Here is a 72089-nt window from a genome sequence, read left to right as displayed (position 1 = left end):
CTTTACTGCTGTACTGGTGGCATACGGAAGTTCCCCGGACCAGGGATCAAGTACACTGTAGATGCAGCAACACCGGGATGCTTAACGCACTGTGTCTAGGCCAGGGATCAAACAGGCACTGCTACAGAGTCAATGCCTTATCCTTAACCCACCGCACCATGGCGGGAACTCCAGTATATGATTTTTATTGATGTGCCAGAAATTATAAACTGTCAGAATTTTACTATCCTAAATCTCCAAGGAAAAGACGAATAAGCAATCAAAAATTATTCAAACTGGAGTTCCCATTGTGGCACAGTGGAAAGAAATCAGACTAGAAACCATGAGGTTTCAGGTTCAATTCCTGGCCTCGCTCAGTGGATTAAGGATCTGGCATTGCCATGAGCTGTGGTGTAGGTTGCAGATGTGGCTGGCACAGATCTGGCATTGCTGTGGCAGTGCTGTAGGCCAGTGGCAACAGCTCTGATTAGACCCCTAGTCTGGGAACCTCCATGCTGCGGGTGCGGCCCTAAAAAACAGACAAAAGATAAAAAAAAAAATTCAAACCAATTGCATGGGCTTCAGGTAGAGTTTCTATCTTCCACTTTTTAAATATATATGTATCATTATATAAATACATCTTTAACTTTATATTCTACCACATTCTAAAGTATTTTGAGTCAGAATATAATTCACTTAGTGACCATTGTTAAGCTTAACATTTACTTCTTTTTTTTTAATGCTTTTTAGGGCCACACCCGCAGCATATGGAGGTTCCCAGGCCAGGGGTCAAATCGGATCTAAGGCTGCTGGCCTACACCACAGCCACAGTAACGTGGGATCCGAGCCACGTCTGTTACCTACACCACAGCTCATAGCAACGCAGGATCCTTAACCTACTGATTGAGACCAGGGGTCGAACCTGCAACTTCGTGGTTCCTAGTCAGATTCATTTCCGCTGTGCCACGACAGAAACTCCTACTTCTATATTTTTAAAGAACAAATTTGTATGACTTACATTTGTACCCTTAACAAATTTGAGTTTGTAGAGATATAGCAATGTTCTTTTCAAGGACTTACTTGTATATTCCTTTATAAATGGCAAATAGTTAGTAACTAATATTTACTTTTCAGCAATTTTAATACACTTATTAAAGCATTTATTTTTAGTAGTGTTGAGATTGAACCTAATGTCTTGAAAAACTGTCCTGTGCAAGTCACCATGAGACTAGTCAGAAACAAAACATCTTTTACGTTTCACATTTTCATTTTGTGAAACACTGGGATCATGCCCATTAAACATAGCTTCATAATACTGGTGTTTGCACCAGTTTTTCCCATGAACATTTCAGACATCAACTATGTATCATGTCTTTTCAGGGGACTGTTACATAGTTTTACTGCACTGGACCATGGAGAAGAGGAATAACGTCACTGTGTTTATTCTCTTGGGACTATCACAAAACAAGAACATTGAAATCCTCTGCTTTGTCTTATTTTTCTTCTGCTACATTGCTATTTGGATGGGAAATTTGCTCATAATGATTTCTATTACATGCAGTTCCCTCATGGACCAGCCCATGTATTTCTTCCTTTATTACCTCTCACTCTCCGACCTTTGCTACACATCCACAGTGATGCCCAAACTAATGACTGATCTACTGGCAGAAAGGAAGACCATTTCCTACAGCAACTGCATGACACAGCTTTTTATCCTTCACTTCCTTGGAGGCATCGAGATCTTCATCCTGACAGGGATGGCCTATGACCGCTACGTGGCCATCTGCAAGCCCCTGCATTACACGAGCATCATGAGCAGACACAGGTGTAACACAGTCATCATAGCCTGTTGTACTGGAGGATTTATACACTCTGCCAGTCAGTTTCTTCTCACCATCTTCTTACCGTTCTGTGGCCCCAACGAGATTGATCACTACTTCTGTGATGTGTACCCTTTGCTGAAATTGGCTTGCACCAATACATACAGAATTGGTCTCCTGGTAATAGTTAATTCAGGTCTGATTGCCTTGGTGACTTTTGTGATTTTGATGGTGTCTTATTTTTTGATATTGCATACCATCAGGGGTTACCCTGCAAGAAGTCGTAGCAAAGCTTTTTCTACTTGCAGTTCTCACATCACAGTTGTGGTTCTGTTCTTTGTGCCTATCCTCTTCATTTACATTAGACCAGCTGAAACTTTTCCAGAGGACAAAGTGTTTGCTCTTTTCTACACCATCTTTGCTCCCATGTTCAACCCTCTGATCTACACACTGAGAAACTTGGAGATGAAGAATGCTGTGAGGAAAGTGTGGTATGAACCATTGCTTTTGGAAGGGAAGTAACTTGCATGAAAAACATTTCAGAATTTCCCTTTAGGGCTAGAAATATTATGAGCTGTAGAAAAAATATGGAATAATATGTAAAGATTATACAGTAATTACAAAAGCCAGCCACAGGTTGGATCGCAGAAACTTTAGAAGTTTCTCAGATCTCTTCTGGTTGAGCAAATTTTTTTTTTTCCTTTTTTGGCCAGAGATGACCCCTCATCACAGTAGTAACCTGAGACACAGCAGTGACAATGTCTGATCCTTAACTTGCTGAGCCTCAAGGGAACTCCCTATTTGAGCAATTTTAATTTATTTTTTCACGTTTGTTCTTCTATTCTCTTTGCATAGCTTTCTCGTCTGCCTTAGTTTGACATTTGATTTTGAATGAGTAATTCCAAATGAAATAAAAAGTATCTTATTTCTTCCTTTTTTCTAAATATATATATTGACACTGGAGATCTAATGATATGCTTTAGGGGTCTGAAAAATATCAAGTAGTTTATTATTAACAGCACACTCCTAAAATGTGGTAGACAACCAAATGCATTGGTTGAGGTTTTGATACCTGAGAAGATTTTCTTAACCTCTGTCTTATGGGGGGCTTTCATGTTTGAGGCTTTAAAGGTATAAACATTCCATGTTCAGTAAATGCCGAATTTTCTTGTAGGACAAAATGCAAAGAGATGCAATCATGCCTTTCCTCCTCAACCAACTCCTCATAAGACCTCAGGTGTTGACTGGGTTAAAAGAGTTTCGTGAAAATCCCTTGAGCCTACTAGACCTGTTCAAACCCAACCTATTAGATATCGTTTTGACTTGATGGTTTATTGCTGTTAGTCACTTCCAAACTTGGTGGATAAGATAAAACCTGAATCATGATGATCAGTTCACAGAACATGTTCATTTGATGTCCTATGTTCAGTTTTTTGACCTCTACTAGGCCTTACAATATAGTTGGTACTTATTTCCAAAAAAGTAAATAGTTGTCTACAGGAAAGTGTAATGCATTGCTCCAGAGCTTTGTGTATCCAAAACTCGTATCTGGGCTTTATTAAGGCTCCATATAGCATCACTCCTTGGTCTTCTGGGTTGTTGGGCACAAATAGCAAAGCAATTTTCACAGCAGGCTGAACATGTAAATCTTTCTCTTCCATTGAATCTCCCTCAAAACCAGTGGTCTTTTGTTTTTCTCAGTTAATATCTCAGAGCATTATACTTAGATGCTCTTTGTGTTGCCCTCTAAATTCAAAAGACCTTTCCAGCACCAAGCTTCTTTGTGGCGGTTGATTTACTACCTTGTCTTTTGATTGGGAGTGTCTATGCTCTTATACCTCAGAGCCCTGGATCCCTAAACACTGATAAGAAATTTTTCTCCATCAGATTATTGAATCTGAAATAGGAGAAACCGTTGAAGTCATCACTTAAGTAATTTATAAATGTCCATTGTCAGTGTCCAAGATATAGCTACCTTCAGGCTAAACCAGTGAATTGAGAAGACCATGTAATAAAAACGAATGCCTCTGTATCCTCCAAGTTTTTACGGTGACTTTAATCTATGCGTGACCATCAGACGTGTTGTTATTTTGGCTACATTATACAGGTAGGGAAATTACATTCCATGGGCTTACACTTTGGTATTGTAAGAATCAGAAAGCCACCGCAAGGATCCTAATAGTCACCAAGAATGTCTGTTTTAGTTACACATTTAGGAGCTCTGGAAATAAGTAGGGTGGACCTGTGTTCCCACTGGAACCACTCTAACACAGGCTTGAGGCACACTGTCTCCAGCAGAGACTTGAGGTCATTGACATCAACGACTTCCAAATCCCATTATTCTTACGGAATTAAAGGAGTCCATTTCTTGGAACTGACTGACTTCTCATCCATTGATATTCACATGGAACCCTTCTACACTTTATTCTCTAAACTTCTTGTTACAGTGTCTGCTACCACCATCAAGATCTAAGCCAGTGACAATATCTATGGGGGTGGGGGGGGGTATGCCTTAAACTGTAAGGATTGCAGCAGAAGCTGGAGAAAAAAAAATTAATCCTGTTTTTTAATAATAAGTTGGATTACATCACACATGTGAAGAATTTCTATAGCAATGACAAAAGTGAAAATTTCTAAGATTTTTTTTGGGGGGGGGAAAAACAAAATGAGAAAAAATCAAACTTTACTTAAAAAAAAAAAATAGGAGGGGATAGAGTTACCATCGTGGCTCAGTGGAAACGAATCTGACTAGTACCCTTGAGGACACAGGTTTGATCTGAGGCCTTATTCAGTGGGTTAAGGATGCCAAGTTTTGCCGTGAGCTGTGGTGTAGGTTACAGATGTGGCTCAGATCTGGTGTTGCTATGGCTGTAACATAGGCTGGTGGCTACAGCTCTGACTCATCCCCTAGCCTGGGAACCTCCATATGCTGTGGATGAGGCCCTTAAAAAAAAAGACACAAAAAATGGGGAGAGATTAAAAATAAAAACATATTAACAGGAGTTTCCATTGTGGCTCAATGGTAATGAACCTGACTTATCTGTGAGGAGTCGGGTTTGAGCCCTGGCCTTGCTAGGTGGGTTAATTACCCAGCATTGCCATGAGCTGTGGTGTAGGTCACAGACATGGCTCGGATTCTGCATTGGTGTAGATCAGCAGCTACAGCTCCAGTTGGACTTCTAGCCTGGGAACCTCTGTATGCCACAAGCGTGACTATTAAAAACAACAACAACAACAACAAAACATATTAACATGTCCAAAAGAGACATAGGACCAGAGAAATGAACACAGATATGTATGTAATCATAATTGATATAACTCATTGAGTTAAAAGACAATGACTATCAGACTAGATTTTTAAATCCAGCAATATTTTAAAGAGATATACCTAAGCAATAAGATGCTGAATGGTTAAAAGGAAAGGGTAAAGAATGATCAGGCCAGTATCATTTATATTGTATTAGTGTCAGAAAAAAACAAAACAAAACAAAATTAATATCAATACTATTGATGACATCTCCGTACACGAGGAACCTATACAAATTCTAATCTTGTGTGGAAATAGAAGTTTATAGATTCAATGGGATCTCATGGAAAGGTATAACTCACTTGAACAAGTGACTGTTGAGTGGGCATTTCATTTACACACACAAAGATTAATTTTTAAGCATCACATATTCCATAATAAATTAAATTTCTTCAAATCTATATTGCTTCATCTGATGGCAATGCAATTAAATAGCAATAGCAATAAGTATGTATTTTAAACAAACAGAAACTTAAAAATATACTCTAAGCAGATAAGGGATCCTAGTGGGGGTGGGATGTCATTCAGATTTACAGTAGCATGCGGGGAGTTTTCCATTCACTTTTCAGACTGTTAATTTGTAGTCAACCAAACCTCAAAACTTGGTTCTGATTTCCCTGGTCTTAGACTTATTTGATATTTTCTAATTTTACCTTTGTTCAGACCCTATTCTCTCATGCTTCATTAGATTTGGTTTCAACATAAAGGATATGATTATAGTGTCAGTCCTGAACAAAAGTAGGTTCTTGGTTTGTACTCAAACTCCTCAGATTATTAATTGAAGATTAAACATTTTTTTTTAAGGGATGGAGAGGAGGTGAATCATTTTCAGCTGTTAACTTGGCCAGCTTTTCTTTTGGGAGCTGTCTCATCCCTTAGAAAGTATGAAAGGGAGGTTTGAGGTTGTAATCTCCCAGGTAATATACTTTAAATGTCACTTGGAAATTAAACAGAAAGCTTATATGTAAATTACCACCCCCAGAACCACAGTGGATATACAACTTTGGGGTAGGAAACAAAAGCACTATTCAACATAAATGCCAGAGATGATTTTATTTTATTTTAGTTTCAAAGATCAGGAGAGAATGCTTGTTTCTATAAGGAAAACAGGAAAGTCCTAGAATGAGGATTCATGTGAGCTGATTTTGTGATAAAATTCATTAATCTTTGGCAATGAAGTTAAAATTCTGACATCATTCAAAACATGGAATGCCATTTTTTCCTCAGACATAAAAGAATTTAATGAGATAATCACTTGGTAAGTAAGAATCAAATCAACCTATAGTAAATAATAATTCTTTCAAATACAAAAACATAAATTTCTGTGTATAAAACATGAAATTTTGTCTATAAATACGCTGATATTATAGCCCATTCCCTTTTTTCCTTCAAGTTTTGCAAGCATTTCCATTACTTAAGTACCATGCAATGAATAATTAGTGTCACATGTCTCAGTAGATGTCAAATAAAGCAGGCTTTTTTGTTTCTGGTATGATTTGGGGAAATTCATGAGGAAATGATAACATTTATGTCACGTATGGGGTATGTTCGAGAAAAGTAAAAAAGAATTGAGCTAAATCAAGTGAACAGCCTTCACCTTAGCAGAAGAGAAAAAAGAGAGAGAGGTACAAATTAAAGTAAATTAAGGGAATGTGCCAGATTCATTCATCTTCTCCTGCCTCCTTTGCTGCTTATGATAAGTATACAGAGTAATTAAGAGGTCAAAATGTTACAATGAAGACAACCGTAATATCAGAGCACCCTGAACATCAATGCAGAGTTAATTTGATGAGGAAGAACGAGAACAGGATGAACAGTAACCCAGAAAATAAACGAATTAGTTTAGCCAAGACTTGCTACTACTGTTAAGAGAAAACTTTAAAGCTATTGGGAAAAATTCAGCTTATGCATGATTTCTTATGTGAGACAATTTTGTTGCAGAAAGAAATAACAACAGCAACAAAAAGGTAATAGGGCCCTAGAATATAAGAATAGTTTGAACTTGATGACCAAATTATGAGTATCCTGACAGCAATAGAATCACTAAAATGCATCTAAAAATAGTCTGTGTTTGTCTGAGCATTTATCCAAATTGTGAAGAGTACTGGATGTCTCTTTTTTGCAAAAGAGACATAATAAAAAGATCACTGGATTCTTGTCAGGGTAGTGATTCAATACATGCGAAATGTTTAAAATTGCTTCTAGGATAGGGTTAAGTACTAAATAAATATTAGATATTACTATCATTATTTATCTGTTATGTCTGTGAAAGACCTCTAGTAGCAATTAATTTGGTCTGAATTATAATAGCTATTTTTGTGCACTTTTATTTTTTACCATGATATATTGGGTAGTCAATCTATACATAATGATATGAAGAAAAAGTGAAAGTGAAAATAATTAGTACCCATTGCACGCTATGTACTTGCTAATTCAACTCAAACGACCATGAAATAATTATATTAAAAATGCTCATATTAGAAAAACAAATTGGTTGTCAAGCAATTATCTTACCCCATATAATAGAAACAAGACCGTAGCCTGGACTTTCCACTGAATCCAGAGTTGATTAGTTACGTGAAGTGAAATTATCAGGGGCAAGAAGCACAGCCACTGCCTGTTTGAAGAACCGCCTTAGGTAACAGATAATTCTTATTCAATTCCTAGAATTAAGTGTTAGTACTGAGATAAATGGAAGTATTTGAAGGAAGGTTAAGGAGATAAAGACTTCCATAATTTTAAAGAGCTGAGGAAAGCTTTCCAGAGGTAGACCAGGAGAGTGGCATTTGAGTAGGGTAGTATGTAATGAAGCAAAATGAACCAAAGGAACAAAGAGCTGCTAAAACAGAGTTGAAATATCTGTGCCAAACTCAAGGAGGCTGTCCTGAGTGCTGTTTTGGGACACTTTACCATCAGCAATGAGAAAGGACTCAGAGCAGAAGGGAACCTGTCATATAACCCCCAACAGGTGCCTAAAGGATCTAATACGTGCAAATAAGGATGGGGAAAAATAGCCTGTTATCCCATACATCCTTCAAACACAGTTTTAAAAAATCCGGAAATCAGGGAGTTCCCTTTGTGGCTCAGCAGTAATGAACCCCACTAGTACCCATGAGGATTTCAGTTCTATCCCTGGCCTTGCTCAGTGGGTTATGGATCTGGCATAACCTCTGATCTGTGGCGTAGGCTGGCAGCAGCAGCTCCAATTTGACTCCTAGCCTGGGAACATCTATCTGCTGGGGTACGGCCCTAAAAAGAAAAAAAAAGAAAGAAAATCCAGAAATTGATCATTAACAGAACTTAGAAGTCTTGAAAAAATTGGCATAATTCTTACATTTTAAGAAATAAGAATAAGCAATGAAGTCCTTCTAGATAGCACAGGGAACTCTATCCAGTCTTTTGGGATAGAACATGATGGATGATTGTATGAGAAAAAGAATGTATATATAAATGTATGACTGGATCACTATGCTGCACATCAAAAATTGGCACAACATTGTAAATCAACTATACTTTAATAAAAATTTTTTTTAAATAAATAGACTTAAGAGTCTAGGGAAGAATTAGATCCAATGGCATATGAATTAATATAACAAAGTCAGTTAAAGAAGTTTCTCAACTCCTAATTTAGTTCTCTGACTACATGGAAAACTAGGATTGAAATATCATTGCTCCTGTTTGAATCTATTGGGCCTGTTTCCTGCAATAAGTATGTGGGTCATGACTTCCAGGATTTTGATAGGCTTTTTGCCAAGTTAAAGAAGATGAGGTGATTGAAAAAATTAGGAAGTGCCAGTTTTAGTTATTTTTTTATTTGTATTTCATATACTTACTGTGTGAATCTTTGTAAAAGTAGAGAGCATTTATTTAATGTTTCTGTATTTGAAACTAAATTTAAATAATAAGGTTCCATTTCCTTTCTGATTTATTTTCTAAATGTAATCACCTCACATGTCAGGAACTTCCATATCTAGGTTTTTTCTTTCTTTTTTTTCTTTTTTTGTCTTTTTTGCTATTTCTTGGGCCCCTCCCGCGGCATATGGAGGTTCCCTGAGTGCTGTTTTGGGACACTTTACCATCAGCTGTAGCTGAATCAGAGCTGTAGCCACCAGCCTACACCAGAGCCACAGCAGCGGGGGATCCGAGCCGTGTCTGCAACCTACACCACAGGTCACGGCAACGCTGGATCGTTAACCCACTGAGCAAGGGCAGGGATCGAACCCGCAACCTCATGGTTCCTAGTCGGATTCGTTAACCACTGCGCCACGACGGGAACTCCCCTTATCTAGGTTTAAAGTCTATTACCACTGCCTAGAACAGTGCCTATTACATGGTAGGAACTCAAAAAAATATTTGTTGGATAAAGAAATGTTACTTATCTCTTTATTTTATCATCAGCGTTTTGAAGATCATATTTTATGCAATTAATTTGAACCTACTAAAAGCTCCATGTATTACAAAGAGGGCAAATGTTACAATTTTAGTTTATACATTAGAGTAAGGAGGGGTGAGGAGGAAGTGAAGAAGCCTGGCTGTAGTCATAGCTGGTGAATTTGTGTTAGTGCCATAATTAGTCCTTGTGGTTTCTGATATTAAGCTTTCTCTTTAAATCATATAAATATGAAATTGAGGAGCTTGTAAATGTAAAATCAGTGACTCTAGCATTAATAAAGCAAATTGGAAATAATATGGAGGAGTTGGAAAAGTAAGTTATAATTTAAATAACTTGAATATGAATCTTTGGGTATCTGATATTAAAGAGGAGGCTGTCAAGGAGAAACATTCAAGGGAAACAAAGGAATCAGTGAATAATCTAATTATTTGCGCATTTTGTTAATGTAGCAGTTAGTTAACATGAGATTGTCAGAGAGATGGTGTTTTAAACTATTCTGCCAATGAATTAATGGGATTCTTCTACTTGTGTTTTTGTTCTGTAAGAATATGTTTTTCTTCAAGGGCATTGTAAGCAAAGTATCAAAGTGACCTTAAATCCTTGGACTCAAAATATGCTTATAACTGTAGAAGCATATTGGCAAATTAATTGGAAACAAAAATATCTACAATCTAAACTAAAACTCTTTTTAAAAGTAACTTTTGGAAGTTCCCTCATGGCTTAGAAAAAATCGAATCCTACTAGGATGGGGATGCAGGTTCAATCCCTGGCTTCCCTCAGTGGGTTAAAGATCCCACATTGCCATGAGCTTTGGTGTAGTTGCAGATGCAGTTCGGATCCGGCGTTGCTGTGGCTGTGGTGTGGGCTGGTGGCTACAGCTCCATTTTGACCCTTAACCCCCTAGTCTGGGAACCTCCATATGCCTCAGGTGCGGCCCTAAAAAGCAAAACAAAAAAAAAACCCAAAAACAAAAAAAAAACTTTTGTGGATTTTTCTGATTATAAAAATACTAAGACTACCCGTGATATTCTGAAAAATATTCCTTGGGATGCACTATTTATGAAATTGCTTTATTTCTAAAAGAAATAGGGAGTTCTGTGAGTTCCTATCATGCCTCAGTCATTGACGAACCCAACTAGTGACCATCAGGACTTGGGTTCGATCCCTGGTCACACTCATTGGGTTAAGGATCCAGCATTGCCGTGAGCTATGTGTCATAGGTTACTGTCACAGCTCGGATCCTGTGTTGCTGTGGCCGTGGCATTGGCAGGCAGCTACAGCTCTGATTCAACCCCTAGCCTGGGAACCTCCATAGCTGTGGGTGTGGCTCTAAAAAGACAAAAGACAGAAAAAAAGAAATAGGGAAGTTCTGCTGTGGCACAGTGAGTTAAGAATACAACTGCAGCAGCTCCAGTCGCTGTGGAGGCATGGGTTCGATGCCTGGCCAGGAGCAGTGGGTTAAGGATCTGATGTTGCTGCATCTGCAGCTCCAGGTCAGATTCAGTGTGAGGTGCAGGAACTTCCATATGCCATAGATGTGGCCATAAAAAATAATAATAGTAAAAATAAATAAAGGAAATACTTATCAAGTATTAAAAACTAACAAGAGAAGAGTGAAATTAAAATGTATCAATTTCCACAATACTTAATTTATTATAAAAAATGATTGAAGCCCAATCTGTGTCAAGCCAGTGCCATTCATTCCTATTGTCATTGTTCTAGCTTAGTGTTTTAGGCAATATTTGTTTCCCAATTTTTTTATTAATTATTTTTTTCTTATCAATTTAAATCAAAATAAATGCCACAGACACTTAGGTTTCACATGATATCATCTTTTCTTTGTTGTTCTCTATAATGTTGGTAAATATAAAATGCTGAAGAATTGGGACTCTGATGAGGAAATTGAGGTACTTGCCTTGCATGCAAATAACTCAGTAATCAAGCTAATAGTATTTTAGAGCAATGTTTAAACATTCAAATTCCACAATAAAAAATAGCAACATTTTAAATAAAAATGGAGTGCTATCCTACAGTTGCCCATTCATCTTACTCTCTTCACTTTAAATCTAGCTGTTTGAACTTAGCAAGCAAGCAAGCAAGCGACTCCAGGAAAAGAAATGTATCTTCTCTAAGCTCACTTTGCATCTCAGACATAGGATGACGGTGCATCTTTGTTTATGCTTTGAGCAAGTGTAGCTATTAATACTATCCCCTTTCACTCAAGAAAATAACCTGATCTGGTCGATTAGATGCCAAGCTATTCATACAAAGTTTAGTATTAATGATTTCAAAATAGAGTCTAGGAAGCTGATTTAATAAACGAAGTAATTTCTACAAACCTCACTCTGCTTCACACCATGTTTACTCAATATTTCTCATGCTGACCTGTCACTTTTTTTTCAGACAAACCTGCTGAGTCTTAACTGCATTCAACCATGGAAAATAACAATAACGTCACCCAATTCATTCTTTTGGGACTTTCCCAGAACAAGAAAATTAAAAATATGTGCTTTGTATTATTCTTATGGTGTTACATAGCTATTTGGATGGGAAACTTGATCATAATGATTTCTATCACATGCAGTCAACTAAATGGCCAACCCATGTATTTCTTCCTTAATTACCTTGCTCTCTCGGATCTGTGTTATACCTCAGCGGTGATTCCCAAGCTAGTCACTGACTTGCTGGCTGAAAGTAATGCAATTTCTTATGCTAGCTGCATGGTGCAGCTTTTTGCCATGCATTTCTTTGGGGGGATTGAAGTCTTTATTCTCACAGCTATGGCCTATGACCGATATGTGGCCATCTGCAAGCCCCTGCACTACATGATCATCATGAACAGACAGAAGTGCTATGCTATAGTTGGTGCTTGCTGTGCTGGGGCATTTCTGCATTCCTTTGCCCAGTGTCTCCTCACTATTACCTTACCTTTCTGTGGTCCCAATGAAATTGATCACTATTTCTGTGATGTGTATCCTTTGCTGAAACTGGCCTGCACGGACACCTACAGAGTCGGGATTCTAGTGGTTGCCAATTCAGGCATGATGGGTTTGGTGACCTTTGTGGTTGTGATGCTATCCTATTTTTTGATATTGCATACCATCAGGGGTTACCCTGCAGAGAGCCGTAGCAAAGCTCTTTCCACTTGCAGTTCCCACATCACAGTCGTGGTTCTGTTCTTTGCGCCTGTCCTCTTCATTTACATTAGACCAGCCGCCACTCTTCCAGAAGACAAAGTGTTTGCTCTCTTCTACACCATCATTGCTCCCATGTTCAATCCTCTGATTTACACCCTCAGAAACATGGAGATGAGGAATGCTTTAAGGAAAATGTGGTGCCAGAAACGATTCTTGACTGGCAGACAAATCATCTGAAAGGCACTCTCCCTCCTAATTACATACCTTATTTAAGTGGTATTTGTTTACTTAAGTTTCTAAAACAATGAACTGTGCTCTAGAAAAAATAAGCATAGACACTAGCATCAGTTCATTAATATTATAGTTTGCTTTGAACTACTTTCTTCTTTGTCTGTTAATCACTGTTTCTTGTTTATAGCTTCCCCTAATAATCTGAGCCATCACTTCCTTGTCGAAGTTCTATTACACTTTGTTCTGATATTTCTTCTTTTCTTTTGGGTTTTTTTTTTCCCCATAAGTTGCTAACTGGAGGTCACCTTTCTAATATCCCTATTCTTTAGTTCCATGAATTAATCTTCCATTCCATGGACGTAATCTCCAATACATCTTTTTTGATCATCTGATACCTAAAGAGTCCATATAACCTTGTAGTCTCCTTGAATTCTCATCAAAAAGAATCATCAGAAATTTAAAGTCTTATTTTCTACTCAGTTCATGATTTTCCATAGTCATTGCAACTATTTGAAAAGCAAAAATTAGTTATGCTGGATCTAAACAATAAAAATATGTTTTATGGGACAAATAATCACTATGACAAAAATTGAAAGATGTTTCTAAAGTGATTTTAATGAAATCATTTAAAAATGACAAAATAATAATTATATAATATTTTACTATTAAAAAACCCCTTCTTAGAGCACTGAAAAATTGGTTTGATGATATAGGTAGTATAGGGTTGCCAGATAATTTGCTGTCCAAATTGAGACAATTTAAATGTAAAAAGAAGAGTCTTGCTAATAATTATGCTGAAATAACAGACATAAAATAAGATTGTCTCAAGAAAGTATGATGTCTTCCTACTCTTCAATATCTGAGAAGTATGGACACTCTAGTGAAACAGCTTTTGTCAGAACAGTGTGGAATAACTATGTAATCTTAGTTGAAGCCAATGAGGTTTTAAAAACAAATTCTGGTACTGAAAGAGCTTGATCTAGTTTTTTTTTCCATTACCATCAAAGTGAAAACTACAAATTTTCAATTTATATAGAACTTTCATGCACTTACTTCTTTAATAAAATAGGATTTGTTGGACATTGTGAAAATAACATGATGGGATGGAGTAATGTATTATATTGCACGTGTGAAGGAGAAAATATACAGAATGAATATATAAATGAATACTTATATGGAAAGACAAAACATCATAGCACAGTGTGTCATGAAAAATTTCAGCGAAATTCAAATGGAGAAATATGATTGGAGACTTGTACTTATAGAATAAGGGTCATATTTGATTAGGTATTCAAAATTCAAAAGAATGGCTATTAGAGCAGTTGATAACCAAGGGAAAAATAATTCGTAGTATGGGAGATTCTGCCCTGCCCAACAGTCCACCTGAGGTCAGCATGTGCATAAAATGTGAGATATTATTCTGCTCTTTTTTGGTGGGTTTCAGCTGTCAGGCGCATCTAATAGTCTCTGTATGTCACAGGGATGGATGGTTGAATCCCATCTTGACCATTTCCTAGGTGTGTGAGGTTGGATAATGTTAACCATATTCAATGTTTTTCTCAAATGTTGACTTTAGGACCCAATGCATAGACAATGGGACTTTACATTCTTGTATTAATGCCAAGAATAACTTAATATATGAAAGATTCATGCATGTATATAAATACCTGAAACTACTGTATTTCCTATACAATAGCTATAACTGGAGAGGAAACATAATGGAAAAAGTGTTGCACCCCACCAGTAGCAAAAACAGAGATGAAATTCTTAAGAATAACTTAAATATGAAAGAGGCATTTGAATAAGTGACAATGTTTTACTGCTAGATGTAAAAGAATCCTTCAGTTAATAGATCCAATAGTATGCTCTTAAATGAATGAACATGACAAGTTGTCAATTCCTACCAAATCAATATATAGGTACAATAGATCTCTAATCAAATCCCAATGGTTATTTTTGGTATATGATGCAATTATTTTAAAGCACATCTGGAGCCCAAACAAGCAATAATAACTACAATATTTTGAGAAAAACAAAAACAAAAAATCCAAAAAAAAGGAGGGGGGCAGAGAGGAATGAGTTTTCCCAGAAAGTAAAACACAACAGGAAATAACAATAAAGTTATAAATTTTTTCTACTGCTGGTATAGTCCAGTGGGACAGAAGAATTAGGCCAGAAATAATTCATAAACTATATAATATGGTGATGCTAATGATGGCATCACCAAACGAGAAAAGAGGGAAGATTCTTCAAAAAAAAGATACAAGATATTTGTGTGGGATGGAAATGGGTGGAAAAAGGGAAGGGAAATAAGCTGTTTTTCTGTGTGTTTTTCTATATTCAGAGTCTTCAACTAGAATTATGCTACTGGTTTCTCTTTTAAGCCCTCTATTTCTCCTCCTCAAGGTAGGAGGAGATCCCTGACTAATAATTTAGAAGAGAAAATAAGGCAACTGTGGCTCTGGACTCTGCCCTCCCTTTTGGATGTGCCTGCCTGCAGAGAAGCTGGGTGCTGTTCTGCCCTCTGCTCTATGGTCCCTTAAAGAGACAGTTCCTGCCCTTGCCCCTCCTTAGGGTATCTGATGAGGGTCTAGCAAGATCTGGGACTGAATGTGTGAGACAACTTAGTCCAGGGGTGAGGTATATTAACAGACTATGTTAGCTGTTTATCTAAAATAATATATGCTATAATTAACTTATATCAGAAAATAAGACATTGTATGCCCAGAGAAAAAGTAACTTTATTATAACCACCTATCTCTATTGCAAAAGCATCCAGAATAGAAAGTAGATCTCATTATGAAATGATGAAGTATTTCTAGATCATAGAGCTATAGAAAGAATCCTGAAGTCAAAGAAAAATCACTAATATATAATTTGGAGCAGCTAAATTCTATCACTGACTTCAATATTTTAAGCTTCTTTGATTCATATAAAGTTGTGTAGAGATTTGTGCTATAGAAAATACGTAAAGTAGGTTGAGATAAAAGATTTTAAAATAAAAATTTTAAAGTACAAACACACATATACTGCCAGTATCTTTTGCCATACAGTCTTTTTCAACAGCACCAAAAAGAGTCAATGGGGAGTTACCATTGTGGCTCAGTGGGTTATGAACCTGACTAGTATCCATGAAGATGCAGGTTCAGTCCCTGATCCCACTCAGTGGGTTAAGGACCCAGCGTTGCCATGAGCTATGGGGTAGGTCACAGATGCCACTTGGATCCGGTGTTGCTATGGCTATTGCGTAGGCCAACAGCTATAGCTCTGATTGGACCATTAGCCTGGGAAGTTCCACATGCCTCAGGTTCAGCCCTAAAAAGCTAAAAAAAAAAGGGGGGGGGAGAGAATTTCAGTAAGACATAATTCATATTTCAGAGTGTATATGTGTCTATGTGAGGGTGGGGGTGATTTGACTGTTTTTATATAAACTGGCTATTTTTCACATAAGAAAAGCATTTTTAAAACCCCACATATTAGATATCCAAACTCAGGTGGATAATTGAAGCAGAATGATATGAATAAATCTACAAGAATTGGGTCAGTGCTATAGTACATTTCCTGTTCCTTGGGTGTCTCATCTGGCTGATTGTGTCCAGGGTAAAATTCTTCCTTGTTCATAGTTAAATAATATCAAAACTTATTGAAGCAGAGAAATAAGTGAAGGGGAATGCACATCAGCAAAACAGTAGCATTTAGTGTCCAAGTGATTAAATTATGAAAGTCACTCTTACAAAGGAGGAGAAGCAGAGCTATGGAACAAGATATTCATATATTCATTCAATAAATACTTATCAAGCTCCTAATATGTGCTCTACACTTTGTTACTAGGAAATTAGTAGTGCAATAAATATATCATGGCCCCTACTTTCATGGAACTTAAAATTTAGTGAAAAATTGAATCAAAGGAAAGGAATATGAGAGAGGAATATTACAGATGGCAAGCTGTTTGAGGCATGACTTTCATGTTCTGACTGATTTTCCTATTAGCAGGAGGGAAACAAAGAAAGGGGCTGTAGTGAAAAGATAGGTCAAGTCGTGAGCTTCCCTTCCCAAAACCTTTCACTGCAGCAAACACTCTTTATGGCATTTTTCATCTCCGTGTTTCTAAGTGTGTAGATGAGAGGGTTGAGCATGGGAACAATAATCGTGTAGAAGAGTGTAAACACTTTATCTTCTGGTAAAGTCGTGGCCGGTCTAATGTAAACAAAGATGACAGGTGCAAAAAACAGGATCACAACAGTGATGTGGGAACTACAGGTGGAAAGAGCTTTGCGGCGGCTTTCTGCATAACATGCTCGGACGTTGTACAATATCAGAAAGTAAGAGGCCATCAGCACCACGAAGATTACCAGTCCCATCAAACCGGAATTGGCAATGACTAAAAAACCAATGTTGTGTGTATCAGTGCAGGCCAGTTTCAACAAAGGATACACATCACAGAAATAGTGATCAATTTCATTGGGGCCGCAGAATGGTAAAAAAAATTGTAAGAAGAAACAGGCCAAGGGCATGCAGAAGCCCCCCTGCACAAGACGCTATGAGAATGGAGTTACACCTTTGCCGGTTCATGATAATGGAATAGTGGAGGGGCTTGCAGATGGCCACATAGCGGTCATAGGCCATTCCTGTGAGAATAAATACCTCTATCCCCCCAAAGAAGTGTGTGGTGAAAAGCTGGGTCATGCAGTTGTTATAAGAAATGACCTGCTTCTCTGTTATTAAATTGGACATGAGTTTGGGCGTCACGGTGGAGGTGTAGAAAAGGTCTGAGACGGCAAGAAAATTAAGGAAGAAGTACATGGGCTGGTTGACTAGCTGACTCCCTGTGATAGAAATCAGGATAATCAAATTCCCCAACCAAATAGCCAGATAGCAGAGTAAGAAAAATAAAAAGCAGAGGATCCGAAGTTTCTTGTTCGTTGAAAGTCCCAAGAGAATAAATTCAGTGACATTATTTCTATCTTCCATGGTCTGATGCTCAAGAAAATTCTCTGAAATGAAAAAGTAGTGAAGCAAATCATTGATAAGGAAATAAGAACCTATTATCTATTTAACATGCCCCTTATTATTTTTTTAAGACCTATGCCATTTTGAGATCCACTGAAATCAGTCATTCATATACCAAAATTATTTTGAAGATCTAGTGCCAATATTCTTATAAGAGCTAAGGGCACAGTGATAAATTAGACAAAGCCTCAGCTTTCATGTAATTTAAATTCTTTTGTGAAGAGGCAGGAAATAATACTCATCAAAAATACTAAATAATGAGATAATTCTAATGTTAAGTAGGGTGAATTTATAACAGGCCATCTTGGGATGTAACCATAGCACTCACCTTATCTGATGGTTTCTAATGAGATCACAAAAATGATGGAGGGCTTGTGGGTAGTTTATACAGTGAACATAGTCAAAGTTATATAAATATTAACTAAAGAAAAAAAAACTGGGAAGGAACTTATGTGCCATGACCATGGAGGAATAATACAATATTAGAAATAACCGATCATTCATTAGTCAGTTAATTCATGATGGCACTGAAAAATAAATTATTTTTTCATTGATTTGTAATCTTTTTTAATTTATGAGATAAAATAATTATAGATATCAGTTCATGAAACTTTTGTATTAAAAGTTATTCATAGCTTCTATTAGGTAATGTATCTATAGCTCTGTTTTCCTATTTATTTCTCTTGCAGGATTACAGTAAAAGCAACTTTAATTTAAAAACTTTATTTCTGGTTCAGCAATTTTGAAATAAGTTAAAATGCATGTTTATAAATCACGGATGCCTTCTGCTTTTTATATTACTGTGTGTGTTCCACAATAAGCAAAATTAAACTTAATGCTAAATTAAGACACGTGTAGTTAAAATAATATTTTCAGAGATCCCTCTGTGGCACAACAGGTTAGGGATCTGGAGTTGTCTCTGCAGAGGAGTGGGTTCAATCCCCAGCACAACACAGTGTGTTAAGGATCCAGTGTTGCTGCAGCTTTGGTGTATGTAGGTCACAGTTGTGGCTCCAATTTGATCCTGGCCTAAGAACTTCCATATGCCATGAGTGCAGCAAAAAGATAAAATAAAATAATTAAAATAAGATAATATTTTCTACTTTTTTGAAGTTTAGAGTAATTTGAATCACTACTGCTTTCTTATAAATAAATATATATTATATATATCTGACATTCAAGAATTATTAAGTTTATATTCAGCTGTATATCCCAGATAAGTTCATCTGAATATTTAAATAAAATGTTAAAATGGCCATTTCACTATGATTAAACTATGGAGATTTTAATTTTCAAATCTAAATTCTTAATTTTACAAAAATTTTACCATGAACTTGTATTTATTTTTATAAAAGTGAAATATTTTATAAATAGAAATATTTGACATTATTAATGATTTTGATTTAAATTAAATTGAGAGTGTCTTTATAAGTATGACTTCCTGCTTATTCTTTAATGTAATTTAAAAAGTTAAGAACTGTGCAGACTAGAGTCCAGAAGCCCTGCTTAGATTTTTATAGGAGACTAAGACCACACTGATAATAATTTATCCCTAAGTAAAAATTTATTAAGAAGCAAATGTGCATTGATTTTTAAGAGATTTCTCTTAGTTGAATGATGAGACCAGCAAACTTTGTTCAAATTTCCTACACAGATAGGGATATTTCAATTCTCTGCGTCAATACCAAAGGTCTTACAATGTCCCACGAAGGAGTAAGAACTCAGAAAATTCCAAAGCATTATATAATTTTGAAAAATCTCTGGGCCTGGAATGAAGATGTGATATGAAATGTGACATAACTTTTAAAAATTATTTGGGAAGGTTTTTTTTTCCCCAAAGAATTTGTCTTTCAAAATACATAAATAAGCAAATTTTCAGAAAAGTTATTTTAACTACATTTTATCAGGCAATCAATTATTGTTACCCGGGTTGGAAATACTATGTAGGGAAGTGGGCTTCTCTGATTTTAAAACAGTTCCCTCAAACTCAATACAAATAAAAAAATGATGTGGCGTACTTTCATCAATCATAACTTCTCTCACCTTCCTAGAGAATCTATCCACCCTTGGCATGATTCCATAAAATCATTTAATCTCTTCATATTTTCTCAAATAGAAGCAGTTATACTTGCATCCCAGATCAGCATCTGGTAAATGGACTTTATCAGCAGGTAGATAGCTAGCTTTTATTCTATTCTGTTGTTTAGTGATTCCAGGTTCTCATTCATACAATCAGGGAGTTGAATTAGATAATCTATGTAGATCTCCATGGATTCTGAGAGTGTGTGACTCCTGATTCTCCACTAGTTTGGGGAAAACACCTGCCTGCCTCCCTCCTGCTTTCCCTGCTTTAATGGATACATTGAGACTATGGACAACATAGTATCTGCAAATGGAAGTTTCATTAAGACTTCTGGGTCTCAGGTTCCCTCTCTGTAAAACCAAGGTAATGATAATATAATGAGCCAATGTTTCCTGAATTTAAAAAAGTTAAAAGGATTTCCTGTCGTGGCTCAGTGGAAATGAATCTGACTAGCATCCATGAAGATGCAGGTTCAATCCCTGGCCTCGCTCAGTGGGTTAAGGATCCGGTGTTGCCTTGAGCTGTGGTGTAAGTCACAGACATGGCTTGGATCTGATGTTGCTGTGGCTGTGGTATAGACCAGTGGCTATAGCTCTGATTCAACCCCTAGCCTTGGAACCTCCATATGCCTCAGGGATGACCCTAAAAAGGAAAAAAATTAAAATTAAAAAGATAATAAATGTGAAATTTCTTGGAACAATTACTGGAAAGTGTTAACACATTCAATAATAATTAGCTGCCATTTACACTTACTAAAATGTCTGGGAAAATGTAACATTGGGTCAGGAATTTTATCTTGTATTATCCCTTTTGCACAACATAGGAAGTAGAAACTTTGGAGAAGAGACCCTTGTTCAGAACACAGCGCTGATACTTAAATGCAAGATTCTTTACCTCGAAGGTTTTTTTTTTTCTTCTTCCGTAAAACGAACATCACAATGCCTACTTGATTGACAGGCTTACTGTGGGATTCAAATAAAAGTACACATATGAAGCTCAATACTCAAAAACACCTTAGTTCCTTTTGTTGACAGGTTGGAACCCCTCTAGTGTTATAAACCTGGGAGGTCCTCAAGCTTTACAGGTAGTACATCCTAGTGATTAAGAATATGATGTATGTTTCACTGTAAAATGAGATATCCTGGCTCCAAATTCACTTGCATCATAATTGTAGGAAAAATATGTAACTTCACATTCTTCATGTACAAAATAAGTAATATTATTTTGAGATCTATTGTAAGAATTTGATGAATTCAATTATGTAACAGCTCTGCTCAAAACCTGGTATAGGTTAAAATTAAACATGAATTATTATATTAAATTGTATATACATTTTATCATATCTGTAAGCATAAATTCAGAAAAATAAGTCATCTTGTTATTCTAATTACAAATCTTGAATGAGTTATTAAATATACTTTAATATGGGATCAAGATAGGTAGAAATGGCTTAGTTTCCCTCCCACGAGCAATCGGTTCTTACATACTGAAGGCTAGTGTTTCTCACGCTGGGGCAAACATTCTCTCATTGAATAAAATCTTTCCCTTCTGTTCAGCGTTGAGCTGACCTCCCCACAAACCTGAAGGTAAATGTCTTGCTTATTCCAGACACTTGATATTTTTGTTTTATTTCCTTCGGGTTAACTCTACTCAAATTAGATGGATGTTTATCTTACTCTTTGACAACTGATCATCTCGAAAACAAACAAACAAACAAAAATACACTTAAAAGGAAACATACCTCATAGATATTGTTGCCATGCATTTTGGTTTCTGCATAGTCTTAGAATTGTACTTGTGTTTGTTTGTTTTTTCTGTCTTTTTAGGGCCACACCCACTGCATATGGAGGTTCCCAGGCTATGGGTCGAATCAGAAATGTAACTGCCAGCCTATGCCACAGCCACAGCAACGTGGTATCCGAGCCATGTCTGGAACCTACACCACAACAAAGAGCAACCCTGGATCCTAACCCAATGAGCAAGACTAGAGGTCAAAGCTGCTTTCTCATGGATGCTAGTCAGATTTGTGTCTACTGACCCATGATGGGAATTCCTGTACTTGTGTTTTGTTTTTTAATCATTTCACATTCAGTCCCTTCATTGAAATTCTGTTCACTGACCTTCTGGGTCAGTACATCCTTTTCATATTCAACTTTTTTCCATCTTGGAATACTATGAACTAATGATATCTTAAATAAAATTTTAAAATAAAATAAGTAATCAAGCAATATTTTGATAGCTGCTGAGCGCTATGACACTGAAAACTTGAAAGCTGATGCAAATAATAGTTGAAAGCAGAAGTTTTCCCCAAATAGAAAAAAAATTAGCATTTTTTAGTGATTCTGGATTTTTCTATACAAAGCTTTATTAGAGGTGTTAGATCATAAATACAAGGAGAGTGATTCAAATATTCTTTTTAAGGAAAATTACTAGTACATTTATGATCTACATTTAACTTACCAGCTGCTTAATTCATCAGACAGATTTCTTGTAAGCTGATGCTTCACACCTATAATAAAGTCAGAATTTTTTAAAAAAATAGCATTGCTATACAATAATGCATCTGAAATTGCAGAAAGTCTTACGAGAGAATTCTTGTGAATGCCATCAGTAGAGATACATTTGGTACATTGATCTAAATTTGAGTTTTTTAGCGTTCTATTTTTCCATTTCTGAAAAAGAAAGGGATTTCTCTCTGACATTTACCTTTGCCTCTAGAGAAAATGTGTATGTACCAAATGTATTTATATATTCTTTTTGATATTGTATTGACATTTAAGAAGAATTCCGAGAAAGTGTATTATAATTAATAGATCTCAGTATCTCTGAGGGTTTAGAAATTTCCCATCCGTATACTTTGCCAAAGTTGTAAACCACAGCTTAAAATTCTCCCTAGTAATAGATATGCCAAAGTTCATAATTATATTTCCCTATTACATCAGGAGCCAAAGCAGTGAGATTAGACCTGGGGCACAGGGACAGTGAGGAAACACTCTAGTGCTCATGTCAGGGCAGGGCACAATCAGGTGAGTCGCAATGAGAAATACACAAGGACCCTATGGCCAGGGTTAAAAGTACACACAGGAGGCCATGGATTTAAGATTTAATTTTTCCCAGTTATAAAAACTCTGTAGGCATGGGAATTTTTAGTTGATGTATGGGACACTCATAGTTTTCACAACAGTTATTTCAGAAAGTGCATATGCTCCCATGGGTTCTTTTGCCAGGTGCACAGATAGTTTCCCAATTTATCTTGATATGGAAAACTCCTTTCTAAAAATTTGTTTGGGGAAGTTCCTGCTGTGGCTCCGTGGGTTAAGAATCCAACTGCTCTGTTAGCTGTGAAGGCATGGGTTCTATCCCCAGCCTCACACAGTGGTTTAAAAGGATCTAGTGTTTGCAACAGTGGCGAATGTCATATCTGTGGCTCAGATTCCATCTCTGGCCCAGGAACTTCCATATACAGTGGGTGCAACCATTGCGTGTGTGTGTGTCTGTGTCTATGTCTGTGTGTATTTTTTTTCTGATTAGGGAATCTTGCATAATACCACTACACAAGCAACTCTAATTTTTTTTCTTATTGAATTTCATGTATGTATATTGTAGAAAATCTGAAAAAGTATAGAGAACTGTAACAAAGAATAAAATGCTCTCATAAATTTATTCATATAAAATGCTTTCTATCACTTACTTCTAAAAAGTCTGTGTGGTGTAAAACTCAGTGTGAGAATACATATAGCAGTGGACAAAACTGGCAGTTTGCCTTCAACCAGGCTAGAGACTAAAGGAAACAAAACAGATATATAATTACAAGTAGCATATGTTGAAGAAAATAACAGAAGGCTGTTGACATTTTCAATTTATAAAAACATTATTCAGCTGTAAATCTTTGTTACCTTATGTTCTACAGATATTTGTTCCTTGGTTGTCTCTTGACTTTTTCTTTAAGGAATCCACAAGATAAATATATTTTCTCATCCTTTTTGCACCTGAAAATCTCATCTTTATATTTGTTCAATAGCTGGAATCACAGGATTGAATTCATTTTAAAAACAATTTTCTTCGTCTTTATTGTTGCCTTAAAGCCTGTCAGATCTTTTAATTTGCAGTGATTTTTTTAAATAACAGCAGGCATCTGTAAATGGATCTATTTCTGTAGGCTTTTTTTAATTCAGCAATGTTTTAAGGCTTATATCTCCATGTACAGATTTTAAATTTTTATGTTTTATTCTCCATTTCAAGAAAGCATTCTTTCATAGGAATTTATTTTAACTATTTTTTCAGAAGATAATGATAGGCAAACTCATAATTCTTAAGCATACACAATTTTTACCTAAAATATTAATTATAATCTCCCTTAATGTTTTTACATATTTTCTCTTTTTCTTCTCCATACAGGAATAGCTTTCCATGTTTTCAGCATTTGATTGTCAGCATTTTAAATTTTGTTTTTCACTATCCTCAAAAATGATTTTAATTTTCTTCTTCATTAAAAAATTTCCCACAGTTCTTCCTAATCTATTCATTTGTATTTCCATATTCATTTTTTAAAATTTCAAGCTTGTTCCCCTTAAACCTATTTGCTTCAGTTTTTGTTTTTGTTTTTTTCTTTTTATGACTGCATCTTTGGCACATGGAAGTTCCCAGGCTAGGGTTTGAATCAGAGCTGCAGCTGCTGGCCTACACAGCAGCCACAGAAACACCAGATCTGAGCTACATCTGTGACCTATGCTGCAGCTTGTGCAACGCAGGATCCTTAACCCCCCTGAGCAAGGCCAGAGATTGAACTTGCATCTTCACAGAGACTTCGTCAGGTTCTTACCCCATTGATCCACAACAGGTTAAGGGGACTCCTGCTTCAGTATTGTAGACATTCTCAAACAACCTATTGAGGATAGAGATTTTATTTTTTCCCTTCTTGTTCCCAAAGAAAGTATTATATTCTTTCTGTGATTCCTGGTAATATTTCCTTTCTCCTTTTTTCTTCAGTATTCTTTCACAGTCTTAATGCTTCTTGAAAATTGTTCTTGTTGGAATAAATTAAATTCTCTTTAGAATCAGTGCTTTCCATTTGACAGATGATTTAATTATCATCCATTATATCCTATATCCTCCTGGGTAGAGTTGAAGTTAATTCTCGGACCCACAGCAGTAAGAGGTGGATATGCATAGCTCCTTAACCAAGTTAAGTTAAGTTTCGACTGAGTAGTTATGTTCCCTCTGAACTCTTGAGTGGAAGTGTGTTTCCTAGACTTATATCTCCATGTACAGATTTTAAATTTTTGAATAGGGATTATTAAAACCCTTGGAACACAAGGATCTTGAATTATCAATAATTTATATATATATATATATATATATATATATATATATATATATAAAATGAAGTTTTGACTAAGTAGTTATGTTCCCTCTGAACTCTTAAGTGCAAGTGTGTTTGCTAGGTCCTGATTATTTATTTCTCTTTGTTCCCTGTCGAATCATATTGAAGAACTCACTCAGCTTCTTCTGCTGAACCTAAAACCACTCACAGGATATGTCTAAAAATGTGTTAATAACTAGCAATCATTGATGATTACTATGTGTCCAGTAGTGTTTTACTCTGCTCACAGTTTAATAGTCAGGTGAACCTCAAGTTTCCATTCTTCTACTACTCCCCTTCAGCAATTTCAAATGATGCAGTACCGCTGTTGAGAGATATTCTCAGTGCTGCCTAGGCAATTGGTAATTGTCAGGAGAGGGGCTATAAGCCCAGACAGCCTGAGTTCAAAGACCACATGCTCTAATGTTTCCTAGAGACTCAACAGGGGGGATTTTACATCACAGTAAAATATTTTGCCATCGGGGAATTTTGAGATGTTTCTTATAGGTACCTTGCCTTTCCCATTTTTCTCAACTTTCCTGCTTCCATGGCTTTTGATTAACTTTCTACCCTCTACCCTCCACCCTGAATCTCCTTGCGCTCACTAAATTTCATTCAGACGAGTCGTGGCTATTATGAATAGAAAGCAATTGGGAAATTTGTATTTCCATCTCTATAGCTTTTTGAAGAAAGAGACCAAAAAAGGAGATAAAAAGATTTATGTTTTATTTTAGGTGAGACAAATAACAATTTTGCTTGTCCAAAGGTAAAATTTAAAAGAGGACATAATTATGGTTTTCATACAAACAATGCATGAACATGTCAAATATTTTATATAACTCAGTATTTAATGTAAAAATCAGGAAGATGTTACCAGTGGTTCAGACAAGGATCAAGTGGTCCACATATTTATAGTGAGTAAGGAGTGCTGAAATGCATTTGTAAATGGGTCTAAAATAGCCAAATCCCCACAGGACTATAATCAATTGCATTGCACGGGACACACTTTTATTTCTTTCTGCAGGCATTATTGACATGGCTATTATTTTCTGCATCATGGCTATTAACTTCTGTATCTATAGAATTGTAAAATATCTTAGCCAAAGGACTGAAAGGTGGATAAACTGAATGCCAAATCTAGTAAGGTCACTAAATGGCAAAGAATCTTAGCATGTTTTCTCCACCATTATAGCACTGATGTCTTCCAGTTCAAGAGAACAATTGCTGATGCAGAGAAAGACAGGAGAATCAATGAAGCGATGTTCTTGAGAAGCTGAGAAGGGAGTTGATCAAAGTACAGAAGCAGAGTTAAATAAGGAATTCTCTGGGCAGTTATTGATAATTCAAGATCCTTTTGTTCCAAGGGTTTTAATAATCTCTATTCAAAGTGTTTATTCCAAAAATAGAAATGAAACAAAAACATTTTGTCTTAATTTTTAAGTTTTATTTTTCAATAATATATGTCTGATTGGCTGAAGGATAGGAAACTTTGATAGGAAACAGAGGAAAACTTCGAGATTGGCGGGTGTTCTTACCAGAGGACCTGCTTATTTCACACCAGAAAGTGATCTTTCCTATTTCTGCTCTGACGTGTTCTCAAATATGTATACTGTGCAAGCCCTACTCTGGAGTTGTGGAGTAGCTGCCAAGAATTAGGTTTAAAACAAAACAAAACAGGACAGAGTGTTAGAGCAAGTCCATGTGCCCAAAACACAGTGAGGCCAAACAAATTGAAATATCAGAGTTTGGAGCAGAGACAAGTTTATTGCAGGGTCATGCCAGGAGACAGGTGGCTTGTGCCCCCAAATATTGCTAACTCCCTGAACCAAAACTGCGAAGCATTTTTAAAGGTAAGGTGATGGCGGGCTGCAGTTGGTTGTTGCAAACTTCTTGGTGAAGAAATCCTTTGTTCTTGCAGCTGTCCATAGAGGTCACGGTCACAATGTTCCTATAACGCTCCAATAAGATACATGTTATACTTGAGAGAGGAGCTAAAGCAAAGGATATGTGGGAGGGCCCCGTCCCAGGGAGGGCACCATAGAGTCTTGCTCAGTTTCAAGAGTGTTAGAATATTTTTCAAGACTTTCCATCACGTAGTATTTTCAGGTTTATTTCGTGGGCATTTTCAACGGAGTCACAGCACTATGCTATTTTTTTCTCTTTCTAGTCTGTACCCATTTTAGAACACATAAACAGTAATAACTCCTTTTTATTTAGTACAGCTTTCTTTACCCACCTAAAAACAAATCCCCTTGCAAGCAATGTCCTGTCAGTGAAATTTCCCAAGACTTTTGAGATTTGCCTGAACACTAACCAATCAATTATCCAGTGGCTTCATTTCACTCCTAGCCTTTTCTTATGTTGGGTAAATTTGCTCCAGGGTGATTTTCAATTCCTATGGCAAAAAACTGCTTTTAAGTTTTACAGTGATCAAAAAATGCAGCCACTGAGTTTAAGTGATATTCTCTATTTACTCACTGCAAGAAAAATTTAATTTCACCAGTAGCAGGAATATGATCTTCATATGGGTGTTTCCTAACTTTTTTCCCATCCTCCCAACCCCACTGCTCTAAGGAAAGTCATTATCAGAATGGTTACTTTTTTAAGGTGTAACAGCAGATTGGACAATAAAAACGGCTCATGCTTATGGAGCATATACTATGCAATAGGCAGTGTTTCAGGCTTGCACATGTCCTCACAAGACTGCAAGCTCTGTGCTCTTGTTGTCCCTTCCATGTAACAGGTAATATGTTGGGTGTATGTGCCAGTTCTCATACTGAGTAAGCAATTCTGAGTCCAGAACTCATGCTCTAACCAATAACTCCAAGGTGCTAGAATTAGCGAGAGCGTGGCAGTTAATTTATACATGAATGGAGCCTGGGAGAGAAAGTGCATTAGAACAAAAGGAAAGAGTTTGATGTGGGGTTTAGGAAAGATCTGATTGGGGTTTCTCTGACCTCAGACATAAGAGAAATTCAGATTGACACTGGCTATAACATGATCAGCGCAGAAGATGGCTTCTTTAAGAAATATTCTTGCACGTCATAAATTAGATCATTTTAGAATATTCTCTAAGGGATGCAAGTAAAAGATTGGAATTATTTTTTTAATTCATTGTTTGACAGCCAGAATTGGCTTCGTTGAATATAGTTAAACACAAGAATGAGCTCTATGGGCTCCCAGTGTGGCCTTGTGCTTTTGATAATCTGCTGCTTAATATCTAAATTGATTATACAGCCAAAGGATCAATGGGGCAGAAGAGATATAAATAATAAGAAGCTTAGGAAAGAGCGTAGTAGAGAGCCTGGACAAATCCAGGGAATTGTAAATGTTTGCTCATATTTAAGCCTATATATTGTTGCCAGACACAAGGATCATAGGCAAGCATTTTAAAGGTTTCAGAGTAAGGATGTCATATATGCAACAAACTCAGCGGTGAAAATCAGGGATGTCTTTCAGTTCATTTCCTTTCTTCCTGAGATGTGGTGCCATAGTTTCTTTATGGCGTTCTTCATCTCCGTGTTTCTCAGTGTGTATATCAGAGGGTTCAGCATGGGAGTGATGACAGTGTAAAAAAGAGCAAACACTTTGTCTTCTGGTAAAGTAGTGGCTGGTCGGATATAGATAAAGAATAAAGGAGCGAAAAAAAGGACTACCACGGTGATGTGAGAACTGCAGGTGGAGAGAGCTTTGTGGCGATTCTCTACAGAGTAGGAGCGGACAGTATATAAGATGACAGCATAAGATATCAACAAGACCACAAAAGTCACCAGGCCCATCAGGCCTGAATTGGCAATGACCAGGAGACCAATTCTCCTGGTGTCCGTGCAGGCCAGTTTCAGCAAAGGATACACATCACAGAAGTAATGATCTATTACATTGGGGCCACAGTAGGGTAAGAAGATGGCCAGGAGAAACTGACCGAAGGAATGTAGGAATCCCCCAGCACAGGAGGCAGCGATCATGGCGCCACACTTCTGCCTGGTCATGATGCTGGTGTAGTGCAGGGGCTGGCAGATGGCCACGTAGCGGTCATAGGCCATCCCTGTCAGGATGAAGACCTCGATCCCCCCAAAGAAGTGCATGGTAAAGAGCTGGGTCATGCAGCCATTGTAGGAAATGGTCTTCTTTACTGCCAGCAAGTCAACGATCAACTTGGGGGTCACAGTGGAGGTGTAACAAAGGTCTGAGAGTGAGAGGTAACTCAGGAAGAAATACATAGGCTGGTGAATAAGTGGACTGCCGGTGATAGAAATCGTGACAAGCAGGTTTCCAATCAAAATTGCGAGGTAACAGAGTAAGAAGAGTAAAAAACAGAGGACTTCAATTTCCTTTATTGGAGAAAATCCCAGAAGAATAAATTCTGTAATGTTATTTCTATGCTCCATGACGCAAAGCAGTTTGAAGACACCTGAAATTAAATAATTATTAATTCTTATGAGATATATTTAAATATGGTGATGCACATAATTTCTTGTCGTAGGGCAAATTAGAAAGAATCCAAAAGCTGAAGAAATAGAAATTTGGTTTTTATTTGGAGGGACTCCTCCCCACCTTTTTTTTTTCCTTTGGTTTTTTTAGGGCCATGCCTGAGACATCTGGAGATTCCCAATATGGGTCTAATGGGAGCTGCAGCTGCCAGCCTATGCCACAGCCACAACCATGTGGGGTCTGAGCTACATCTTCAAGCTACACCACAGCTCACAAACTGGCAGTGTTGGATCTTTAACCTGCTGAGCGAGGCCAGGGATCAAACCAGCATCTTTATAGATACTAGTTGGGTTCGTTACCACTGAGCCACAAAGGGAACTCTAGGCTTTCCCTTTTTGACTTTTATTTGAAAAGGCTGTCCCTTTCTTGAAAACATTAATTACTGGTAAACATCTCAGGTAACTGAAATGAAAGCTGACTTATAGAATATATTATACTTATGTAACCATATACTTCTATCATCAAACATAATTGGATATTTCACCCTGGTAGAATTCAAGAAATCATTCTGTAAGAAAAAAATCAGATCTCTCTTTCTCTTCTCACTGTTTATTATTGAGCACATGTACACAGAAATGAAACCTCGAGTGAAAATATAAAAGTGCAAATATATGAAGTATAGTATGTGGATAATGTTATATGTGAGAAATTTCCTGTCATCTGTTCTTTGTGGAAAGGTGATAGATAGAAAAAAATCAACATATTTGGAATCAAGAGCTATATATACGTGACCGTAATTGGTTATAATTCTCTTGTACTTAATTTACAAATATAATTGATTTACCAATGGCTTAATTTACAAATGAAATACTCTTTTTTATAGTCAACCAGAAAGATGACAAACTTCTTTTTTTTCCGAAATGTTTATCATTTCAAACTTCAAAAATATTTATTTTAAACATTCAGTAAGCATTTGAGCATAGTTATAATAGGTTTAAGTTGAAATTTAGTGTCTCATGTAACACCTTACTCATTTGCATCATTTGGCTTCTTTCAAATTGATTCATACAAACCGTTGGACTCTTCCTAATTAGCCATCCTGAAACTGCAAGCTTCTTTCAGTTCCCACATCACCAGTTTTAGTTAGTACCTCAGGCTGGCTTTTCTCCCTTTCATTCCTATTGTTTTCATTTCTTCTTCCCCCTAGTCACTAGTATAAGTAATATAAGACCAACTCTAATGATTTGTTAATAACTCTTACATATCAGGACAAGTAAAAATTTTTCTACTAGAAGAAGTTCAAGAATCATAGATAAGATAAGGAAGAACTATTGAGAATTACTGAAAAACAACCATTTCACTAAATCACACCATAACATCTTGACTTATAAAATGCCTTACCTTAGTATTTAAGCTATTTCATTGCATTTGTTCACAACTTCAGAACCAATATATTCACAATTTATTTTCAAAATTCTAACGCTCCCCTCCATCTTTTTCTCCTTTCAGTGGAATAACCATTCAAATGTGTGTGCATCAAGTAGGATTTTGAAGAGAAAAAAATAGAAATCTCTCTAGTGTATGGGCATTATCATCATTGGCCACAAAAGGCCATATGATATCCTTCATATTGAATAATAGGAATTAAAGTAGACAAACCGTCACATTCAACTATTAATTACATTTTAGGCTTTTAAAAGGTATAGAGAATAGCTATAGTTTAAACTTAAGTATTTTTCCTTGGAATTGGAATTGTTCCCTGTACCAGTGGAGCTGGACTTCTTGCCATTCCCAATCAGTCCTTCCTTGTTCAATCTTATCAGAGGCTGCTAAACTCCTGCTGTTTCCAGGTAGATTTCACTAACTACGCCACTATGCAAAGTCTACTCCAGTATTCTAAGTCTTTTGGATCTTAGAACGACCTACCTTGCTTCAGATTTTTTTTTATTAATTGTTGCCAGGTGTTATTAAATGCTCTGACTTATCTTTCTAAGGAAATTTTATCCTGGTGAGAGGTAGGGCCAATACCTCATATTCTATCTGATCTGGACATAATGGGAAAAAAATAAACCTTAGCAAAATGTATGCCTTTCAGGTCTGCATTGAATGGTGGGTGCCTGACTTTTGGACAGATTATGTGAACTTTCTGAGCTAACCCATTTTTTTTAATTTAATTTTTTTATTTTTTATTATAGTTGAGTTACAATGTTCTGCCAATTTCTGCTGCACAGCAAAGTGACCCAGTTATACATATATAATTTTACTCACTTTATCCTCCATCCTGTTCCATCACAAGTGATTGGATATAGTTCCCTGTGCTATAGAGCGGGATCTCATTGCTTATCCACTCCAAATGCAAGAGTTTGCATCTCCTAACCCCAAACTCCCAGTCCACCCCACTCCCTCCCTCTCTCCCCCGGCAAACACAATCTGTCTTTCAAGTCCATGATCTGTTTCTGTTTTATAATCTCACTTTTTTAATCTCTCAAGAAAGGAAAAGAAAACTCATGTCCTATTGATTTGGGGGAAATATTAGTTATTAATTACTATGTGTCAGCAATTGTGCTAGACAAACAAAAGACTGAAATCACGTAGGTCGACTTTACTTAAATTCTCATTTAGTAAGGTAGATACTTGGTTCTCCAATGGGAAAAGTGTGACTGGGTAATTAACCATGAACTATGAAGAATTCGATGAATTAGATAATATATCCATGATTTAATTAATTAAATGACATTTTGTCTAATCATAAATTAAATGATTAATTTTATCTCCTTCCTCTTTAAATTCCACACTGTACTTTGATGATTTTAAGTATTCAGTATGTACTTGTCAAATTAAGGAATGAATTTAATTCCAGGGAGTTCCCATTGTGGCTCAGTGGAAGCAAATCTGACTAGGAACCATGAGGTTGCATGTTCGATCCCTGGCCTCACTGAGTGGGTTAAGGATCTGGTGTTGCCATGAGCTGTGGTATAAGTCACAGGTATGGCTCAGATCCTGCGTTGCTGTGGCTGTGGTGTAGGCCAGCAGCTGTAGCTCAGATTAGACCCCTAGCCTGGGAACCTTCATATGCTGAGGGTGTGGCCCTAAAAAGCCAAAAAAAAAAAAAAAAGACAAAAATTTAATTCCAGTGTCTGATTGAATTAAATGGAAGTTCATTTTAATTATGTCATCATCATTATAATTGTTTTGCTATATTGAAGAGATATAAAAGTACAGAGTTTATAAATCGAATTTACTTCAGAATGACAGACACAGAGAGATCCACTTAGAATGGATTAGAATGGATCTTAGGATTTTTACTAGTATCCTCTTTGTTAGCAGAAATAATTTGACAGTCACATAAATGCATCCCTGTATTTTCCCCACTCTTGGTTCACTGGCTTATGCTGGAGACTATGATCTTGAGAAGTCTTATGTGTGAAAATCTAGGTCACGTTCCCTAAAACCCTGACCTCCAATATGTGCAGAATTAAACCTGACTCTCCAGATCATTTCCATTACTTCCCTATTTTAACAAACAGTTTCAGTTTAGCTGAGTTGTACTGGAATAAGTGGTGTTTAAAGAAATGAGAAACTCCAACTGCAAATATGACACAAGTAAACATTATATCCAGTAATAGGAAGTAGGAACAGAGTGATTTGACACAGTCTATTTCTTCAGTTTTTTAATTTTTCTTTTCAGAGTTTCTATATCCTTCACTGAGATATAAATCACTAACTTTCTGTTTTATTTATTTCCCCTTAACATTACCCAGTTATGAAAAAAATATCACACCCATGTTTTTAATTGCTTTATGCAATTGGCATAGAAATTGTACGTGATCATACATAAATTATACAAAAATATGTCATGCAAGAGATGCTCTATGTTACCAATAGAAAAAAAATGCTTTCAAATGTTGGTTGCGTGTGAATCACAACTAAAGTTTCCTAACAAACATTAGTCAAGGTGCAAAGAATGATTTGGTTTATATTTTTATAATAAAGTCTAAAAATATATTTCTCATCTACCCAAAGACAGTGATTAATTGTGGATTGATTAAATAAAACCACCTGTGTCAACCTACCAGATATTTGCTTAAATCTGGAGTATATGTAATGTTTCATGCTACCATACTCAGAATCAACCAACAAATTCATTGAAAATGTATTAATAAATCACATTATGCAAATAATGCTGAAGAATCCTGAAAATATAACTCACCTGGTCTCTAATGTAAGAAGTCCGACTCTTTCTAAAGCAAATTCAAGAGTCTTCCTAGTTTTATTTTAATACTTAGAAGAAAATGGTATTTTAAGCACTTATCTTGGCAACTATCCTTTATTTTTCTTCAAATAGCACAGTTATTACATTGTCTGGTGAAAAGGAAAACAAAGACATTACATGCTTCCTGAATGATTCCCACAGCTTTACCTGGGAGATATTTAACTTATAGACATTTATTGCAGTATCTCCGTGAGTTTGGAAATTCCCATAGGGATAATTTGATCAAAGTGAAGCTGAAGTTTAAAAAAATATATATCCAAAGACTTAAAAATAATTCTATCAATCAAGTCATATTTTTCCTATGCATATATGGAAACAGCACAGAGCAGCTTCCACTTTAATATAGGGACCGTTAGGAGAAAACGCTAATGACCTGGAAAGTTCATAATACACCTCAGAAAGAAGAGAAGTAGTAAAAGCCAACTCTGGTTTTCAGGTAAAAGGAAAACATTAATGTTGCCTCAATTTATAGTTTGTAGAGGATGGTGACTATTCCAGCATGCATCCCCTAGAGTCTAATAAAAACTCTTTTAAAAGTTACCGCAAATGTTCTCCTTTCTTTCCCAATGTCCTTAGCTGTTTACTTTTCTATTAACATTTCATCTAAACAATCCCATTATACACCTCATCCTTGTATGGGAAGATGTTTCCACATTTTCTGTGATTTTTTTTTTTTAGTCTTATTTCTCAGTAACATTCTGAGATGGTATTTTCTCTTCTCAGACAGCATTTTCTTCAAGCTCCATAGGCTACATTCCTCAAATGGCACTTTAAGAACTCTAAGTGCATAACTCAGTGGCATTAATTGCATTTACAGTGTTGCACAACCTTCACCACTATATATTTCTAAAACATTTCAACATCCTGAACAGAAACTCTCCATTAAGTCCCATCCCCTTTTCCCTTTGCCCCTGGTATCCTGTAATCTACTTTGTCTCCACGAAGTTGCCTGTTTTAGGAATATCATTAAATGCAATTATACAATATCTCTTCTGTTGCATATGGTTCATTTCGATTAGCATAATACTTTCAAGGTTTTTCCATGTTGCAGTGTATTAGAGCTACATTCCTTTTTATGGATAGCGATCCATTGTATATACGTAATATGTTTCATGGGCACTAAGATTGTTTCCACATTTTGGCTATTGCATAATTAGCTGTGTTGAAGTTTCATAATATGTGTAGCCTTTTGAGAAACCATCAAACTCTATTCAATTGTTTACATTCCCTCTAGCATTGTACAAGGGTTCCACATTCTAGACATCTTGTCCAACACTTGCCACTTCCATTTTTTCAAAAGATGATTATCATAACTATCTGAGTATGAAGTGGTATCTCTTATGAGTTTGATCTGCATCATAATGATGATCATTTTTCATATTTTTATTAATCATTTGTGTATATTCTTTGGAGAAATGTCTAATCAAATCCTATATCGAAATTTTAATTGTTGTTTGTCATTGTGTCATTGCATTTTATGAGTTCTTTTTAAAATCTGAATCACCTATCAAATATATATTTTATGAATAGTTTCACTAATTTTGTCGATTTTTTTTCACTTTCTTGATAGTGTCTTTTAGCAGACAGAAGTTTTAATTTTGATGGAGTCCAATTTATCTATCTTGTCCTTTGCTGCTCATTCGTTTGCTCTTACTTTTGAATTCATTGAAAAAATTCCAGGATGATAAAGATTTACCCATCTGCTTTCTTTTAAGAATTTTATAATTTTAGCTCTTGTATTTTGGTCATTCATCTGTTTTGTGTTCATTTTTGTATATGGTATAATATACAGGTCCAACCTCATTATTTTGCATATGGAAATACAGTTGTCCCAATACTATATTGTTGACAAGACTAGTCTTTCCTCTTAAATGAACTTGTTGAATTTGTCAAAAATTAATAGACTGTAGAGTTATATATGGCCTCACACTTCTATTCCATTGGTCCATATGTCTAACTTTATGTCATATCACATCAATTTAAGAACTGTAGCTTTGTAGTAAGCTTTGAAGTTTGGGAGTGTGCATTCTTAAACTTTGTTTCCTTTAAAGATCATTTTGGTTATTTGGGGACCCTGGAAATTCTGCATGCAATTGAAAATTAATTTGTTTGTTTCCTCAAAAAAAAAAAAGGCTGTTGGAATTTTGATAGGGATTGTGTACCTGTACATAGCTTTGGGTAGTACTGCCATCTTAACAATGCTAAGTGTTCTGAAGTTCCCATTATGGCTCAGTGGTAACAAATCTGACTAGCATCCGTAAGGACATGAGTTCAGTTCCTGGCCCTGCTCAGTGGATCCGGTTTTGCTATGAGCTGTGGTGTAGGTTGCAGATGTGACTTGGATCCCACGTGGCTGTGGCTGTGGCTGTGGCTGTGGCTGTGCCCTGCAGCTGCAGTTCCAATTCAACCTCTAGCCTGGGACTTTCATATTCCATGGGTGCAGCCCTAAAAAGCAAAACAAAAACAAAAATGAAAACAAAACAAAACAAAAACAATATTAAGTGTTCCAGTTCTTGAATTGTGAGTGACTTTTCATTTATTTAAATATGCCTTAATTTATTTCAGAGATATTTTGTTGATTTCAACATAAAAGTCCTTAACCTAATTTTCCCCTTTAATGAATATTTCTCTACTTACAGGCAAATTTCACTTCATAGGGTTATCTTCCCCATAGTGATGCAAAAAGTGTGGGTTATTTATTTGATTTCCCTGGTCTGAATGGTTTTAGGGAGGATGGGTGGGCAAATTAAATTTCAGATGCTGCCACTATCTTAAGTTTGACCTTTTTCTACACCTTTCAAGTGGAATGCTGTATGTATTTTCATTTTATTGATAGCCATATGAAATATCATGCATTTCTTTTGGCAATCTCCTAGGGTAGATCTCATATAGTAAATTTTCTGTTGTGATCTATATTTTCCTTTGTAATTTTTATTTATTTATTTATTTATTTATTTATTTATTTATTTATTCATTCATTTATTGAGGACCAGACCCACAACATAATGAAGTTCCTGGGCTAGGGGTCCAGTTGGAGCTGTAGCTGCCAGCCTACACCAGAGCTACAGCAATGCCAGATTCGAGCTGTGTCTGTGACCTAACCACAGCTCACAGAAATGCTGGATTTTTAAACCACTGAGCAAGGCCAGGGATTGAACCTAGGTCCTCATTGACACTAGTCAGATTCATTTCCACTGTGCCACAAGGGAACTCCTTCCTTTGTAATTTTAATGGCATGCTTTTACATATATAAATGTAGTACCTTATTTAGATTTATTAGTGACAAAGAAATGCTATTTACATTTGTATTAGTTTTTGTTAAATTTATTGTGCCTTACTCATGGTTAAAAATATAGCCATTTTTTAAAACTACTTGGGAATACTTGCAAAAAAACATATTCTTTATTACTGAAATTCTGTGAAATGTATGTGATTTTTTTGTTTTGGGGGTATAGCCTTAGTTACTAAATGTTTGTTGTTTTTCTTTTATTTCGAATTGAGAGTCTTTGTTTATTACTCCTCTCATCTTCCATAGTTTCTGGTTTATGGATATCACTATCATTGGATATATACATATTAATAACTGCTATAATTCCACCTGCTATAACTCCATCATGGATTTATTTTTCAGTAATACAGCATTAGTTTCTTTTAGTATGTTTAAGGCTTTATTATCTGCATTCTCCTTTGTCACATGGTATGATGTTGGCATCCTATCTCTCTTTATTTGTGTTTGTCTAGTATCTTTGTCAAGAAAGTGGGTGAACAGCACCATAGGTTTTCACAAAATAAGCACACCTCTTTAACTAGCATGGAGATCAAGAAATTACTATTTAAATTTGTAACATTAATATTTTACCTATTTGTAAATTTATATAGATAAAACTATATAGACAACTTTTTTGTTATCTGGCTTCTTTGTTCATCCTTATATTTCTAACTTTTTTTATCATTTTGCTTGCACATTTCTTTATTCCTTTTGCTATGTAGTGTTCACTATATGTCCCAAATTTTATATGTAAAATGCGAATGGTTTTCTAAGTTCCTTTTTGTTTTTGTTTCTTTTTTACTTTTTAGTAAAAATTGTGAATAGTGGCATTTTAAAGACTCTTGTTATATTTGGTGGACATAAATAAATATTTACATGTGTTACAGACCTGGATAAAATTTCTGAGTAGTATATTACCTGTGTGTTCATTTACTTTAGATATGGTAAAATGTATAAAAAGCAAAGTCTTTCTAAAGAGAGCTCATGCATCTATAACAAGATAACACCTGGTAGGACGTAGATGTCCACCTTCTAAGAAGAGGTTATATTTCAAATGTCAATGCACTCAATGATAGACCTTTGAAAAAGCAAAAGGGAAATTCTGAAGATGCAAAAGAAATAGACAAGTCCTTTATCATCATGGCAGAATTTAGCATGTTTTTTCAATTGATGAACAAACAAGCAATACAATGTCTAATGTTACGGAAGTTTTAAGTGACATAAATAACATTTAACATAGTTAATATTTACAGAATATGCCTCCCAACAAAAATAGCATAATGTGTTTTTCAGTGCACATGTAAAATTTACCACAATTGGTTATTTGCTGGATCATAAAGCAAGCCACAGCTAATGCCAAATGACTCAAGTCATTCAGAATAGCTTCTGTTTACAAAAATAAAATTAATTTAAGAATCACTAATTCATTCTTTAATTTTTAAGTTTACTAAATCTCTTTGTTTATGAGTTTCACTTGTATATTGAGTAGTGTTGGGTTTAACTTTTCATTAAATCTATTAATATAATCAATATGTTCTAGATCATTCTGTAATATTTTATGTCATAGGCATGATATTTTACATTGAATACATGCATACATTTATACGGATATATAAAGCTCATGTGTGTATATTAATGGATAAAAGGCTTTTCACCATTTCATTTGTTTTGTTTTTTTTTTTTTTTTTTGCTTTTAGGTAAATTTGCATTTTGTAAGGATTTTAATATTTATACCAAAATCTATTTATTTTATTAATTGCCTTTTTATTTGTGCATTTACTTATTATAAATGAATTGAAAGTAAATGTTAGTACTCTTTATTATCCAAACCTTATGATTGTATAAGTGACCAAAAGCCAACACATTACTTCTAGTTCAAAATTGAAAATTGGAAAAACAAAGATAAAATTTGAAGTTGAAATTATGCTTGAATATGGTTAAATAATTTACCATCTTTAAACATGTTTCCTTATTACTGAAAGAAAGGGAGACAATGAATAACTTCCAAGTTTACATTCAAATCACGAACATCTTATTTTCTATTTGTTTCCCTGTTATTCTCTCTGAAGCAATGAGTACACAGAGGTGTGTCCTGATTCAAATTATGGTATCATCCTGCCATCTAGTGTATATTCTATTTGTTTTGCTTGTAAGGGAAGGAAATTCATATTCATTGCTACTAATTTGCAGAGGGATTTTGTACTACTAGACCCTATGAAAAAAATTCTACCATTCACTGTGTAATTTGGTTGAGAATGAGACCACAAATAGAGAATATAGAGTCAAATTGGTTGTTGGGGGAAAGTAAAAACATTTCTTTGTCATTACATCAAACAAGGATAAACTTAAGGGGAAAAAAAGCTTTGCCTCCTGTGCAATAAGAAATAATACCAGACTGGGACTTTTGAGATCCATTATTAGATCTACTTTAACCCTTTAATCTTTCCTGAAATATATGCCAGACTGAGGATTCAGATTAAATCATAAAAAGGTAAAGAAAATTGCCTGTTATCACTTGAATTATCCTGGAAATCAGAACACCAGGCCTGGGCTACCCTTTATACTTTCCATTTTCAAAAGTATCTGTATCTATATACCTATATCTCTCTGCATCTATGTATTTATATATCATCCTGAATTTGGGAGGAGATTTTGAATTGGATTTTGTATTTTTTAAAGTATGATATATATATCATATATATATATATGTACTTGCAGGAATAGTCTCTTCATTTTCAGGCAAGGATCAATAAAGCTCGCATTGAATCAAATCCTGATTTCTTAGGATGTTTAGAGTATTCTATTCAATTATGGTAATAGTTTTATATTGGGTACACCCTTAAACCAACCTGTTAGATATGTATAAACTCTGGGTTTTGAGAATCATACAGATAGTTTTAAAGCAGTAAAGAATTTTGAGAACATCGAAAATGAAATGATCCTAGAGAAAGCTATAAACTAATAAGAGGATTAGCCAAAGGATATGGGAAATGCACGGAGGCATTGTGAAATGAAGTTTTATTTTTTGTCTCTATTTCTTCCTAAAAAGCCATCCTTTCCTTTTATTTACATTTAAGTTGACATCTCTTTAGCCCCTTTATATATTCTTTTAGTGAAACTGAGAAACCCAGAGACTCAAGTCATTAATTTTATTTGGTTCTTGGACGCTACGGAGAAAAGGTCTTTTTGTCATTGTTGCTGTTCTGAAATGGGTTTTCCTGTGGTTTTTAAATTAACCTTTTTTTTCTGGGTTCCCATTGTGACTCGGTGGGTTAAGAATCTGAACAGTATCCATGAGGATGCTGGTCAATCCCTGGCCTCTTTCAGTGGATTAAAGGATCAGGCATTGCTGTGGCTGTAGTGTAGGCTGCAACTGCACTCTGGTTTGATCCCTAAGCCTGGAACTTCCTTATGCTGCAGGTGCAGCCCTAAAAATAATTTAATTAATTAATTAATTAATTTTCTCTCTTCTTGACACAGAAAAGGGACCAAAGCTTCTTTCATATCTTAGCTTTGATGTACTTGAAAACACTGGTCAGAGTCCTCTTTTATTATTCTTCTGTATTCCAGACATCTTCAGGTCCCTGGTTGGTTTATTAGATGCTGTAGTTCCCATATACCCATCTCACTGCCAATGACTTCACATTGCAGATGCCTAAACAATTATCAATAGTTACTGGGAACAACTGACTCACTTGCAGTGAGATGCTGTCAAGAACTTAACGCTCCCTTCTGAACTAAAATGAAAAAGGCAGTTATTGATTACTGCTTTTTGTCTACATAATCTAATTCAGCCAAAATAAATGCCACAATTATGAACTTAGAACTGAATCAATTTCATTTACAATATGTAGACCTTTCTACAACCACAAACTTTTTAATATGACAAGCTTATTCTGTTGGCACGGAATCACAGTATAGAATTCAACAACCGGCACAGATCTCCGCTGGATTCTTTACACAATTTAAATCCCAGCTCCTACTTTTATCTTGTACTCTTAACTGCATAAATCTACCTCTAATTGGTAGACATGAGCATTCAAATTCCTACCTTGGCTCAGATTATCTTCTCTGCTTAAAATGTACTTTGTATTTCTTTATTATTCCTTCAATTCTATCTTAACATTATAGTTCTGAGACAGGAGGCAGTGGGCTCCAGGATAGACATTTGCAACTGGCCTTTTATTAAAGCTTCCTGAGGAAGGAGATAGGCGGGCTCCAGAATAAACCTTTACAACTAGCCACCTTTCTATAATTCGAGATAGAAATAAGAATAACTGGTACTTGTCTTCTGTAAACGTGGATCAAAAGAGGCTCTAAGCCCGGCTTGGACAAAAGACCAAGCAGTCACATACGTCCCATCCTCAGGGTCAGGCAGATGCCAAATACACATAACCTCTAGGTCAGAAAGGGAAGGGGTGCCAGGCCATAATAAGTCTAGATAACTTTCCCACCATGCCTTGCTTTAGAATCCATCTTGGTCCAAAGATGTGCACACAGATCACAGGAGGTCCAGGGTCTGGTCAGGTGTGAAGGATAAAACAAGATAATTGCTCAAAGGAAGACAAAGGCCTGGAATAACTGTCCTATATAAGTGACTTAAATCGTCTCTCTAGTGCACTCCCCATTCAGGAGGATGCTCCTTGGGGTGTGGATTACTGCTTTGCTTTCCACTGCTTCTCTGAGTGCTCTCCCATGTGTTGCACTGTGTTTCTAAAAATACATTTTACCTGTTTTTACCATCTTTGCCTCCTTGAAACATTCCTGCTTTCAACAGAGAACAAGAAGCAGGGCAATGCTGCTTTCAGCCTCTAGCTAGCCTAGTGGCTGGGATTCCTGGTGTTCATCGGGCTGCCCAAATTCAATTCCTGAACAGAGAATTAAGACCTCACTGCTGTTTCTCTGAGATCAGTTCCACTCAAAGTGAAAAGTCCTATGGTAATTTAGTCAATCAGGAAATATCTTGGACATTATTCAAGTATCTCAACATGTGAAGAGCACTCTTAATATTCTGGGCAAAAACTTAAAAATAAACAGAACAAAACATTATTATGCACAGTGACAGTGCAGACATGTGTAGTATTTTTAAAGCAAATTATCATTTTCCCCACTATATTATAATGAAAGGATAACAATCATATTATTATAATCCACAATTTGGAGGAAACCTAGGTCTCCCCATCCCCACTCAGAGGACATCCACCTACTGCTCTGAAGGTAATGTTGGATCTTGAACAATCAAGGAATTCATTCTATTGCGTGGGCTGATAACTGTGACCTACAAACCAAATATGGCCTACTGTTTTTATAAATAAAATTTTATTGGAAGTGTTACATTTATTGATTTATGTATTGCTGCATTCTGCATAGGATGCAGAATTGAGTAGCTGAAATCAAATAGAATATGATATTTGAAATTTTAGCCCACGAAATGAAAATATTTACTGTATGACAAGTTCCAAAAAAAAGCTTGCTGATACCTGTTCTATTAAATCAAATCACTGATATTGAAATATTTATATGTTAAGATAAGGCAGCTTTTTAAATCAGACCACAGTGATAAATACATATTCATATATAGACAGGGAAAATCAGAAATTCAATAATGATTAAGAATTTGGGGATTGCTACCCAACACCTGATTTTTTTCTACATTTCTGTATTTTCCAAGTATTTAAAGATAAAATACATTTTCTAGTTCAACATTCTTAAAAGACAAATGGGTTACTGTAAATCTGCTATCAAGGAAAAAAATAAAAATCAATTAAAAGACAAATGGGTTAGATAGAGTCATGATTAAATTATTCACCAATCTTTAGAAAAAAATCTTATGCAAACAAAATATCACAGGAGCATTACTTCATCTAATCGCTCTATTTGTGGTCTCCTGGGCAATATTTCAATGATATTCTCTAGGGTTAACACCCCTAAGGTTTTGGTGGCATATATATCTGACACGGCTTGATGTTCGGGTTTAGCATTTGGTTGCATTTTCTCTTTATCACTTCAGAACTTACTTCATTTCATTTTTTGTCTTCACCCACGGCACATGAAATTTCCCAGGCCAGGCATCAAACCTGCATCAGAGCAACCATCCAAGCCACTGTGGTGACACCACCAGACCCTTAACCTGCTGAGCCATCAGGGAACTCCCTGAATTTATTTTAATAGAGGAAAAGCCATTTTCTTAAACTATTTATTGAACCATACTCCAGATTCCTGTTGCTATTTTTCAGGTTTGTCACTATATGAAAAATAAAAGAAGTTGAATTCTCTTGCAGTAATTTTCCAGGAATCCGCAATCTTAGCAAAGCAACTTTATTAAATGAATAAATCACATTATTTTGCAGTCAGGTGAGTTGATTAAATTCTTATTTCATTTTAAAAGGAAAATAATATTTTCCAATAATCTTCGCTGGAGGCAAACACGTGTAGATCTAACTGCTAGGTTGTCTATTTAATTTAGCCGCCTAGAAGTATTTGATTACTTATATTTTACTACCTTTATTATTATTCCCTAGGTTCATTTCTAGGAAATACTTCAGTTTTTCTCAATAACAGTATTCTTACCCTTTTCTTTCTATGCATATGTTTTAATAACAAATAAGAATTATATATTGTCATGTATCATTTGTGCTTATATGCCTCATTCCCCAGGATAATTCTCATAAGTGAAAAATTGAAGATGAGGTTTATATTTTATAATTTTATGGTTTCTTAAACACTTATTAGAGTACTGAGCCCATAGTCGGTCTGCAATGATAGATGTCCCTGGAAACGAGAGAAAGAGTGTACACAACACCTGTGTTCACAGCTGATCATGACTGATATTTCCTGGGGCTAAATGGGAGACCTAGACCTTGGCTCCAAGTCTATTGATAAATACAGAGTGTGGGAGGTAGCGCAAGAAGCTACAGGTATGGAGAAGATATGTGGGTAAGAAGGAGCAAATGCGTATCAGAAACTATACTTATCTTTGATGGTGATGATTTTCCTTTCAATTCTTGGCTGCTCAGACTTTCTTATAGCAGCCATTGAAAACAAATACTGATTTGGCGGGGGGGAACATCTCCAGTGATAGAATGTCCACTAAATGAGTTTTATATGAAATTGAAAAATATTTTCAGGGACTCATAAATGTGATGAAGGATTAAATCACATGCATCAAGTCAAAGGAATCTAAAGGAACATTTATAGAAGCGAGTGAGGACATGTGAATGACATCTATATATGTGCAGGAAACCTTTAAGTGATACATTTTATTTTGGAGGATAAAGTCATAACAACTGAGTGAAAACAATAAATACTTAATTTCAGCTCTGAATGAGACCGATTTTTTTTTTTTGTAGCATGCTGTGTGAAATGAACTTTTCTTTATGATGATTGCATTAAAAGGTGTCAGTAAGAGGTTAGGAAGTGACTTTGAGAAGAATGAATTATAATGGCAGAAAAAGACAGGGAAATTTGGAGGGATACAGGCTATTTTTAGAAAAGAATTCAATGCATGCTTCCCCCCCCCCCCCCCCCCCCGTAAGTATCCTTATTGTATGCTAATTCAGGAAGCTTAGGTCTCCTGGGATTTCCCAATGGCTACTTGTTTCCTAGGACTAAAGGTGAGTCTCAGGACACTGTGAGTTTACTGTAAGGTGCAGATTTGATAGGAAATTATAACTTGAACTTTATTCATAATATAATAATATTATTATGTGTTTGCCCCAACATGTATATTATATGCCTAGAATTTACTCATTCAAATACTCATATTCATTTATTCAATACATTTTGTTGCGTGCCACATTATCCTAGTATCCCATCTTCGTTTTCGTGATTTTTTTGTACTATAAAACAGAAAATGATAAAATGGTAAATGACAAAAAATAAGCAAAATATGTAATGTGTTACAGATGTGGATGAAATTGTTATTGTGGGGGAGGGTGACGTTTATTGACTATGGCCATGAGTCAAGTGGAGATGTTCCAGAGGTTTAGGTTCTTGTCTCTTCACAGAAGAAATTTAGAAATGAGGGAGAAGTGGAGAAAGAAAAGTGAGGATTTATTTAAGTGAGAAACACACCTCTTCAAGAGAGGCAAGCTGCTGCCCTGTGTTTCTTTAGCATTACTGGTTATAAGGAGCATCTGACTGTGTGAACAGACTATTCACTGGGAAGGTGGTGTTGGGGGGGGGGTCCTATTCTTTAATTTTCATCTCAGCTCCAACTTCCCAAAGGGAGGAGCAATTTTTGTCCTTATTTAGCTTTCATCTGAAGTGTCTTGGCATTGGTGCATGATGGGTACTTCTTATCGGCATAGCTAATTTTATTATAATGTGGGCATAATGAGCAACAGGTTACTTTCAGATACTGGAGATTTGCACCCTTTTCCACCTTTCTTTGTCTGCCCCTAGGGCACGTATCACCCCTAGGTGCATGGTTCCTTATCAGTCTGCAGGTTCTTGCATTTCTTTGTCTGCCCATGGATCCCATTGTTTGCATTAATGCATGGTTTCCTGCCTTCTGGCCGCATGTCCCTCGTCCTTGCCCATACCTAACTATCTGCCTGCTGTAACATAGATAAAATTATTGGATGAGATCAAGAAACTTAAGTGCACGGGGCATTGGAATAATTATCTCTATGTCTGTAGAAACCAGCTCAAAGCAAGATAATCCCAAATCAATTAAAAACCATACTATAACACCTCAGGGAGCACTGCCCCGTCTTTGGAGTCTTTGAGGTGGACTAAGTTGACTATTTGATATTGATGTTATAGAATTATCTCCAGTATAATAAAAATAGTCTGGAGATAATATTATTTCCACGACAAATCCCTCTAAATATATCATAAATACGCCAAAGAAGAGGTGAAAGCTCTTTACAATTTCAGTAATTAAGTAAATGTAGCTGAAGAATTAGGTTGTTCTTCTGCAAGAAATACCTAAAATGAGGGGAGAGAAATGTGTGATTAAGTGTTAACAGGGTTATTGGAAAGGAAGATCCAGAAATAGAGCAACAACAGCAAAATAAAAATTGACCATTTTGCTGAGTCATTCATTGCCGTTTGAGTTCTACTACATTCTTACAGTAAAACAAGTTAGGCAGAGAAGAACTGGTATATTCTCAATGGTTTCTTAATATGTTTCTCTCAAGAGCAGCATTTCAACTAAAATCGTATTTATGCAAAATATTAGGCCAGTCTGTCTCATGAAGCCAGCTGCCTCTGAAGATACCGAGTCACATCCTTTGAGACAGGGCCAACTCTAATTTTGTTTACCCTAATTCAACTGATTTCTTTTATTATTCCAGTGGCACATATTTCATTTTGTTTACCCTAATTCAACTGATTTCTTTTATTATTCCAGTGGCACATATTTCATACTCTTTCTAAAACTGTGATATTAGTAAATTCTAGCTGTTGAAAATCATGTAAAAGTTGAAACCAAGTATTTTCCATAACACAATTTATAGATATTCGCTAGGTCTCTCCACATTTCTTCATTTTAACCTGCCATATCCAAAATTTACTTCTTATTTCTCTGAATCAAATTTTATACATTGTCCACAGAAACCAAAAAAACCAGAGTGATGGCGTCACTTTCACTCTCCTGGGCTTCTCGGAATATCCAGGTCTCCAGCTGCCACTCTTCCTGGTCTTCCTCACCATCTACACGGTCACTGTGCTGGGGAACCTGGGCATGATCCTGGTTATCAGGCTCAGTCCCAGACTCCGCACCCCCATGTACTTCTTCCTCAGCCACCTGTCCTTGGTGGATTTCTGTTACTCCACAGTCGTTACCCCCAAGCTATTAGAGAACTTGGTTGTCGAGGACAGAGCCATTTCCTTCCCTGGATGCATCATGCAGTTCTTCTTTGCCTGCACATTTGTGGTGACAGAAACTTTCATGTTGGCCGTGATGGCCTATGACCGATTTGTGGCAGTGTGTAGCCCTCTTCTCTACACGGTTGTCATGTCCCAGAAGCTTTGTTCCTTGCTGGTGGGTGCATCATACTCTTGGAGTATAGTGTGTTCCTTAATATATACATGCTTTTTATTGACCTTAACCTTTTGTGGGACTAATTTTATAAACAACTTTGTCTGTGAGCATGCTGCCCTTGTGGCTGTTGCCTGCTCTGACCCCTACATCAGCCAACACATCATCTTAGTCTCAGCCACCTTCAATGAAATAAGCAGCCTGACGATCATTCTTACTTCCTATGTTTTCATTTTTATCACTGTCATGAAGATGCCCTCAACGGGGGGGCGCCACAAAGCCTTCTCCACCTGTGCTTCCCACCTGACCGCCATCACCATCTTCCACGGGACCATCCTTTTTCTCTACTGTGTGCCCAACTCCAAAAGTTCATGGCTCATGGTCAAGGTGGGCTCCGTCTTTTACACGGTGGTCATCCCCATGCTGAACCCACTGATCTACAGCCTCAGAAACAAAGATGTGAAAGAGTCAGTCAAGAAGTTAATGGATATCAAATTATTAAATCAATGTTAAGTTGATAAAATGTAAAGTTAGACATAATCATTTTTTTTTGAGGACTGTAAGAATTTTTCAGTAATAAGTCAATATAGGAATCTATGCTAGCCTTGCAATTTACAGTCCAACATCTGTTCACTCTTTTATTTTATTAAAATAACCTTCAATTACAAATAATAATAGAAATAAAAGGCTATTTAAACCAGATTTTTGATTTGGATATTGAAATATAAATGTGTTAGTATTCCTGACCTTGTCCTTGTCCTGGTAAATTTCATTTTATTTATCATTTATTTTTTTATTTTATGGTATTGTATTTTTTTCTTTTTTTAGGGCCACACCCATGGCATATGGAGGTTCCGAGGCTAGGAGTGGAATTGGAGCTGTAGTTGCTGGCCGACACCACAGCCATAGCAATGCAGTATTCGAGCCATTGTCTGCGACCTACCACTACTCTTGGCAATGCCAGATCCTTAACCCACTGAGAGAGGCCAGGGATCAAACCTACATCCTCACGGATCCTAGTTGGGTTTGTTAATCACTGAGCCATGAAGGGAATTCCCAACAATCATTTTAAAATAGTACCTTTACTGTGGTAGCTCTGTTGATAACTGCTAGGTCATCGAGCTTCACAGCGGAGCTAACCAGATCAGCTAACCTTCAGTCTAGTGACCTATGTGTATGGACCATTCGAGTAATGGTCTTTTTGAAAGCAGAGTCAAAGTAAAGCATTCCCAACAACTAAATCATATTGCAAGTCTGTTTGGGTCTTATCTATTAATATTTTATGAGTTAGAACAAACACACACACACACAACTGCTGCAGAAGAGGAAGTTCCCTCTAAATGTTTTGTTTTGGTTTGTTTGTGGGCCATGACAATAAAATCTATCAGGATTCTCCTGTGTCTGTGTCCCCAAGGTTAGGCAGTAGTTTTAAAATAAATGACACAGAGAGTTCCTGTCGTGGCTCAGTGGTTAACAAATCCGACTAGGAACCATGAGGTTGCAGGTTCGATCCCTGGCCTTGCTTAGTGGGTTGGGGATCCCGTGTTGCCGTGAGGTGTGGTGTAGGTCACAGACACAGTGCGGCTCAGATCTGGAGTTGCTGTGGCTCTGGCTTAGGCCAGTGGCTACAGCTCCAATTAGATCCCTAGCCTGGGAACCTCCATATGCCCCACGGGAGCAGCCCTAGAAAAGGCAAAAAGACAAAAAATAATAATAAAATAAAATAAAATACACAGTGATAGAGTGTAATTTCTAGTTTTGTCTATTCTTCAAGGATATCTCCATCCTCCCTCCACAATTTCTTGACAGTTGCAAAAAAACAGCATTTCTTAGTCATTTATTAATTATATTTTTCAAGAAGCATCAACTCTCTGATTAAAGGACTGGAAAAATTTAAACAAAAATTTTAATTTTGAGAAAGGATGTGTATGAGCTTATTAATACTATCAGGGAAGCCATCAATAAAAATAAATCCGGAAAACCTGGCTTTGTTGGGTTGTTCAACCGAGGATCATCTTTTAATTACAATCTGAGGGATATTGGAATCAAGCAGTTTTTGGCAGCAGAAACCTATGTAAGCTAAATAACAACAATATTTACCTTGTGGTTTATATTCAACAGGCTAAATTCTACTTTCATTATTCTCAGGACCATTGTCCTAAAACTGAAAATACGTCTCTAATTGTTATGTTTGGTACTTTCGAGGATAACAGAAGAAATGTTACATGTCTTATCCCAAAGAAGTGATATTATTCAAGAAAAAAGCTAATATGCATACATGCATGCATACACACAGACATAAACACATAATAAATAATTATATGCTAGGCATTGCATAAACATTATGATGATATAAGTGGAAAGAAAATAAAGCAAGAGAAAAGGCATTTAAATTAACCAGCAAAGTTTTCTTGGAAGAGTTATGTAGTAATTTGTGAAATGACACAATGTGGGGAAAAAATGACATTTCAGAGGCATAAAAGGTTGAAGATTGATTAAATGTAAAAAAAAGTGTTTCTACAGTAAAGATTTAAAATACATCTATGAATTAAGTAGTGTAGTGTGTAGTTCCTATAGAAATCTAAGTAGAAAAGTTCAATTTGATTTATTTATTATAAAATGCCTTCAAAACCACTTATGCTACTAGTACATTCCAGGCTAAGTAAGAGTCAACAAAGTTAATCTTATAGATTGGCCTATAGTTTAATGAGAGATGGAAATCTTAAGTTCAAATGATTAGATAGTTGTTAACAGTGGAAATGAAGGTGGTATATTTTGAATATTTCTCCTTCTTTATTTTTCTCTGATCGCCTTTTGCGTGGTCAAAGATATGAAATGACCAAAAAAGAGTCAGAACAAGATGGGGTTTGAGAAAAAAGGGAAAATGGCTACATATTGACAGATTAGAAATGGATACAATTGTGAATCCCAGAATGAGAAGAAAATCTAACATTAAAACGACGCCAGGGTATGAAATCGTTTTTAAAATAAATTTGCCTGGCAAAGGCACTTTGAAAACTTGGAAATTTTGAGCCTTATAATTATCACATGGTAGGTATGAGAGAACTTATCAGTAAAATTTTTGATGAGACTACTTTTAAGATCCTCTTGAGTAGATGTTCTATGAGTCTGTAATAATGGGACATACCTAGAATGGTAAAAATTCAATATATCAATAAAAAATTGTGAAGGTATAATACATTTTACCCCAAAGAAATTTTCTCTTTTTTTATGTATTAAAAGTATTTAACCTCTCAAAGCCCCTTCTGCCATTCTCATAAGGCTACTATAACCCACTCAATTTTTTTTTTCATGATTTCCCTCTATGTCTCCTTTGTCCTCAGACAATTATATTGGGGATATATATAAAATGTAATGGGGATATTCAGTGCTCTAAGTATCATATCATTTATCTATCATTTATATACAATAATACTATTGATAAGTACTATGTTTTTTTCTTGTTTTCCAGATGAGGAAGCTACAATTCTATAGTTCTATAAAATGCAACTTTTTGTTTTTTAAAAAAACTTTATTTAATTCCAAGCAAAAGGAAAACCTTAGAGTTTACATTATGAAAAGCATTATCTGATTTTAAGTAAGAAGATGCTGAAAATATTAACTAGTCTCTAACTGCATCACTCATTTTTTGAGTATCAATGTAACATATGATAATCCAACAAAAGGTGTTGAAAATAATATGGAATACTAAGATAAAGTTAAATTCATTTCTAAGGATACATAGCAATTACTGAATATTACAGAAACTAAGATTAGTAAAATGTAGTCTTTGGTCATCCATTATCACCCAAACTTTTCCCACCTACCAGTTTTCTCCATAGCAGTAAATGACTGTTTAAGCAAAACAAAGGAGAGAACATTATTATATTATTTATTTTTTCCAATAATACATATTGTTGCACATATTTATAGTGTGAGCGATTTTGATTCATTTGAATATTTCATAGTATAAATATTTTAGATTTTTTTATTTAATCTACTATCATGGACATTTGGAAAGCTTCAATTTAAGGACATGCACACATTAGGCTATACATGTGGACTCAGGAAGATGGAATTTACACCTAGAACTATGACGCATTCATTTAATTCTAAATTTTTCTAAATGATTTTATCAATTTAGACTCCCTAAAAGTAATGTTTGAAAGTTCTAAAATTATGAGCCACTTCTTCACCCATTTTCAGTATTATCAGAATTTATGATTTTTCCCACTTACTTGATATAGAATATGTAATTTGCAGTTTTAATTTGAATAATTGATCATTGATACTGACACCTTGATTTCAGCCTTGTGATAACTTGAATAGATGGACCACTTGTGCTGTGCCTGACTTCCGACATACAGATTTGTGAACTAATAAATGAGTATTTTTTAAGCCACTGGATTTGCAACAGTTTATCGTGATGACACAGAACATTAGCATACCATAGGATTCAGCAAACCTATCAACTGCCTGATGAAAAAGCATATATTCAATATGAGTTTTCATAAAAGAGGAAAACATTGAGGTACAATGTTAGACATAAAGGCCATGATATCAGATCTACAGTCAGTGTGACACCGAAAGTGTTATTTACAAGAAGATAGATGTCTCAATAAGAAAACTAAGGGGAAAGACTGAAATTGAACATAGCACACTAACTATACTGTGGCTGGCTTATCGGACTGTGATTGCGATTTTTCTCTTTGTGAATTTTGGAAGTTATGTTCTCCCTGATGAAAACACAAAATGCCAGACAATAAGTCGATTGCAACCATTATTTTTTTAAGACCAGAAGATTATTCAACATTCCTATGTGATTTAACAATTTAAATAAATTACATTCTAAATTAGGAACACAGGATTTTCTTTAAATTGTCTAATTTGTAGTTCATGACAAACACCTCAATCAAAATTCTCTAGGGTGTGATTCCCCAAAGCCACTCAGGTAGATGCAAATATACAGCATAATCCCTAAATTTAGTTTGCAAGTCTGGCTCACCCTTGAGAGGTTCTCTATGTTGTCCTTGATTTAGTGTTTTAATGAGAAACATGTAATTTTCTTGAAGCCCGGTAGTGGAATATACTTTGGAAGCAGTTCTGATAGCCTAATATTATAAGCTACAATAATTTTTTATAAAAGGTATGTTTTGTGAAATAATTCTCAAGAATCTTATTTAAATCAAAGAAGATTTCAGTCAATAAATCTAAAAAGAATATCTGTCTTCTGGTGAGTTGTGAAACTAAGTGTTATACTTTAATTCTGATGTGGGAAACTCTGAAATCATCAATATTTTTGGCAGAGAAACACCTTCGCAAATCCAGTAGCAGGGCAATGGTATAATTTTACTTCAGTTAAGAATAAGAATATGAGTTACTGAACTCTATTTCTTACATCTTTAAGATTCCTGGAATGCATTGTCTTTGAACCTTCCTTCTGCGGCTTACCTGATGGATATTCAAATAATATTACCTGTTCTCAATTTGAAAAACATTTTAGGAAAATATTAAAAAGAAATCCATAAAACTGTAGAGAAATATGCCAGACTTTGCATTAAAATTTTGAGTTTAAAACCATCTAGGTGGAAGCAAGATGGAGCAGTAAAGTAACTTTGAGTTAAGGATTCATCACCAAAGTTGTCTGGAAGCATTTTGCCAGGAATTCGATATTAAAAGGCAATGATGCTTCAAATCTGATGGGGTTAGAAAACAATGTGATCAATGTGATGAAGATACGAAGTTATAAAAAAAAATGTGTTTTATGCAAAACAATCAAAATCGCTGGTATGAGTTAAACAAAAGGCATACCAGTTAAAGAGTCCGAGTGATATAGTGACGTTAGAGCTTATGGAAATCCAGACAGAAGGGTTAAGATTTCAAGTAATTTGTAAGGAGCAATTTCGACAACGTGTGAGAATTTAAGCACAGATCTAAATAAAATGTAATGAAAGCTAGTCCTGAAGGGTGGATGTAGGCAGCCTAAATAAAGATGATTTTTACCTAGGTAGCCAGGGATAAAGATGGGAGCACATTTTGAAGAATACTTTCATTTAGTCCTAATTGCCTTTCTCTAAACCTGTACCTGAGAAGAAAAGCGAAGCCTAGAAATCCAGATAAGGACAAGGAAGAAAAATGGAGAAAAGAAAGTTATGCGTGGCTGACTTGAGATGATAATTGAAATGTGTCTCTAAGAAGAAAGCATTAGAAAAGAATCAGGAAAGACAGCTATTTCCTCTATGTCTCTGCCCATTTTTTCCCCCAGGTCCTATTCTCTATGTTCACAACTTCATATTTCTGAAGTTATAACTGGTGCTGCATTCCAGAGTATTTTGCAGTCATATATTTGAAATTCAAAGTATACTTATTTAAAAACAGAAATATAAGAAGAGAAGAAATTAAATTTGAGGTGACATTTACTGCATGTCCAATTTAATCTTAGATGTTTAAAATATAGCTAAGTTATGCCTTATATAAAATTTTACATAAAAATAAAAATAAATGCTAATACTGTTATCATATTTCCATAGATAAGGGAATCAGTTGCAGAGCAATTAAACAACTTGTCAGAGACACATATTAATAGGTGGCTAAGGCCAAATTTGAATCTAGATTAACCATAATACAAAGTCTAAGATCTTTACAAGATGTCATTCATACTTTCTAGAAGATGCAACAAATGACCTACTAACAATGTTAAGCCAGTTGATGAAATCATTACAAGGATATAAAACTGGGGTCTGTCTGGTGGTCAGAGAGGAAAAGTGACAAGGAAGACAGAAAAGTGAGGAAAAATGAGAGTAAAAGAGAAGACACCTTGGCCAATTAAAATGGCCAGAGCAAATGTAAGAGTTTGTAGTCATAGCCAACTGTTTTAATTAAATGGATCTATTTAAAGAAACATTCATGTGGAGGGAAGTGGAAATAGCTAAGATGAGCAAATTCAAACAGGTCCATTCCCTGAGCCACTCATGATGCTCAGATCCTTCTAGTCCATCCTCTCTCTGACTCTCCATCAGGACCCAAACGTACTCCCCCACAAAAACCCACCTGTTCCAGGCCCCAGCCCAGCCTGGGGAAAAAAAAAAAAAAAAATAGCCGCCTACCTCTGTCATATTTGGTTGCTCAGGACAGATTCTCTGATTTTGTCCAGCAGGAACCATAGTGATGGAAAAGGCAAATCAGAGTGTTGGAATCACCTTCATCCTCCTGGGCTTCTCCGAATACCCACACCTCCGGGCGCCCCTCTTCTTGGTCTTCTTGGCCATCTACACAGTCTCTGTGGTGGGGAACGTGGGTATGATTGCAATCATCAGAATCAATCCCAAGCTCCACACCCCCATGTACTTTTTTCTCAGCCATCTCTCCTTTCTTGATTTCTGTTACTCTTCTGCAGTTACACCCAAACTCTTAGAGGTCTTGGTTGTGAACGTAGAGACGATCTCTTACATGGGTTGCATGATGCAGTTTTTCTTTGGCTGCACATTTGTCATTACGGAAATGTTCATGTTAGCCGTGATGGCCTATGACCGGTTTGTGGCTGTTTGTAACCCCCTGCTCTACACAGTTGCTATGTCTCCTAAGCTCTGTGTCCTCCTGGTGGCCTCAACGTACTCGTGGGGTGGGTTATGTTCCTTGACCCTCACATGTTCTCTTTCGGAACTATCCTTCCGCGGGTCAAACATCATAAATCACTTTAGCTGTGAGTATTCCGCCATCATCTCTGCCTCCTGCTCTGACACTTATTTCATCCTGATGCTGATTTTTATCATGTCCATATTCAATGAGGCCTGTAGCCTCCTGATTATCCTCTCCTCCTACCTTTTCATCGTTGTCACAGTTACCAAAATGCCATTTGCTGGTGGGCTCCGAAAAGCTTTCTCCACCTGTGCCTCCCATCTGTCCGCCATCACCATCTTCCACGGGACCATCTTTCTTCTCTACTGTGTGCCCAGCTCCAAAAGATCATTTCTCTTCATCAAAGTAGCCAGCGTGTTTTACGCAGTGGTGATCCCCATGTTAAACCCCCTTATCTACAGCCTTAGAAATAACGATGTGAAGGAGGCGATCAGAGAGTTAATCAACGCCAAACAGCTGTTTTCTCACTCACCGTAATTTTGACGAGAGAGAAAAGAGAGGAGTTATTTGCTTAAATGTGCTATATACATTTAAGTTGTTATTACATTTTTCTTCAATTAATGGGATACAATTTATTGCGGAAATTAGACAATATATGTGTGTATATGTATACATATTATTAAATCTAATTCTGCTTTAAAAAAATCATCTTCAGTTCAAAAGGGAAAAAAAGAAGGAAAATTCTGTTTATGTATCACTCCCAGAACATAAGAGGCTGAAAACATGCCTCTAAAGATGTCCATATCCTAATTTCCCAACTCCTGTAAATTATTACCCTTCCGTGTTTTCTTTGCTTCCTTTCTGATGCCTCTCTTTTCTCTTCCTCTCTCTTTCATATCAGGAAATATGACAAGCAGACAAATAATTCTGAATGAGAATTCTGTATGTTACTTTCTTCAAGACATTAAAGATAGAATGCTGTCAGCATTTTACAACATTTCCATAAACATTTTCTAGTCACTAAGCCTCTCTCACACCACCTGGAGCAAACTCCTTCAAGGACTGTGTCATATGCAGAACTTTTTCTTTTTTGGTTACAAGCCCTGAGACAAGGTTATGAGAGTCTCAAAGTTACCTTTTTGCCTCCTTTTGAAATGCATATAAAGTTTTAGAGGATATATGCCCTCATATCTGGCTTCTTTGGTTTAGCATTTTGTTTTAAAAGAGTACATAAGTGATTACATGTTGAATGTAACAGCAGTTCCTTTTATATGGCTGAAGCATGTTCCATGAAATTGATACATCAAATTTGCTTGTTCATGCTACTACTAATAGAGTTTGGCTGTTTACTCCTTTATATGAAGTATATTTGATTTACAGTATTTTATTAGTTTTAGGTGTACAGTATAGTGATTCAGCATTTTTATAGGTTATTCTCCATTAAAAGCTATCATTACAAAAGGCGTTCCTGTTGTGGCTTTGTGGGTTAAGAACCTGATGTAGTGTCGAGGAGGATGTGGGCTCAATTGCTGGCTTCACATAGTGGGTTGAGATTCTGGCGTGGCCGAAAGCTGTCTCATATATGGCTGGGATCTGGCATTGCTGCGGTTGTGTCATAGGTAGCAGCTCCAACTCTGGTTTGACCCCTAGCCTAGGACCTTCTATATGCCTTGGGTACAGCCCTAAAAAGGAAGCTAGCAAACAAACTTATTATAAGATCGTAGCTATAATTCCTGTGCTGTGTGATATAACCTTGTTGCTTATCTAATGTGTACAGAGTATTTGGTGTGTCTTAATCCAATATCCCTACATTTCCCCATCTCGCTTTCCTCTACAAAGCCTACAAATAACCAGTGTTGGAGAGGATGTGGAGAAAAGAGAACCCTTGCACACTGTTGGTGAGAGTGTAAATTGGTGCAACCAATTACATACTGAATGGAAAACAGTATGGAGGTATTCCTACCAAAATTAAAAATAGAACTTCTGTATTATTCAGCAGCTCCTCTCCTGGATATTTACCTTGTTTTGTCTTTAATGGAAATGCTGCTGTGAACATTCTTACACAAGAATGTGCTGCATTGTACATAAAGCCTACATTGAATGTTCTGGATTAAAGGGAGCTTGTTTCTTTCCTTTTTTTTTTTTTTTTTTTTTTTACTAGATACCATCAAACAATTTCCTCAAGTAGTTACATTAGTTCACACTCTGCCCATCCTGCGTGGAGTTCTAATTATTGCCCATTCTAACCAACATTTGATATTGTCACTATTTTCAATGTGGTGAGTAGTAATACCTCATTTTGGTTTATAATTTAAATTCCTCATTATTAAGGCAGCCATTAAAGAAAATACTCTTACAATAATTGCTATGTTTGAAGTATGTCCTAAGGCAGCTGTGATTTTTTTGTTTGTTTGTTTGTTTTTATTTTCCCACTGTACAGCAAGGAGGTCAGGTTATCCTTACATGTATACATTACAATTACATTTTTCCCCCAGCCTTTCTTCTGTTGCAACATGAGTATCTAGACAAAGTTCTCAATGCTATTCAGTAGGATCTCCTTGTAAATCTATTCTAAGTTGTGTCTGATAAGCCCAAGCTCCCAATCCCTCCCACTCCCTCCCCCTCCCATCAGGCAGCCACAAGTCTCTTCTCCAAGTCCATGATTTTCTTTTCTAAGGAGATGTTCATTTGTGCTGGATATTAGATTCCAGTTATAAGTGATATCATATGGTATTTGTCTTTGTCTTTCTGGCTCATTTCACTATGAGATTCTCTAGTTCCATCCATGTTGCTGCAAATGGCATGATGGCATTCTTTTTTATGGCTGAGTAGTATTCCATTGTGTATATATACCACATCTTCCGAATCCAATCATCTGTCGATGGACATTTGGGTTGTTTCCATGTCTTGGCTATTGTGAATAGTGAGGCAGCTGTGATTTTGCAGTTTCTTTTTACATGAAGAGGATGGTATTTGCTTTTTATGGCTGCACCCAGGAAAAGCATATGGAAGTTCCCAGGCTAGGGGTCAAATCAGAGCTGCAGCTTCTGGCCTGTGCCACAGCCACAGCAACGCCAGATCTGAGCTGCATCTGTGACCTACACTCAAAGGCAATGCTGAATACTTAACCCATTGAGCAAGGCCAGGGATCAAATCTGCATCCTCATGGATACTAGTCGTGTTCTTAACCCACGGAGCCACAGCAGAAATTCCTGCATTTCTACCTTTTAATATCAAATTCCTGGCAAAACACTTCCAGACAACATTGGTGATTAATCCAGAACTCAAAGTTACTTTACTGCTCCAAGTTGCTTCCACCATATTTTTAAACTCAAAAGTCTGACGTATTTCTCTACAATTCTATAGGTTTCTGTTTAACAGTCACAACAGGAACTCCGAGGATAGTGTTTGAATCCAGACTTCTCCACATACCAATTCTGTGGTCTAAGGAATTAGAATTTGTGTGTCTTGTTTACATCCTTGTGAAATGTGCTATCAGGAAATAGTATGTAAGTTCACATTCACTAAATTAGTTCTTATTTAGTTATAAGAGTTTAAAAATGTTACTTACTACTCCCAGCCACCACCCTTAAACCTTGTCCCAACACACTTAGAGCCATAGACCCTAAAAACAAAGTCTAGCAAGGGGAATAGAAAAACAGTTCAAAGTCGGGGGAGAAGTGGAGGCTGAGAGGCTGCTTATTATGTTTACACTATTTCAGTTCAGAGGGGATGGTGTGTTGGCATAAAGCAGAGCTGGTTGTGTTATTAGATACACAATACAATGGGACCATTAAGTGACAGATATTTTAAAAATAAATTTTTCGATTGTTAATAATTTTTTATTTACAAAATAAGGTGCAAAGATATTCCAGATAGTTCTCATCACACCTCACTATACTTTGTTAGTATGAAGGAAAATGGCATAGCTGCTGTGGAAAACAGTATGGAGGTTCTTTACAAATTAAAAATTGAATTGTATATTGGAGTGGAAATGAATCCTACTGGGAACCATGAGGTTGCGGGTTCAATCCCTGGACTTGCTCAGTGGGTTGGGGATCTGGCGTTGCCGTGAGCTGTGGTGGAGGTCACAGACGTACTCAGATCTGGCGTTGCTGTGGCTGTGGTGTAAGCCGGCAGCTACAGCTCCTATTGGACCCTGGCTTAGAAACCTCCATATGCCATGGGTGTGGCCCCAGAAAGACAAAAAAAAAAAAGGGGGGGGGAATTGAATTATATATGATCCAGTAATCCTACTTCTGGATATTTATCAAAAAAATTATAATCAGGTTTTCAAGGAGATATTAGACTTTCCATGTTTATTGCAGAACCCTTCACAATAGCCAAGATGGGGAAACAACCTAAATATCTGTGGACATTTGGATTTAAAAAAATAGAGTGTATGTAAGCAACGGAATACAATTTGGCTTTAAAAAAAATGGAAATTCTGTAATATGTGGCCACATGGATAAACACTGAAAACATTTTGCTCAGTGAAATAAGCCAGAGAGAAAAACACTATATGATTCCATTTACATGGTGTATATAATATAATCAAATTCGTAAACTCAAAGACGGGAGTGTTAGTTGCCAGAGGCCCATGGAGGGGGAAATGGGAAGTTACAAATCAAGAGGCACAGAGTTTCAGTTAAGTAAGACAAATAAGATCTAGAGATGCGCTGTACAAAATTATATCTGTAGTCAACAATGCTGTAATGTACACTTAAAAATATCTTAAGGAGTTCCCTCTGTGCAGCTCTGTAGCACCAGGACACAGGTTTGATCCCCAGCCCCGCAGAGTGAGTTAAAACATTGGGTGCTGGAGTTCCCCGTCGTGGCTCAGTGGTTAACGAATCTGACTAGGAACCATGAGGTTGCGGCTTCGATCCCTTAGCCTTGCTCAGTGAGTTAAGGATCCGGCGTTGCCCTGAGCTGTGGTGTAGGTTGCAGACACGGCTCGGATCCTGAGTTGCTGTGGCTGTGGTGCAGGCCGGTGGCTACAGCTCCAATTAGACCCCTGAGCCCGGAGAACCTCCATATGCTGTGGGAGCGGCCCTAGAAAAGGCAAAAAGACAAAAACAAAAACAAAAAAAACCATCCCGTGTTGCCTCAGGAGGTCACAAGTGTGGCTCGGATCTGATACCTGGTCCGGGAAATCCAGAAAAAGGAAAAAAACAAAAAATACCTTGAGAGAGTAGATCTCATGTTAAGTGTTTTTACCACAGTAAAATAATACTAAAAAATAAATAATGTTACATTATGATGGCTAAATTCTAAATTTTATTTAGATTCTATCAGGTTTTTTTTTTTTTTTCCCATTAATGTTCTTTTTCTTCCCTTGGATCCAGTCCAGGGGACCACATTGCATTAAACTGGCTTGTTTCCCAAATGGCCTCTGGTCTGTGACAGGTTTTCCCTTTTTCCTTGCTTTGCTTGGCTTTGAGAATTCCAAGGAGGACTGCTGAGGTATCCTGGAGGATGCTTCCAACTATGGGCTTGTTTAATGACTTATCACCTACTGAGCTGAGATTATGGGTTCGGGGGAAGGACCATCACAGAAGTAAAGCTTCCATCTTTACATCACATCGGGGGTAAATGACAAGCACATTATACCACTGGTGAAGGTCACCTTCATCCTTTGCTTCACCTCATGTGGGCAAGTTTCTCTACTCTACTTCTGAATGTAGGATTTGTAATTCGGTTGCCTTCATAGCAATTATTTCTAGATTGTTCTTTTTTTCCTTATTTAAAATCCTACAGTTCCTGTGCATTTCTTCGACTGTGTATCATTTCAATAATTTAAAATCTAAAAGTAAGTAATGAAGTAGATGCGGTGGTGTAATTATCTCTAATGATTTAGAAGAAAATGCATCTGCCATAGTGATGCAAGAGGCAGTGTTTCAAATAATTATACAGTTTTGTGGTCCATTGAGTAATACTCCAATTACAATTCTCCGTTGTTTATAACTTCATTGTCATAGAGGCAAATATAAGACCCACAGTTGGGCAAAGTTTAGAAAGGGAATTCAGCTTTCAGTTTTTTCTTTGTATTCTTTGATATTATGTCCTGCAAATAAAATGCCATTTTACTTGCATTCTCATTGAAATATACTTCTGCTTTTGTTTAAAGACTAAGCCTGTTGATATTTTAAAGAATGTTTGATTACTGAGCAAGAAAATTCCTGAGGCTCATTAATCATACGAAGGACTTCATAAATTAATCAAAATTTTCTGGTTTCAGGTCAGTTCATGTCTCTTTTGGTATCTTTCAATTTAGATGAAAAGATGGAGTTCCAGGTCATATAGCTTATTCCAAAAATTATAGATAACCCTTTTATATGGTTAGAAATATATATATTTTTTTAAGGCCACACTTGTAGCATATGGAAGTTACAAGGCTAGTGGTCAAATCAGAGCTGTAGTTATATCACAGCCACGGCAACACCGGATCCAAGCCACATCTGGGGCCTATGCCACTGCTTGTGGCAATGCTGGATCCTTAACCCACTGAGCAAGGCCAGGGATTGAACCTGCATCCTCAAGCACACTATGTCAGGTTGTTAACCCACTGAGCTACAGTGGGAACTTCTGGTCAGAGACATGTTAATTTGCTAAAAGAGCATGAAGTGTTTCTGATAATTGTTTTGTGTTATAGAAACTGGCAGCGGTGAGCAATGGAGAAGCTGCAAATAATTTATAGGATATTTGTTGAATTTTAAAATGTCACCAGCCTAGTTGCAATCTGAGAAAAAAACCTAATCCTAATGCAGATATTTTTGCCAAAATCATTTGAAAGTGCTAGGGTTAAATACCAAGTCATTTCCTGAGTATCTATTGTTATTAATGGAATCATTCCAATAAATCAGAACAGTAGTATTAATCTCCCTAATATACCAGGGTTTTGCTAATATTTTCAGATGTTGAAGGGTACTCATTTATTTAAGTAGCCTGAACAGGAAGATCCCTCATCATACAGCAGGTTAAAAATCTGGCATTGTCACTACAGCTGTGGCACAGGCTGCAACTGCAATGCTGGCTGGATCTCTCCCTGGCCCAGGAACTTCCACATATCAGCAGGTGCAGCTGGATAAATAAATAAATAAATAAGCCTGAATAATAATGGATATTTGCAGTTTATCTGCCCAGTCCTATTTGCTATTGGGAAGAATATTCTGAAGGTATATTCTTTATGTGTCAAGGAGGCATTCATGGAGCTATGTCTGGAGCCCAACACTTGATCCAGACAAAACTAATAAGATGGAACAAAATCATCCATAAAATTGTGTGGCAGTTTTATGTCTGTTATCTTGTAGTCATTTATTCTATGGCCTTACTCCTTTCACCTCCTTATCTTCCTGAAGTTTGTCTCATCATAAAGAAGCCTTATTTCTTATTGACTGAAAAAAAGTGTAATGTTCATTGTAGCTTGGAACATATTTTGTACGAAATTACTGTTTGTGAGTTCATACACGTCTGTTTTTCTGTTTCTCAAAAGGTTATATATTTTTATGTTGGATATATTTATAATATTAAATGTATATCAGAATAGATGAACTAAAAAGCATATTAATATGTAATTAATGTGATTTAATTAAAAAATAAAAATGATAAAATATCAATAAAAGACCAATAAATTTCATCAGGAGACAGTGTACTGTTGATGGAGGTTTCAATAGTGGCTACACGATCATATCATGGGTAAGGTTCTGTAATCAATTTTTAAGTACTAGCTGGAAGGCATGGGACTAGATACAATTGTAGCTTTATCCCAACTAATACATTCTATGGGTATTTAATTCTTTCTAACACCTGAAAAAGAAATAAAAGACATAAGCAAATTATGCTAAGATTTATCTGACAACATTTGCTATGTCATGTGATGTCTGGATCCTTAGTGTAGTTCTTTTTTTTTTTGTCTTTTTTAGGGCTGCACCTGTAGTATATGGAAGTTCCCAGGCTGGGGGGTTTGAATAGGAGCTATAGCTGATGGCCTATGCCACAGCAATGCTGGATCCAAGCCACAGCTCATGGCAACGTCAGATCCTTAACCCACTGAAGGAGGCCAGGGATTGAACCTGCATCCTCATGCAGGTTAATTACCACTTAGCCACGACGGGACCTCCGTTAGTGTCATTCTTAGAACCACAACAAGGTACTCTTTGCTTCTGTTTTACCTCTCGTCTTTGTTTTCTATAGTTTATTTTTTGCTCTAAATTTATATTTTAGTTCTGTAATAAAAATAGTAATGAAGGCTGAATTTTAGACAATAAGATGATTAGTATATACTTTAGTGATTCTCATAATTTATCATTCATCAATATCACCTGGAGGGCTGGTTAAACCATAAATTGAGGGCTTCATTCCAGAGTTTTGATTCTGGAATTTGGCGATGATGCTGAATTTGCCTCCCTAACAAATTCTCAGGTACTCCCACTGCTACTGGTCTGAGGACTGTACTTGGACAATAACTGTTCTTTTTCTTTTTCTTTTTAGGGCCTCACCTGCAGCATATGGAAGTTCCCAGGCTATGGGTTGAATAGGAGCTGCAGCTGCCAGTCTATGCCACAGCCACAGCAAGGCAAGATCCAAGCCACATCTGCAACCTATGCTGAAGCTTGCTGCAATGCCAAGTCCTTAGCCCACTGAGCAAGGCCAGGGATAGAACCTGCATCCTCATGGATACTAGTCAGATTCTGAACCCGCTATGAGCCACGATGGGAACTCTAAGAATCACTGTTCTGCATCAACCTCACTGAGACACATGAAGTTTCCTTCTTCTCTGTTTCTCTTTTCTATTAATGTCTACTTTCCAGGAATAACTTTTGATTCTTTACTCAACAGGGGTCATGATGTTATCAGAAGGAAATCAGAGTATCATACCCACATTTACTCCTCTGGGTTTTTCAGAATATCCGGACCTCCAGGTTCCGCTCTTCCTGGTTTTCTTGTCTGTCTACACAGTCACCGTGGTTGGGAATCTGGGCGTGATGATCACCATCAGGATCAATTCAAAGCTCCACACGATCATGTACTTTTTCCTTAGTCACTTGTCCTTTGTAGATTTCTGTTGTTCTACCACAGTCACACCTAAATTATTGGAGAACTTGATTGTGGAGGACAGGACCATATCTTTCTTTGGGTGCATTACGCAGTTTTGCTTTGCTTGCATATTTGGAGTAACAGAGACTTTCCTGTTAGCATCGATGGCCTATGACCGTTTTGTGGCCGTGCATAACCCTTTGCTCTATAGCACTGCCATGTCTCAGAAGCTTTGTGTTCTGCTGGTGGCTGGGTCTTACTCCTGGGGTATAGTGTGTTCCCTCACACTCACATATTTTCTTCTTGCATTATCCTATCATGAGTCTAACATCATGAATAATTTTATCTGTGACCACTCAGTAATTGTTTCTGTCTCCTGCTCAGACCCTTATATCAGTGAGATACTCTGCTTTATTATTGCTGTATTCAATGAGGCATGCAGCCTGATGATTATTCTGACATCTTATATACTCATTTTTATCACCGTTATGAGGATGCCCTCTGCAAGCGGACGCCAGAAAACCTTCTCTACCTGTGCCTCCCACCTGACAGCTATCACCATCTTCCATGGAACCATCCTTTTCCTTTACTGTATCCCTAACCCTAAAAACTCTTGGCTCACAGTGAAAGTGGCCTCTGTGTTTTACACAGTGGTGATTCCCATGCTGAACCCCTTGATCTACAGCCTTCGGAACAAAGATGTAAAAATCACATTCAGAAGATTGGTCGTCACAAAATTTCTTCATCACTCAATGTAATATTGTGAGATTTATTATATTATTTCCAAAGATAATGTGATTTCCCATGCTACAGGTTGTTCAACTCTTGTAGGGCAATTGATGAGTCAAGTTCAATCTTTTAATCAACAGACTTTTAGTTAATATATCTATAGGACATTCTATTGATTGTCAAACGCATCAATGTTTAGAGGAATACCTGTAAACCACATGTAAATCCAAAATAGAAAAAAAATTATTTGACTTTTTTTAATAATATTTGTAAGTTATTTTAAAGCACTTTACCATGTATAGTATAAGTTTACATGTGTGTTTCCAAAGTAAAATTGATTCCAGCTCATCAGATAAGTGTAGATCTGAAATGATTCTCTAGAACTATCATCAGGAAACTGTTACCCCAGAGATGGCTTTGACAAATGTTTCGGCTTACTGTAACTTAATGCATCCTTTACTACTTATTGTATATAAAATGATGGGAGTTAATTTTTATTCATGAAAGTTATATCTGACTAACTAGCCAAAAAATGAATAAAATATTGTTTTGCTTCCTCTAAATTAATATTCCCATTTTATTTCAAAAATTTTCAATAATCAAGGCAGTGGGATATTAGAATAATAGCATCTCAAAAGGGACTCAAGCATCTCTAGCCATTTAAATTTCAAAAATCATGCCATTATTGGAGTTCCCATCATGTCTCAGTGGTAATGAGCTGACTAGTATCCACAAGGCTCTGTGGCTTTGCTCGTGGGTTAAGGATCAGCGTTGCGGTGAGCTGCAGTGTAAGTCGAAGATGCACCTTGGATCCCAAGTTAATGTGGCTGTGGCGCAGGCCGGCAGCTACAGTTCTGATTAGACCCCTCATCTGGGAACTTCTGTATGCCAAGATGGGGCCCTAAAAAGACAAAAAACAATGCCATTAAAACTCAATAGAGAAATGATAATTTTCAACAAGCAATGCCGAGCAAACTGGATATCCTTATGGATAAGTGAGTCTTAAATTTTATTTCAGACCATACACAACTATTAGCATGAAGAAAATGAAATGGGTCCTGGAAGTAAACACAACGAAACCAAAAATTAGCATATGACAGAAAAGATCTTTCAAAATTTAGGGTGGGAATTTTTTGAATGAAACATAAAGAAGCTGGATCATTTTTTAAAAATTATAAAAGGAACTTCACAGTATAAAAAGCATGAGATAAAAAGTTCTCAAGTGTAAATGACACCATTAATAAAATGACAATAAAGCCTCAGATTATGAGTAAACACTTGCAATATGCATATAATTGATAAAGGATTTGTATGTAGAACATATTGAGAACTATTTATCCTCAAAACAAGAAAAATGATCTAATTTAAAGAGTTGGTGAAATATTTGGGCAGACAATTGACAAAATAGAATAAACAAATAGTCTATATACATATGAAAAAATATCATTAGTCATCAATGACATTCTTATTACAAGTAAAAATAAAACCTCAATGAGATATTTCTGCACTCCCACTGGAATGTCTAAAATGTTTGAGTTTTTGGAGTTCCCATCGTGGCTCAGTGGTTGGCGAATCCGACTAGGAACCACGAGGTTGACGGTTCGATCCCTGGCCTCGCTCAGTGGGTTAAGGATCTGGCGTTGCCCTGAGCTGTGGTGTAGGTTGCAGACGTGGCTGGGATCCCAAGTTGTTTGTGGCTCTGGCGTAGGCCGGCAACTACAGCTCCAATTATACCCCTAGCCTGGGAACCTCCATATGCCATGGGAACAGCCCTAGAAGAGGCAAAAAGACAAAAAATAATAATAATAATAATAAAAGTTTGAGTTTTAGATATTGGCAAAAATGTGGAGCAAACTGAATGCTTATGCATTTCCAATGAAAGTAAAAGGTTCAATGACTTCGAAAACAGTTTAGCAGTATCTTAGGAAGTTATGCAAACACTTCTCACACAACTCAACAATTTATTCCCATGAAACTAAAAAAATTCCCAGACTATTATGCTACAGAAACTGTGTAATAATGTGTAATAATTTAAGCCACCGACTTCGTGGTAATTTGTTATGCAGCATAGAAAATTAACATAAGAGAAAGCTGCAAGCTTTGAGTGACATGGCTGCAGAAATTGGCTCCCGGAGGCTGGTCCAAGGTGCAGAGGTGTCAGTGTCATGCGTTGCAAAACTCAAGGCTCTCCTGGTGAAAGAATAAGCATGGAGACCCGCTGGATTCTGGATCAAGACCGTGCTACATACAATAAATAATTCTAGGCCTAGTGATAAACAGCCTCTGTTGTGTTATGGCTTCCTGGTAGAGTCTGGCAAGGGTTGGTCAGTTTATCAGTGGCCCAGGGAAAGCAGAAGTAAATCTAATTGGGTGGCGTAGTGGAAACAATGGATTGGTTGACACCCAGTGGTTCTAGAGAATTAAACACATTTCCAAAACGCATTTGTCATTTTTAACAGCATATACCTGTTGTGTGTGTGTGTCTTTTTGCCATTTCTAGGGCCACTCCCATGGCATATGGAGGTTCCCAGGCTAGGGATCTAATCAGAGCGGTAGCCACCGGCCTACACCACAGCCACAGCAACTCAGGATCCCAGCTGCGTCTGCGACCTACACCACAGCTCATGGCAACACTGGATCCTTAACCTTACTGAGCAAGGCCAGGGATCGAACCTGCAACCTCGAGGTTCCTAGTTGGATTCGTTAACCACTGAGCCACGATGGGAACTCCAAGAGAGTATACTTTTTAATTGTATTAACATAAGCTTGGAAGTGTGGATTGCCTATATTTATGTCAGTAAAGTACATCACTCTTTTCAAAGACAATAATAATTATTTACATTAAGCAAAAAAGCCAGAATCCAAGTCATGTCGTTTATTCGTCTCAAAGCACATACACCATCTACATAGAGAAAAGGACAGAAAAATCATACTGTAAATTTAGTAGTGGTTATCTCTGAATGGTTTTACTGTAGTGACCATGTTTCTAATTGTTTGCATATTTCTCTATAATTCATGTTTTAAAGAAGTTCTTGAAGTAGGCTAGGTGAGGCATGGCCTCCAGTGATTTAGAAGAAAGAACGTTTTTATAAATTCCCACTTAGGAGGGCATTCAATCTAATTTCTGAGCTTGTGATGTAAAAAGAAAGAGTTCAGTAAATATTCTCTGGGGTCCAAATCCCCAAGGTCATGAAGAAAAACATAAGCCCTCTGTTATGTTAGGAATCAAATCCAGCTTCCAAATCTCTCTCTCTCTCTCTGTACAAAACTCTTTCTCTGAGTTTTTCTGGATATTAAGAAATATATTCTAGTCACATTAATTTAAATTCACTGTGGACTTCTGCTCTATGGATCAACTTCTTAATGTTTTACATGATGTGTGAATTCTAAGTGGGAACTTCCCTGGAGTCTGTTAATAGTAGAAACACGATCTGCAAGTGAGTTGGTTTCAGGTTGGGTGACCTATCTTGTGTTATCATTTTCTCATATGGTGAACACTGGGTTCCTGCAACCTGTAAGGCAGGGGACACTCTTTGGGTCTTAGCGCCAAATATCTCCCAAGTCCATCTTCCTGAATGCTCTCATTGTTAAGCTTTGACCTCACCCCCCCTTTTTCCTGGGGTGTCATCCTGATTATTGCCCTGACACTATCCACCATGTGCCTAACATGGTTGTCAAAGTGAAATTTTTGAAAAGAATATTATAACGTTGGAGATTGCCCTCAACATCTCAAAAGATGATAGGAATAATACTAACATTTCAAAGGAAGATAAGGATAAAATATATATACAGTGATAGTGAACACTATGTATAATACAATTCCAATGTTCTGATGGTCTAGAAGTATACCAAGAATGAAGAAAATATTCCTGGAGTCAAAATGGGAAGTCTGCAAACTGCTTTCAAATACAAAATGCTTTTGGTTTCTCAAAATAATGTATATCAAAAAAAAAATTCATGACCTAAAACAATATTATCACATGTAGTTTTAATTGAAACTAATGTTCCTGTCACCAGAAATTTTGAAGGTGATAATGTAGCTATTGGTGTGTCTATTACCACATTCTCTAGTTCTTGAGAGAAAACTTACAGTGTGTGGAAGCGTTGAGCAAAATATATTTTAAGTTACTCTCTAGTTCAGACATTCTGTAAGTATTTAATGCTGTATTGTTCCTAGTAATTTTATCAGATTAAAAATATGAATAGTAAGTTGAAAGGTAATGGTCCAGGAATGTAGAAGATGATGTTGAAAGCATCAGTAACATTAAGTGAGAATAGTGGGAAACAAATAGGAGAAACACAGGAATGAAGTTATTACAAGTTGTAAATATGACTTCATTATTTTACCAGATTGCTGTATGGTTTTATTTATTTTTATTTATTTATTTATTTTTTGTCTTTTTGCCATTTCTTGGGCCGCTCCCTCGGCATATGGAGGTTCCCAGGCTACGGGTCGAATTGGAGCTGAAGCCACTGGCCTACGCCAGAGCCACAGCAACACGGGATCCGAGCCACATCTGCAACCTACACCACAGCTCACGGCAACGCCGGATCGTTAACCCACTGAGCAAGGGCAGGGACCGAACCCGCAACCTCATGGTTCCTAGTCGGATTCATTAACCACTGCGCCACGAGGGGAACTCCAGCTGTATGGTTTTTAGAATGCTAAGGCAATAATGTTAGTATCCAACTGCCGTCGATGGAAAGCTTTAAGATACACAGGACACTATTTCCTTCAAAATCCATGTATTTTTTCAAAACTTGAAAATTCTTGCCATGACTTATAAATTCTGATTTTCCTATGAGTTCCAGTTTGAACATCCTAACTCTAGAAGTATTACTATCTTTAATACATTACTTCTCCTGATTCTTTTTTTTAAGGTAAATTGTATTGCTAAAGTTACATTCATTCTTATAGTAGTATTAAAAAGCACAGACTTTCAGAATGATGGAACTGTGAAAGCACATTTTCTACAACACTGTAGAAAAAGTTTCTAACTTTAGACTTAATTCTTTTTCTATCACTCATGGTCAGCTTCAAACCTTAACTCATTATTATCAAGCCATGTAACATTAAACAAGTATCTTAACTCATATATGCCTGTTACCCACTTTGAAGGTCTTAACGTTATTTAGCAATCAAAATTAATGTGTCCTGGAGTTCCTGGGTGACTCAGTGGGTTAAGGATCCATCGTTGTCACTGCTGTGTCACGGGTTTGATCCCATGTAGGAACGTCCACGTGCTGCAGGCACAACCAATAATAATAATAATAACAATAATAATAATAATGTGTCTTAATATCTTGGCACAATGTCTGCCACATGGTGAATGTGATCTACGTACACTATTGTCATTATCACTGGTATCATTTTTGTTGTCACTATTCAGATTTTCTCCAACAGCAATCCCGGATTTAGCTGAAGGAGATCAGAGTGCTGGGGCCACTTGCACCCTCTTGAGCTTCTCAGAATATCCTGACCTCCAGGTTCCCTTGTTCCTGGTGGTTCACCATCTACACGGTCACCGTGACTGGGCCTCTGGGCATGATTGCCATCATCAGGGTCAGTCCCAATCTGCAAACTCCCGTGTACTATTTTCTCAGCCACCTGTCCTTTATTGACTTCTGTTATTGCCCCATAGTTACACCCAAACTCTTCAAGAACTTGGTTGTAGAAGACAGAACTCTCTCCATCGTATTCATCATGCACTTCTTCGTATTGTGCTTATTTGCAGTGGCAGGAACAGTCATGTTGGCAGTGATAGCCTATGACCAATTTGTGGCAGTTTGTCAGCCTCTTCTCTACACGGTGGTCATGTCTCCAGAGCTCTGTGCATCATTAGTGGCTGGACCCTACCCGTGGGGTATAGTCGCTTCCCTGATGCTCACCTATTTCCTCCTGGCATTGTCCTTCTGTGGGTCTAACATCATGAATAATTCTGTCTGGGAGCACTCTGTCATTGTGTCTGTCTCCTGCTCTTGACCCCTCCACCAGCCAAGTGCTTTGTTTTGTCATCGCCATATTTAATGAGGGGATCAGCCTGGTAATTATCCTCACTACTTACATATCCATTTTTGTCACTATCCTAAAAATGCCTTCTGCTGGTGGGCACCGGAAAGCCTTCTCTACCTGTGCCTCCCATCTCACCGCCATCACCCTTTTCCACGGGACGGTCCTATTCCTTTATTGTGTACCCAAATCCAAAAGCGAGTGGCTCATAGTCAAAGTGGGTTCTGTATTTCAGGCAGTGGTGATTCCCATGCTGAATCCTCCGATCTACAGCCTCAGGAACAAAGATGTGAAAGAGAGTGCCAGGAAGTTAATGAATCGCTTAATACAATGTTGCTGAAATTTTGTATTTCCAAAAGAAATGTGATCATTACACAGAGCACGGTTCAATGCTTCTCGTAGAGACAATGATTCCAGTTACGTAGTCAGCCCATAAGGTTTTTAAATCTATAGTCATAAACCACTTATTTGATCATTTGGTTTCTGTTCAGTTCAATGTATAGTAAAAGAGCTGTAAACCAAATGCGAAATAACATAAGTGTTGCGGGTGAATCGGTGTCCCCCCAAAATGTCCACATCCACCCAGAAGCTCAGAATGTGGCATTATTTAGAAACAGGATCTTGGCAGATGTAATTAAGGTAAGAATCAAGATAAGATGAACGTGAACCCTAAATCCAATGCATGTGTCCTTAGACAGAAAAGGACATACAGAGGTACACAGGGATGAAGGGGTATGAAGACGCAGGCAGAGATTTCCCCTTTTCTGATACCCACCAGGGGGCTCCAGGGGCCACTGGAATCTGAGAATGCAAGGAAGAGAGAGTCCTACAGGCCCCTAGAGTTCAGGCTTCCAGTCTTGGGAACTGTGAGGTAATATATTCCCATTGTTTAAACCACCAAGCCTATAGTCATTTCTTCCAGCAACACAAGGAGTCTTCCTTAACAGTAAATACCAGACCATAAAATCTTGACTCATACACTGGTGCGGTAAATCTTTTTTTTTTTTTTTTTTGAAAACTATTACTCCATTCCATGCAAGTAATCTGAATCTCAAGATTAAAGAGGAATTCTGAAAAGTTGTAGCTGACTCAGAGTGTGAATATGGGAGAATTAGCAATGAGAGCCTGGAGGGACCATCTCTAAAATCAGGCCAAGTTCTTTACTCCTTTCCTCCTAAGGCCTCCTGTGCTTTTGCTGTAATACAGGAAATGACGTTAAACACGATGACCCTGACTTTCAAGGAAAAGTGTGGATTTTTATATCTGGAAAGATTAACAAGGGGACTGGACCAAAAATGCAAAATTAATTGTTACCAATCCTACATATTTCACAGCTTGATGTGTCAAACTTGATACTGTAAATTTTATTTACTAACACAATGAGTATCATAATACAGTTCAAAAAAATTCTCTAGTTATTATTTTGCTTTTAAAGGTTAAGCGTTAGTTAACTA

At 36.6% G+C, this 72089-nt stretch overlaps 8 protein-coding genes across 8 annotated transcripts; 6 read left to right on the top strand and 2 right to left on the bottom strand.

Annotated features, from left to right (window-relative positions):
• Positions 1-1391: 1391 nt before the first annotated feature.
• LOC125124459 (olfactory receptor 4P4-like) lies at positions 1392-2321 on the top strand. The gene has a single exon (XM_047774570.1). It carries the CDS (start codon positions 1392-1394, stop codon positions 2319-2321), a length of 930 nt encoding a protein of 309 aa, XP_047630526.1.
• A 9613-nt stretch (positions 2322-11934) lies between these two features.
• LOC125124458 (olfactory receptor 4P4-like) lies at positions 11935-21225 on the top strand. The gene is made up of 2 exons (XM_047774569.1): positions 11935-12865; positions 21182-21225. Exons 1-2 carry the CDS (start codon positions 11935-11937, stop codon positions 21223-21225), a joined length of 975 nt encoding a protein of 324 aa, XP_047630525.1.
• LOC125123875 (olfactory receptor 4P4-like) lies at positions 16899-17838 on the bottom strand. Its single transcript, XM_047774055.1, is given in 2 exon segments — positions 16899-17351; positions 17353-17838. Coding segments are annotated over 2 exon segments (939 nt in total).
• Positions 21226-28777: 7552 nt separating the features above from the next.
• On the bottom strand, positions 28778-29710 carry LOC125124040 (olfactory receptor 4P4-like). Its single transcript, XM_047774219.1, has one exon. The coding sequence runs from the start codon at positions 29708-29710 to the stop codon at positions 28778-28780; it is 933 nt and encodes a 310-aa protein (XP_047630175.1).
• A 14428-nt stretch (positions 29711-44138) lies between these two features.
• Positions 44139-50648, top strand: LOC125124457 (olfactory receptor 5D13-like). The gene is made up of 3 exons (XM_047774567.1): positions 44139-44192; positions 46767-47773; positions 50531-50648. Exons 1-3 carry the CDS (start codon positions 44139-44141, stop codon positions 50646-50648), a joined length of 1179 nt encoding a protein of 392 aa, XP_047630523.1.
• Positions 50649-52978: 2330 nt separating this feature from the next.
• On the top strand, positions 52979-55394 carry LOC125124456 (olfactory receptor 5D18-like). Its single transcript, XM_047774566.1, has 2 exons — positions 52979-53066; positions 54436-55394. Exons 1-2 carry the CDS (start codon positions 52979-52981, stop codon positions 55392-55394), a joined length of 1047 nt encoding a protein of 348 aa, XP_047630522.1.
• An 8309-nt stretch (positions 55395-63703) lies between these two features.
• On the top strand, positions 63704-64654 carry LOC125124039 (olfactory receptor 5D13-like). The gene has a single exon (XM_047774215.1). It carries the CDS (start codon positions 63704-63706, stop codon positions 64652-64654), a length of 951 nt encoding a protein of 316 aa, XP_047630171.1.
• Positions 64655-66734: 2080 nt separating this feature from the next.
• Positions 66735-70975, top strand: LOC125124455 (olfactory receptor 5D13-like). The gene is given in 4 exon segments (XM_047774565.1): positions 66735-66781; positions 70016-70129; positions 70131-70605; positions 70607-70975. Coding segments are annotated over 4 exon segments (1005 nt in total).
• Positions 70976-72089: the final 1114 nt, after the last annotated feature.

This window comes from Phacochoerus africanus, chromosome 4 (assembly GCF_016906955.1).
Source record: "Phacochoerus africanus isolate WHEZ1 chromosome 4, ROS_Pafr_v1, whole genome shotgun sequence".
NCBI classification, from domain to species: domain Eukaryota; kingdom Metazoa; phylum Chordata; class Mammalia; order Artiodactyla; family Suidae; genus Phacochoerus; species Phacochoerus africanus.
This window is presented reverse-complemented; position numbering and strand designations above follow the sequence as displayed.

Bases quoted from the DNA above. Each gene is read 5' to 3' on its own strand.
- LOC125124459 (XM_047774570.1), top strand. From the start codon at position 1,392: ATGGAGAAGAGGAATAACGTCACTGTGTTTATTCTCTTGGGACTATCA.
- LOC125124458 (XM_047774569.1), top strand. From the start codon at position 11,935: ATGGAAAATAACAATAACGTCACCCAATTCATTCTTTTGGGACTTTCC. The intron at 12,866-21,181 runs TCATCTGAAAGG...ATAAGTAATATT, and splicing joins ATTCTTGACTGGCAGACAAA to ATTTTGAGATCTATTGTAAG.
- LOC125124040 (XM_047774219.1), bottom strand. From the start codon at position 29,710: ATGGAGCATAGAAATAACATTACAGAATTTATTCTTCTGGGATTTTCT.
- LOC125124457 (XM_047774567.1), top strand. From the start codon at position 44,139: ATGGGAGACCTAGACCTTGGCTCCAAGTCTATTGATAAATACAGAGTG. The intron at 44,193-46,766 runs GTAGCGCAAGAA...GATATTCGCTAG, and splicing joins ATAAATACAGAGTGTGGGAG to GTCTCTCCACATTTCTTCAT. The intron at 47,774-50,530 runs ATTATTAAATCA...AAAGTATTTAAC, and splicing joins AAGAAGTTAATGGATATCAA to CTCTCAAAGCCCCTTCTGCC.
- LOC125124456 (XM_047774566.1), top strand. From the start codon at position 52,979: ATGGGGTTAGAAAACAATGTGATCAATGTGATGAAGATACGAAGTTAT. The intron at 53,067-54,435 runs GTATGAGTTAAA...TTTGTCCAGCAG, and splicing joins CAAAACAATCAAAATCGCTG to GAACCATAGTGATGGAAAAG.
- LOC125124039 (XM_047774215.1), top strand. From the start codon at position 63,704: ATGATGTTATCAGAAGGAAATCAGAGTATCATACCCACATTTACTCCT.